The sequence below is a fragment of the Sorex fumeus genome, unplaced genomic scaffold (assembly GCF_029834395.1).
Source record: "Sorex fumeus unplaced genomic scaffold, SorFum_2.1 ptg000034l, whole genome shotgun sequence".
NCBI classification, from domain to species: Eukaryota; Metazoa; Chordata; class Mammalia; order Eulipotyphla; family Soricidae; genus Sorex; species Sorex fumeus.
This window is the reverse complement of record NW_026606091.1, coordinates 28,300,886-28,372,304: the sequence shown is the minus strand read 5'-3', so window position 1 is coordinate 28,372,304 and position 71,419 is coordinate 28,300,886. Positions and strand designations below refer to the sequence as shown.

Genomic DNA, 71,419 nt, shown 5'->3' with positions numbered 1-71,419 from the left:
GTCTGCGGCCTCCTGTTCCTCACAGACAGGAACAGGAGGGTCTCTCTGGGTTATTCACACAATCCATGATCCCGCTCCCCGGGTCTGGACCCCAGACCTTAGTCTCAGACCTTAGTCATCCAGATCCTTAGTCTTCTCACACGCCACCAGCCTGTCCTTCATGACCATCACCTCGAGTTCCATAGAGGTCATGGTCTCACAAACCTCCACTATGTTCACCTCCAACTCCATGTTCTTCGACAATGGATTGACTATGGGGCACTCCAGGGTCTCAGCCAAGCAAGGAAGGTGGAGGCATCTCAGGGGTCCCGCCTGGCTCCACCTCCCATATAGCCCCACCTCCAGATCCCCATCAGGAACTTCTCCCTCCTGGAGACCCACCACACCACTCACCCTCTTCAGGGTACCCTTGGAAATCCAGCAAGGCCTGGGGCTCAGTTGCTCCTGATTTCAGGACTGAGGACCCCTAAAGATGAAGGCACCAGGTGAGTAGGCAGGTCTAGAGCCGGATGCGCCTTCCTGTCCCTGAGCCCCTGGCCACCCCCTCACCTGGGTTTCCCTCAGCTCCCTGAAGGTGGCCTCCAGCAGGGCCTGCTGCCTTGTTAGCACCTGTTGCAGCTGGTCCATGAGCTCCTTGTGCCTCAGCACCTGCTCAACCTTGAAGCCCACATGCGGGGGTCATTCAGGTGTGGGGTTGCAGCTGTGTGCTGCTTTTGGTACCAGCAGAAGCATTCCAGGCTACAGACACTGCACCTTCTGGTCTTGCGTGCACATCTCTATCATGAGGCAGGGCCGAAGGCTGTCCAGATCCCACCACAACATTCAGGGCCCAGACATTCACACACAGGCCCAAGGAAAACAGCACATGGGGTAACCTGTCCCCTGCACATTCCTCAGGGGGTTTTTCTCCCAAGACCTAAAAGAGGGGGCCTCCCCATACCTCGACCCGGCAGCCTCCCCGGTACTAGGACCCTCTGTGTGCAGTGAGGGCCAGTCCGCACCCCCACAACCCCTCTAGCCTCTTCTAGATTTTGATACATTATAGTGGGTGGCGTCCTGGCCTGTCCTTCCTCCCACCACCGCAGGCGGGCTCCTACCCTCACAGTGGGTCTCCCCTGGCACCTTCTGTCAGGGTGGGCCTGACGGGCCTCCCCACCCCCACCCGGACCCTCGGGCCTGGCACCCACTAAGCATTGGGGGCAAGGTGGGGGCTCTTCCCGGTGGGCACACAGAGGGGGTGTAGACGCAACAGGCACCATGGGCATGGGCATGTCATGTCAGGTTCTGATCCATGGGGAGACCCCCACAGGACAGCTCATGCTTCATCAAGAAGCATGAGCCGTTCCCTGGCAGGACCCACACACCCAATGCCACACACCCACACAGGCTGGGATGCATCCATTTGTAGAAACAATCTTGGAAACAGCACAGTGGCTGTCAGGGAGACTGATTCAGCCCTCTCCCCTCTCTCTCCTCTGCCACCAATTCATGATCCCCGAAACTGTCCCAGGTAGTGCCTAGAACTCAGTTGCTGACTGTTCCAGCCTCCATCCTTTTCAGGACTTCCTTTCCCAGAATAGAAAATGTGCACTGGAGGAGGGGGAGCTCTCGGCTCAGACTTTTGCTTGGTCTGTAGCCCATGAACCGAAGGTTTGAGTGTTGCCTCGTTTTCCCTGGGCCAGGACGGGTAGATGGTTGTAGCCAAGTGCCGTTTTGAAAATCGGATGCTCTGAATCAGAGTTTCCTCTAAGCACTGAGATCCTTCCAAGTACTGCTTCATTGACCCTCATGGCCTGTGTACATACCTGAGAGGTTTGGGGCTTGTCGGGATCTCTATTTTCTCCAGCCTTTGTGATCAGGAGACCCTGTGGTGCCAGGGAATGTTCTTGACCTCATGCATCCCAAGCCTGTACTGAGTCTCCTGAGACTTCTTTCTGGCCTTCTGGACAGAATTTTAACTCAAAAAGTGGAAAATGCCCTGGACCGTGCAAGGACAGCCCACAAACCGGAAATATCTCAACATTTAGGTAGAAAAGCGGGGGTGAGCAGGCATTCTCCACTCCTCTCTCCTGGGGTATAGTCTAAGGCGGAGGGTGGGGAGGTGTTCATTTCTTATTGCTACTCTTTGGACTATTTCTACGGGGGTGAGTATTTCTGCTCCTGGGACTCCTTATTGTGTAGTGTTGGAGAACATATCTCCTATCTGAGCTCTGTTCTCTGTTGTGGGACATTTCTCCGCCCAGAGCTAGTGTGTCTAGTATTGGAAAACAATTTTCCCCAACATCCCTAGTGTTTTTTTCTGGAGGAAATTTCAGCTCTGCTCATCCCTGGTGCCGAGTAATTGTGAACATTTCTGTCCTCGGAACCCTGCTCTCTATAGTTAGGGGTAACCTCTGCACTGCATGTCACTGGTGCCTACTGCTTGGGGCCTGTTTTTGCCTCCCAGACCACTAGTGTCTATTATTGGGGGACATTTCTGCCCCCCACATCCCCGGTGCCCAGTGTTGGGGACATTTCTGCCTCCAGATGCACAGTCTTCCCCACACCGCCAGCTTGTCCTTCTTGACTGTTACCACCTCTAGTTCCTCTGGCTTTATGATCTCCACTGTGTTCGCCTCCACTTCAGTGCCCTTAGATTGACTGAAAATGGATAGACTGAGGATCAGCCCCAGGCTCTCAGCCAACCAAGGGAGGTGGAGGGCTCGGGGGCAGAGTCCGCCTGGTTCTGCCCCCCTGGGTATCCTGCCTCCTGACCCCCATTGGGGGCTTCTCCCTCTTAAGGACCCTGACACTCACATTTTCAGGACACCTTTGTTTCAAAGCAGCAGCCAAGTCCTGGCCTGAGTCAGGCCACTGTGGACTGTCCAAGTGGACTGTCACTGCTCAGGCAGAGTCACCAGTGGAGGGCCAGTACTGTCACCCCCTTCCCCTCCCTCACCCCTCCACCTAACAGGGAAATCCCTCTTATGTCCACTAAGAACTTGAGCAATCTGTCCTTAGGGAACTGGGAAAAGGCTGGCCCTGTCTGCTTGCAGTACTTTTCTTTGGGTGTTGGCATCACACCCAGACATGCTCAGACTTTATTCCTGACTTAGCTCAGGGACCATACCTAGTGGAACTAGAGGGGCCCATTGATCCAACGTCAGCAGTGTGCAAGAAGATCACTTTATCTGCTGGACTAATGCCTGCTCAAAGCAGTACTTTTCTTTCAGCTGCTTCCAAACCTAACTCTCCTTCCTGTAGAGTTGGGCTCCCTTAAAGATGCCTCACTCCCCCTTCTGTACGGCACAGTGCCCAGGGAGACAGCCCCGTGGAACCCGAGGCTTCCACTCCCGAGCACTTTCAGACTTTTCAAGAATGGGCTCCAGGGATATTGCTGGGGTTAAAGTGCTTGCCATGATGTGGCCCAACCCTGTTCAAGTCCTGTTACTAGGATCTCCTGAGCCCTGCTGAAGAGGAGAGGGGACCTCTGCCCACATTTCCCGCAAGCTAACTTCAGACAGACTACCCTGGAGAGCAGGAGCTGCCATGAGGCACAGGGTCTGGGAGAGATGAGACAGCACGGAAATCACCTGAGATGTCCCAGAGGTGGTCTGTAACACTGTTCAACTTAGAAAGCTTGGAAAATCCCCCAAATTTTCCTACGTTATTGATATGCTCCAGATCCTTCTTTGCACCCAGAAAGCTTGGTTATTTCTTGTTCCATACTTCCTGTCAGCTGCTTGCTAATACCCCGTCGCCCATCAGATCTGCTGTAAAACTGATCTCTTGCCTTGTGCGGTGTTCAGACTTTGGAGCTGTTCATAACATTAGCACTATTATCTCCTCATGTTCTCCCACATTCCAAAATGTGCCTTTTTTTCCTTTATGGGTCACACCCAGCGATGCACAGGGGTTACTCCTGGCTCATGCACTCAGGAATTACTCTTGGTGGTGCTTAGGGAACCATGTGGGATTCTGGGAATCAAATCCAGGTCAGCCGTGTGCAAGGCAAACACCCTACTCACTGTGCTATCACTCCCGTCCCTGCTGCTTGGTTTTTAGTTAGCTTTAGGCAGAAATTTTGGCAAAGTTCGTATGAGTTCATAGTCGTTGAAAACTCAAAGTTATATTAGTGCTGCAATTCTCATTTGTGAAACAACAAAACTCACTACCAAGCAGGGGAGAAAGCAGCAAGACAAGACCAAAAGTAAAAAGAGCGACACTCAAGCAGTGGCACCAGGGGTACAGGAGGAGTTGGCAGAGAGCATGGCAGCTGGGTGGCACTGCCACTCGTACAGTGGAGATAGCTCTACCCCAGTGGAGTGGTTAAGGCCAGACCCCAGTATCTCTAGTGTGCCCTTGGTCTAGAGGAGGCGAGAACAGGCAGGGAAGACAAGGGCCAGGGAGAAAGAAGGGAGCCAGAGCAGGAGCAGAGGTCAGGGTTGGAGGATGAGGAGGGGCAGAGGGCAGGCCCCAGATCATTGCCCCAGAGAGCCATGACATGCTGCAGGAGATAACAAAGTGCCAATATGACACCAGACCAGCTGTGACCCTCTGTGAATGGGAGTGGCAGACATTCAAAGTTGGGTAGCTTCCAGAAATGTCTACCGACACCAGGACCACTTGGACAGTCTGACAGAGTCACAGGGAGTCTCCAGGCAGGCAGGGAAGGCAGGGTATCTTTGTACCTACACTCCCAAGAAAAGCCTTGTGGAAACGGTCGCCCTATGACACCCAAGACAGGGCAACATAGGAAGCAGATCTCGATGAAGGTATCGGAGGTGCAGCCCTTCCCGGCTTTTGCTGGGCCCGAGAATCCATGGTCTCAGCAGATTCTGGGGGTTCCACATGGGAAACAAGGTTCTCCCTGTTCCCAACTTTAGTACCTTATTGGCGGTAGATCTCCTGACAGAGCTAGAAGCGCAAATAAATGTCCACCTTGACATGTGGATTCCCCCTTTGGAAAATACCCTCTCCAGGCGCCCTCTAATGGCAGTATCATGCCCCTCTCCTGGTAAACTCATGCTAGGAGTGAGCCTCCAAAGACAGCCGCAATATCTGGTAGCCCATGAGGTGTGGCTAGGGATAGGGAAAGATACTGCGCAGGTCTGGGAGGCAGGAATAGTGGTGAGATGCAGCTCAACTGGGAGCAACCCATTGGCCTCAGTTGAGAAGTCATGACCTGTGCCGGGTCAGTGTGGTCGCTCCTGCTGGTCACCTTGTGGTACCCAGCCCTTCCACTCTCTTGAGTCTGTTTTCCTCTAGTGCCCAATGATTGACCGGCCTGAACCTCAAAAGATGTGTTTCTCCCTTTGCAAATTGTTCCAGGAAGCACACCCCTGTTTGCCTTTGGGCCAAAGGATCCAGAGACAGGAGGAAACCTCAGTCACTGTGGACCCGTTGCCCAAGGATTCAAAAACTCGGCCACCTTCTTCAGGAAGACCCTGGCTCTGGACTTAAGAAAATCCTCGTTGGAGCCCTGGAATGGACCATCCTGCAGTCTGTAGATGATAAGGTCCTTGTGTCAGAAGCCTATGAGGACTGAAAGAGAGCCTCAGAGGCTCTGCTCCAGCTCTTGGTTGAGACTGGGCACCAGACCTCCTGGAAGAATGAGCATTTAGAAGTGAGAAAAAGAAAAACAAATAACCTAAAGAAATCAGCAGTAGGGCTCCAGAGGCTAAGAGGTTGATCCTCTTTGTGCATGTGAAAGGGCATCAGGTTCTAGGTGCCCTGACCCAGAGTAGGGCCATTGGCATAGTTCTGGGCATACCTATCTCTGAGACAGGGGGCTCAGATCTCTCGCTGTGCCACAGAGGTAAACAAACTATCTACCTCCAGGTCCCCATTCAGGGGTGGCACTGATGACTAACAAAGGGCCCCAGTGGCTACCAATTGCCCAGATGGCACAGTCCCTGGGATTATGATGTGATAACCCACATCTAACTTTTGCAACTCTAGATTTTGATGTGAAAACCCACTCTAACTTTCGCGACCCCAGCCTTTTTGCTAATCCGATGGGACCCCATCCTCTGACTTGCAAGAAGCAGTGGATGAAATCTCTTGCTCAGAACCACTGAACAGTTCAGGAGCAGTATCCAACTTGAGTGGCATCCAGGTAAAGACCATAAGAAAGAAGCCCTGAATCCCTCTGGAAAGGCTGGAGGGGGGTGCGCTCGCAGAGGGATACGGACAAGCGTGAAACATGGTTAGATCCCATGATCCCTTAATTTTCATATTGAAAATTGAAATTTATTTCTTTGGATATATTTTTTGATTGGGTTTTTATTTTATATTTTGAGTTTGTTCCTGCACATATGGATGTGTTGGAGGCTGTGTACCTTTTTTTTTTAATCCAAGAATTTTCTTTTTATTTTTTTATTAGTGAAACACCATGAGGTGCAATTGTAGACTTATAAATTTTTGTGCCATGGTTTCAGTCACACAATGATCAAGTACCCATTCCTCTACCAGCAGCCATCCTCGACCACCACGGGTCCCAGCATCCCTCCCACCCCCCAACCCTCTTCCCACCCTGCCTTTTTGGCAGTGCATTCCCCCATTTTCTCTCTCTCTCTCTCCATTTGGGTGCTGTGGTTTGCAAGAGAGGCACTGAGTAGTAGTCATGTTTGGTCTATAGTCTACTTTCAGCATGCATCTCCCACCCTGGGAGGATCCACCCAACACCCTTTATTTGTTGCCCTCTTCTCTAGCTGAGTTTCCTTGGAGACTGTGTAACTTCTTTACATGCAGAGTGAGTCTCAATGTTGTTCTGTTTGGGTCAACTCGCCACTCCTAGTACGCAGCATCCCTGCCATGGGGGCACGTCTGCAATTGCTTTGTGTAGCCCCATAGCGTCATAGCCCCATAGCCCATTCCTCAATGGGAAGGGGCAGAGGAGGGGAGAAGGGAGGGGGCAGGAAGGAGGAGGGGGAGAGGAGAAGGGCGGGAAGGAAGAGGGAAGAAAGACAAGGTTGGGGTAGATGAATATGATTTTGACAGGGTAGGTAAATGACAGAATTACAGGTGAGTAAAAACTCTGTTGAACCATTTCTGACTCCTGGGGGGAACACATCACTTTCAGGCAGGTCACTTTGTGCCCTGGGCTGGGTGTCTGCAGCCTCCTTACCTCACGGGCATCACAGTCTGTCTGATCTTCTGCCAACACAATTTGTCTTTGACGGGTTGTTGGCTCAGGTCTGTCTTGGATCTGGGTGTGATTTCCACCTCTAGGTGCAAGGGAGGATGGGGTGTGCATGGGGTGTCTTTAGGAAGGACACTCCCTTCTGGTTCTCACAGAACACTTGGGGTTCCAAGGCGGGTGTAGCCCGTAGGATGGCGGGGATCAAACCCAGATCAGCCACGTGCAAAGCAACAACCTACCACTGTAGTATCGCTCCAGCCCTTGAATTTCTTCTTGGAGGAAGTTTCTGTTCATTATTCCTCTCTGCATTTGTTTGATGGGGTTGGGAGATATTTTTTTTAAAGTTCTACCAATGTGCTATATAACTTGGATATTAACATTTTATCAGCTAGGTATTGGGTAAATAATTTTTCCCATTCTGTGGGTTATCTTTATAGCTTAGACGCCACTGCTTTTTTTTATTAAAAACAAGTATTAGATTGGTGTATCTTTGATTTTTCTGTTCTCTTTTCATGCTTTAAATTTTGCTGACATTTTTGCAAATTTTTATTTTGTTTTTATAAAGTTGTTTACAATAATTTATTACATTTAATATTCAAACACCAATTCCACCACCATCGTACCTTCCCACCACCATATTTTGAATGTTACCACTCCAAATCTTAGAGGTACTCTCCTGGGGTCATTAACATCGTACTCAGGGGCATGCAGATGACAGGCTCTAGACATGGTGAATCTCATGGCAAGGGCCACCCACAATCTAGAAGCAACTGCCAACTGCTGGCAGGACACACCTCGCCCAAGACACATACCCACATGGCCTGGGATGGATCCATTTATTGAAACAAGCTTGGAAATAGGACAGTGACTGTCAGAGAGTGACCCAGCATGCCTCCTTCCTCTCTCTTCTCCTCAATTCATTAGTGCCCAACCAGCCCCCAAAGAGTGTCTAGAACTGGTTGCTCTGATGTTTCCAGCCCCCATTAGCTTCAGGGCTGCCATATGGAGAAACGGGACTGTGTACTGGGGAGGGAGAGCACCCACCTCAAGCCCTTGTTTGGCTTTTGGAGCTATCATGACTGAGGTTGGAGTGTGGCCCAGTTTAAATTTCTGCTCCCAACATCCCTGGTGCCTAGAGGTAGGAGACATTTTTGTCCCACTGATCCCTGCGGTCTAGTGTTGGGGGACCTTTCTGTCCCCTTGATCCCTAGGGTCTAGTGCTGAGGGAAAGTGGAAGAGTGGGGAGGAGGGAGGAAGGAGGAGGGTGGGAAGAACTGTATCAGGGCTAGATTAGTTGGAATTGAAGAACACAGGGTACATCATCAGGGTAGAAAATGTGGATTAATGGTGAACAAGCTTGCCAGCTGAAATCGAGCGGAAGAGCTGGATTCTGGTTATTTGGGGACAGGTCATTACAGGATCCAGATCTGAGATCTGCGGCCTCCTGTTCCTCACAGACAGGAACAGGAGGGTCTCTCTGGGTTCTTCACACAATCCATCATCCCGCTCCCCAGGTCTGGACACCAGACCTTAGTCTCAAACCTTAGTCATCCAGATACTTAGACTTCTCCCATGCCACCAGCCTGTCCTTCGTGACCATCACCTCGAGTTCCATAGAGGTCATGGTCTCACAAACCTCCACTATGTTCACCTCCAACTCCGTGTTCTTCGACACTGGATTGACTATTGGGCACTCCAGGGTCTCAGCCAAGCAAGGAAAGTGGAGGCATCTCAGGGGTCCCGCATGGCTCCACCTCCCATATAGCCCCACCTCCAGATCCCCATCAGGAACTTCTCCCTCCTGGAGACCTACCCCACTACTCACCCTCTTCAGGGTACCCTTGGGATTCCAGTAAGGCCTGGGGCTCAGTTGCTCCTGATTTCAGGACTGAGGATCCCCTAAAGATGAAGGCACCAGGTGAGTAGGCAAGTCTAGGGCCTGATGTGCCTTCCTGTCCCTGAGCCCCTGGCCACCCCCTCACCTGGGTTTCCCTCAGCTCCCTGAAGGTGGCCTCCAGCAGGGCCTGCTGCCTTGTTAGCACCTGCTCCAGCGGTTCCATGAGCGAATTGTGCCTCAGCACCTGCTCGACCTTGGAGCCCATGTGAGTGGGGCATTCAGGTGTGGGGTTGCAGCTGTTTGCTACTTTTGGTACCAGCAGAAGCATTCTAGGTTGCAGGCACCCCTACCTCGACCCGGCAGCTTCCCCGCTACTAGGACCCTCTGTGTGTAGTGAGGGCCAGTCCACACACCCACAACCCCTCTAGCCTTTTCTAGATTTTGATATATTATAGTGGGTGGCGTCCTGGCCTGTCCTTCCTCCCACCACCGCAGGCGGGCTCCAACCCTCACAGTGGGTCTCCCCCGGCACCTTCTGTCATTTCTCCATATCCACCTTGTCCTGGTTCACTCCCCTTGCAGCTGATCCGGAGCTGACTCTGCAGTAGCACCTGCTCCTACTCCTGCTCATTCTGAGAGACCGACACTGGTCAGAGGCCACGTCTTACTGCGGGAAGCCGAGATCCCAGTCCTGTTGCTGCCGCAGACACTCACCTGTTTGTCCTGCAGTCCCACCTGTGGGCACAAGGCTGGGAGTGAGGACAGGCAGACAGGGCATCCTGCTCTGGGTCGAGGGATGTGGAGGTCAAGCACCGACTCCCAGGCCCAAGGCTGGCAGCGCCTGGGCAATCTGTCCCCTGCACAGGCCCCCATGGTCTTGCTCCAGCGGCCTAAGAGATGAGACCTCCCTTGACTGGGGACCCTGTCTCCTGTCCTGTGCTCAGGGATCACCCCTAATGGTGCTCAAGGATCCATAGTAGGTGCCAGGAATCAATCCAGGATAGAATTATGCAAAGCAGACACCTTACCACCTATTCTAGCTTTTGATATATTACATTTCCTTGTTTGTTTGCTTCTTTGGTTTTGGAACCACAGCAGGGATCAGTCCCAGCCATGCTCAAAGGACTCTATGGGATGCCACAGATTGAAGTCAGATAGCCCAAGTGCCCTTCCCGCTCTACTATCTCCCAACCTCTTTGATCTTTTTCAAAATACAAATTTTAACTTTCCATTGATTTTGCTATATTGCATCCCAAAAGGAATACCAGTTTACAATGGGGCGTGTGAAATTCCCAAATGCTCCAGTGAGTCCCACTGCAATCAGAACCGCCCGTCCCACTCTTCCCTCTCCTCTTTTTGCTGTACTTGGACATTTATGGAGGGACATACCCAGTGTTGCTCAGGCCTCACTCCTGGCTCTGTACTCAGGGACGACTCCTGGTGGGGCTTCGGGATCATACACGGTGCCCGGGGTCACATCTGAATTGGCTGTCCACAAGGCAAATGCCCTACCCTCTGGACTACCTTTCCAATCCTGCAAGATACTTTTCTTGAAAGAAACTCACACAGTAAGATGTGAAGGGAGGACGTGTTCAAAACAGAATGTGAGCTGAAAGAGCTGACCACTCCCCCTAACTTCTAATGGCCAGTAACTGCCTGTACCTTTCAATCACAAACTGCCACTAGGGAAGTTCCCTTGGACCTGTCCCCCACCCCCATCTCTGTACCCTGAGAGGCCTCTGCAGGTTCCCTGCAGCATTTTCCCACTTCCACATCTAATGCAAATGAAATTTGTTTGCCATTTATAAATGCCCATACAGAGTTTCCCCTTAAAGTCAATGAAATAATCATTTTTAAAAAAGAAATTAAGTAATGACATGTTGAGTGGTGCTCAAAGCAGGACACATTTGAACCACTGATCTACCTGTCATGGACTCTTTCCAAACTCAAGTCTAGCATCACATCTCCCCAATTCTATAACGATCCCTGCGCCTCAGCTGAGCTCTGGACTTTACCTCAGAAAATGTACTACACATCTAATTCTATAAATCCAAATATAAGCCATTCTCCTATTAAACTTTTTTTTCATTGAATGGATCTGAGATAGACCCTTACAAAGCTGTTCATGATTAGGCTTCAGTCATCATTGTTCACCCATCCCTCCACCAATGTACATTTCCCACCTCCAATGTTTCCAGTTTCCCTCCCAACACCCGCCCACCCACCTCTCCACCCAGGCCAGCCTTTTTTAAAAAATTTTTATTAGTGAAACACCATAAGGTACAGTTATAGACTTACAAATTTTTGTGTTTGGATTTCAGTTATACAATGATCGAGACCCATCCCTCCACTAGTGCCCATTCTCCACCACCACGGATCCCAGTATCCTTCCCACCAACCATTCCCCCCATCCCACTCTGGCTCTGTGGCAGGGCATTCCCTTTTGTTCTCTCTCTCCTTTTGGGTGCTGTGGTTTGCAAAAGAGGCATTGAGTGGCATTCATGTTTGGTCTATAGTCTACTTTCAGCATGCTTCTCCCATCTAGGCAGGACCCTCCCAACACCCTTTACTTGGTGCTCCCTTCCCTATCTGAGCTGCCTTTTCTTCCAGCATGTGTGGCTGACCTCCAAGCCATGGAGCAAACCTCCTGGTACTTATCTCGACTATTCTTGGGTGTTAGTCTCCTATTTTGTTACTTTATATTCTACAGATGAATGCAGTCTTTCTATGTCTGTCCCTCTCTTTCCGACTCATTTCACTTAGCATGGTACTTTCCATGTAGTACCACTTGTATGTAAATTTCATGAATTCATCCTTTCTAACAGCTGCTTAGTATTCCATTGTGTAGATATACCAAAGTTTCTTTAACTGTTGCCTACTGACCAAGTAAAAGAATGCTTGATTTTTCATTCCCCCTTTGTCCTGCTCAAAGCTGGGCAACTTCCCAGGTTTCTGGGCTTTCAGGGATTCCCCACAAAACCCCAAGCAAGGCTGCTATCAATGCGGACAGCCAGGCCATTTCAAAAAGGAATGTCCCAACAACCCCTTGAGGAAGAAGGGGGGATCACCCGGGCTATGTCCCAGATGCAAGAGAGGCAATCACTGGGCAGCCGAGTGTCGCTCCCGACCGAATAACTTAGGCAATCCACTGCCACAGGGAAACGGCGGGAGGGGCCTGCCTTGGGCCCTGCAAGCCTTCAGGCAGGAGGCCTATCAGACATCCGGTCAAAGTATCAGCCCACTCCAGATAGCTTCCCTCCCTCTGTCAGGGGCTCCTCAATTCCCAGCTCAGGTCTAGACCTTTATGCCTCTGTCCGGGCGGTACTAACACCATCTATGGGAATTGAAAGTTTGGAGACGGGGGTCTATGGCCCCCTACCACCCGGAACCACTGGCCTCATTCTAGGGTCAGAAAAGGCTCTCCTGCAAGGATTGCAGATATACCCAGGATCTATCACAGAGAGCTACATAGGACAAATTCATGTCTTGGCAGATTCCCCCCGTGGCATTGTGACGATAGAAAAGGGACAGCTGATTGCACGCCTGCTCCTCCTCCCGACGTGGCAAGACCCCACCTCGACGCTCTCGGTCCAGGGTCAGACAAACGAAGACTGCTCAGATAATCCAGCCCAAATATTTTGGATTGCCCATATGGCTTCCAGACCACGCTATGCGCTAAGAATCAACTCAAAGGAATTCTCTGGGCTATTAGATACTGGGGCGGATGTCTCAGTCATATCCAGTAAATATTGGCCTGCCAACTGGCCTGCCACAATGGCTACAGCCGTTTTGCAAGGACTTGGCCAAGTCCGACCCAGCCGTAGCGCCCAAGTATTGACCTGGGAGGACGCCGAGGGCCATAAGGGCCAGTTCCAGCCTTATATTGTCCCAGACCTCCCCACCAATCTTTGGGGACGAGATATACTCTCAGCTATGGGCACGGTTCTGGTTACATCACCCAGTCGCTCGCAGATATCGCCAGTCTCCTTTAAGACCATAGCCCATATCACTAGTGACTGCCCATCCTCCGGGCAGGAAAATCCCGTGACTTTAATGCCCATTGAGGAACTGGAAGAAACAAGCCCTTTTTAATCGGGGCCACTGTCGAGCGGCCTCCCACCCCATTTACCTGGAAATCAGATGATCCAGTCTGGGTGGAGCAGTGGCCCCTACCTAAAGAGAAATTACAGGCCGCACATGCCCTAGTGCCCGAGCAATTAGAAAAGGGGCACATTACCCCATCCACATCTCCCTGGAATACCCCAATCTTTGTTATAAGGAAAAGGACAGGTGGGTGGAGATTATTGCAAGATCTCAGAGCAGTCAATGCCACCATGCATCCAATGAGGGCCCTGCAGCCAGGGCTCCCCCATCCCTCCGCTATACCAAAGTCCTGGTAATTGTTAGTGATAGATCTTAAAGATTGTTTTTTCAATATTCCATTAGCTCCTAAAGATTGTCAAAGATTTGCCTTCTCTCTACCTTCCCCCAATTTTCAGGAGCCCTATCAGTGCTAGCAATGGGTAGTCCTTCCCCAGGGCATGACTAATAGTCCCACTATGTGTCAGATATATGTTTCAGCGGTTTTAGCGCCAGTCCGGGCTCGTTTCCCCAGTGCACTTTTGATTCATTATATGGCTGGCATCTTAGCCGCCTGCCCCACCAAAGACCTGTTACTTCAACTCTATGATCATGTCCGGGTCGCCCTGGAATCAGCAGGCCTTGTAATCTCCCCGGACAAGGTACAGCTCTCCCACCCATACAGATATTTAGGATACACCATTAACAAGGTGGGAATAGTGCCTCAAAAATATAGTTTGCCACCTCTCATTTAAAGACTCTACACCAGTGGCAACAGTTTTTGGGAGAACTCCAATGGCTCCGACCATCCTTCTCCCTGCCCACGGGAGAGCTCAAACCTCTTTTTGAACTATTGAAGGGGGATTCTGACCCCTCCTCACCTTGTCAATTGACCCCAGAGGCACAATTGCCTCTTAGAAAAGCAGAACATGCCTTAGAAGAAATGCAAATACACCATATTGATTACAATCTACCACTACAATTTATAGTGCTTGCTTCAGAGTTTGCCCCAACTGGAGTTTTCTGGCAGATTGGTCCATTATACTGGGTCCACCTCTCAGCTTCCCCCACCTGAACGGTGATTCCCTATCCCACCTTAGTTTCTCAATTACTCTGGAAGGCTAGAACCATAGGGTGTGCACTCTTTGCTAAGGATATGGACATATTGGTCGTTCCCTATTCCAAAGACATGATTAATAATCTGATGCAATATGATGATTCCTGGTGCCTTTTTGTCTGCTCCTTTAAAGGCCAAATTACACAGGCATATCCCAAACATAAACTCCTGCAAAGCTTCAGGATTTTCCCTATTATCTTCCCTCGAATCATAAAGACCACCCCCCTTCCGGGTGCACGGACCCTCTTTACTGATGGCTCTAAGAGCGGTCGAGCCTTAGTGGTTGATGGGCAGGATGTTCACGCCATACAGCTTGCTGAGACCTCGGCACAATTTGCAGAAGTATCTGCTGTATTATTGGCCTTGCAGACATTCCCTAATGAGCCCCTCAATATTTACACTGATGGTGTGTATGTTGTTAATATCTTCCCCCGATTAGAAACAGCACCCCACATAGGTGAGGGCTCGAAAATTTTATCTCAATTACAAACATTGCAACTGTTGATTTGGGCCAGAAAGGACCCCCTCTTTGTGGGTCATATTAGAGGACACTCTGGCCTCCCGGGACCCCTTGCAGAAGGCAATGAACGAGCAGATAAAGCTACCCGCTTAATAATGACATCCCTAGAATGTGATAAGGCCATGCAGCTACATAAAAAATTCCACCTTAATTCCCAGTCTCTTCGTTTTCATACGGGTTGTTCCAAAGCTGAGGCTCTCTCCATAAGCACTGTCTGTCCCGCTTGCGCTCCTTATATACATTCCCCATCCCTGGGAGTCAATCCTAGAGGACTGAGAGCAAATGATATTTGGCAAATGGATGTGACCCACACTAACTCATTGGGTAACCGGCATTATCTCCATGTCTCGATAGACACACACTCGGGCATGATTTTTGCCTCACTACATGCCGGGGAAAAAACGAAACATGTTATAGATCACCTTACTGCTGCTTTCTCATATATGGGAAATCCCAGGCAAATTAAAACTGACAATGGACTGGCCTATACAAGCCGCGCTTTTCATTCCTTTTGTGAAACCTGGGATATTACACATAGAACAGGCATTCCCTATAACCCCCAAGGACAGGCTATCATAGAGCGAGCGCACTGACATCTCAAAACTTACATTTCTAAAACAAAAGAGGGTGAGATCTACCAAGGCTGTCAAGGGCCACAAGCGCTCCTATCCGCAAACTTATTCATTTTAAATTTTTTGCTCCTCGATGATTCAGGCCGCAGTGCAGCCCAACGTCACTTTGCTACTCCGGCTCCCCTTAAAGCAATGGTGAAATGGAAGGATCTGTCCTCAGGAACCTGGCAACCAACGGCAGCAATCCTTGCCAGAGTCAGAGGCGCAGTCTGTGTATATCCAACTAATACAGAAAAACCCATTTGGGTGCCGGAATGCCTGGTCAGGCCAATACACGAGCCCCCCGATCATTTGTCCCCCACAGCTGGGAAAAATAATGAAACTCACCTCCAGGGTACTTAGCCCTGAGACGAATTTCCTTCTCTTTTTGCCACAGGAACAAAATGACCACAACGACGCTTGTGGCCTGGACCCTCGCTATATTATTAATGAAGGACCCTACCGAAACTCATGCCAATCGACACCAACCATTCAAGCAGACCTGGGTCATAAGGAGTGGAGAGGACTATGAGGTTTGGAGTACCACAAGTGCCCCTCTTTTCTGAGCCATGCTCCATTCTGGTCAAGCCACACTGGGTCCTGCCTGGTTTGGCAGCACCCCTTAATCAGTGCTTCCCTGACTTATATTTTTCCCTGGAAGACGCCTACCCCTTTCAGGATGGTTTTGAAAGGCCCCCGGCCAGAGCCTAAATGAGACGCAATGGCTTTTTCACCTGCCCCGGGTTCCGGACAGGCCAATGGAGGAGAACCTGCGGTGGCCCTGAATCTTACTATTGTGCCAGCTGGTCTTGCGTAGATTCTAATGATGGCTATTGGAAGTGGTCGGTTGACCACGACCTGGTTAATATTTCTTATGCTGTGCCACTGAGATATGGCTCATATTCTGTACAATACCACCCCCAAATGCTTCTGGTCAAAATCTCCTTCACTGATAAGGGAAGGTCGGAGACCCGATGGGTCAACCGCCTGAATTGGGGACTTATGTGGTATAGCAGGCCATGGCATGGGGTTATCCTGCAGATCCTCTTAAAAATCGAACCCGTGCAGCAGATTCCGCTAGGCCCTAACCAGGCACTTGAGGCTCCAAAACCCCCTCTTAAGCCCACCATTACTACCATGGCTGGCCCTAAGACGACACCACCTCCTGTTACAGCCGGCCTATCCAGCCCATAACCCAGTTTTGGCCCAATCATTAACCCCCTCAGGAGTCTTATCGAAGCCACATATCAGACTCTGAATGCTACTGCCCCAAACCTGACTGAAGCCCCACGCCACCGTTTTATGAGGCTATGGGTATTAACGCCTCATACAATGTTAATTACAGAGCCCCAGGAGAGTGGAAGGCCCACCCCCAGGGACTAACCATGACCCAAATTAGCGGTCAAGGGACATGTGTAGGTACAGTCCCTCAAAACAAGAAGGAGTTGTGTGCACAGAATGTGGAGTCCCCGGGATGGAGTAACTCTGCCTGGATCTCACCAAAAATGGGAGCTTGGTGGGCCTGTTCACGTTCAGGATTAACTCCCCACTTGGCAGGCTCAGTATTTATTGCCTCCCAAGAATTTTGTCTTATGGTTATAGTTGTCCCAAAAATTATATACCACCCTGCTGAGGTACTCCTTGACTATTGGTCCAATTACCCTGATGTCCTGCGTAGGAACCGCAGGGAACCCATACCCGCACTAACCATCTCCACTCTGGCATAGGCCTGGCAGGTGCCGGCACTGGCATTGCTGCTCTGGTAACCCAACATTCTGGTCTATCTTCTCTAAGAGCAGCTATTGATGAGGACCTGGACCGAATAGAAAAATCTATTAGCCATCTTGAAAAGTCCTTGACCTCCCTGTCAGAAGTAGTCTTGCAAAATAGGAGGGGGCTCGACTTGCTCTTCCTTAAAAATGGAGGGCTGTGTGCAGCGCTGGGAGAAGAGTGCTGCTTTTACGCTGACCACACGGGGGTAGTCGAGATTCCATGGCTAAGCTGAGAGAAGACCTGGAACGGCGTAAGAAGGAGAGAGAGGCTCAGGAAGGGTGGTTTGAGTCATGGTTTAATCAATCCCCCTGGTTCACCACCCTGATATCTACTATAGCAGGCCCTCTGATCATACTATTACTGATGCTTACATTCAGGCCCTGCATCCTGAGTCGACTTGTCTCATTTGTCAGAGACCAGATTGGCAGGGTTGATCGGCAAATCACTCAAATTCACTTTATGCAACTGAGAGAAACTAGCAAAGAGCAGCCCTATTCAGAAAGGTATTTCTAATGGGCCTGGGAAGCCTCTTCCTTTCTCTGTTGCAGTGACCTGATCCCGTGGCCGGTACCGGAAAACGCAGGAGGAGAAGGAGTGCGGACCGGACCTGTACAGAACCCCCCCGATCACTGATCGAAGAGATCCCCATCACCCCTCAAACCTACCCCTGCCCCTCTTTTCTGAGCCATGCTCCATTCTGGTCAAGCCACACTGGGTCCTGCCTGGTTTGGTAGAAATGTCATCAATCCTCCCCTGTGCCTCCTCGTGGTTAAGGAAGTATGCCCTTGCCCAGGATACCCAATGACGGGCAACTTCTGTCACCGCCGCGCACACCTAAGACAGGGGCTAAAGCATTCTCCCCAATGACGGGTACCACGGCGGGGCGACGGACGACCTAAGACAGGGGTCCTGGCGTGCCATAATTGGAAAAAGGGGTGAGATGTTGCCTACTGACCAAGTAAAAGAATGCTTGATTTTTCATTCCCCCTTTGTCCTGCTCAAAGCTGGGCAACTTCCCAGTATAGGAGGTTTCAGTTTGGGGGACAAAGCTGGGCAGCTTCCCAGTACATGACGTTTCAGTTTGGGGAAAATGCACCCTCGTAAATGATTTGTAAATGATGTACGAGGAACAGCAGTCTCTATGGATATGTCAAAACTGCAACAAAGCAGGCCGCTCCGACCGGTAGCGTTAGGTCGAAAGGGTCACCAGGTGGCTGACCAACGGTGCATGGCTCTGCCCACTGTGACTGACCAACGGTGCATGGCTCTATTCATCGTCCCATCCACTTTCCCACGTCCCATCCCCTTTCCTTTCTTTTGGGTGGGTTGTGGAAACATACTTAAGTCTGTGCCTGTGCTCTGAATAAACGCACGCATTCATGCCATCTCCTGAAAGACGGAACCCTGTGTGACTCGAGTGCTGATTTCACCCTGACGGCCCACCCTGGCTCGGCCCCGCAGTGCCGGACGTGACATTTAACCAGTCATCCGTTCTCAGGCACTTGGGTTTTTTCCAGATATTCAGGTCAGCCTTTTTGGAAGATGTTTTTATTATCTCTCTTTCTCTCTGTTTGTTTCTGTCTCTGTCTGTCCCTGTCTCTGCCTTTTCTCTCTCTCTCTTTTTCTCTGTCTCTGTCTCTCTCTCTTTGTCTCCCTTTTTGTGGTTTACAATATAGATACTGAAAGGGTATCAGGAATATCCCTTTACCTACTTTTAACACTCAAGGATTTCAAATTTGGACAAAAAATAGAATTGTTGTTTCAGGCACGTTGGCCAAAGGGAGAACTGGAAATGGTCTCTGCTATGGACAACCAGGGATCTGCAGATCTGCAATGACTGACCACAGCCTGGCCCCTGCTCTCAGGGTCCAGACAAATCCTGAAGACCAGGAGGTCTCCCAACCCCAGATAGGGATGGGATGGACAACTGCCTGCCAGGACACTCCTACAGAAGATGAAGGTCCGAGGCCACCTGGGAACACTAAGCTGGCCTGGTTTCTCATCTTCAGAATGGCCAGGCCTGGGTAACCGTGACATGACATGACAGGTAAAATACTCATAGTATTATATGTGTGTCTCCTGGGTGGCTCACCACAGTCTTGGAAGAACAGAGTGGGGGTCTGGTGTTCTTTGGGAGGTCAGGAACTGTGCTCAAGGGCCACTACATTTCTAAGCTGCCGGAGGTCAGAGCTGGCACATGTCCAGCACTCCCCTCATCCTGCCACCTTTATGCCCTAAGAGGAGCCTTCCACTTACCCCGTGACTTTCAGGAAGTGCAAGATGACATGTATTTCCTACCCCATGGGGAAGTACCTTGTGACCCTGTGGGCTCAGGCACCAAATTTCCAACTGTGGGCTAGTGTTGGGTGAGGACTGGAAGGAAGAAGCCCTCCAAGTGCCCCCTCCCCGCCACAGGAACGGACCCTTTTGCAAGGTCCCTGAACCCCACGGCTCTCACAGCGGCAGGTATCATGCCCTAGACTCACCACACTCAGGAAGACACAGGGGTCCCAGAGAGTGTTGGCAGAAGAGGGGACCTGCTTGGTATCCCACTGAGCAGTCAGCCTCGCCCTGGCCGTGTCCCAGGAGCTGCCTGTAAATGCAGTGCGGAGTGTGAGGATCCCATGCGGGCCTCATCGGGTCTCTGCTGTTTCCTAGCCTGTGACTATTTCTCTCTTGCATCTACAATGTGGGGTCCCCGCCAAAATGAGTCTAGAAATTTTATGTGGGGTTGAGGGCATTGATTGGTCTAGGATGTGGACTCCCAAGTTCCAGGTAAAGCCCATATGTTTCCTTTGGTATTTGGCATGTGGTTCAGTGAGGATGTTGGGAATTTTCTACTGTGAAACTATGTAGACAAAAGGGCATCATTTTCCAGACCAGACTACCAGTGAAATGTTAGTTTTTCTCTCCTTGATGGCCTTGGTATTCTCTTGGGCTCCTGGCAAAGAGACCCCCACACAGACACTGCTTGATGCTTGATGCAGTCACAGGTGGGTCTTGATCTCATCCTGGACATTCATCTTACTAAAGCTTCAGTTTCCCAGTGATTGTCCTTAATTCAAACATTCTCAAATGTGCATCACGTGGAGGGCCTTGGTTGGACCTCGGACAGGCGCCAGGTGACCCTGATTTGGACAAGGGAAGGCCTCAGGTCCCACATGTGATATGGTCCAGAGTACAGCATGGGACAGTCTCTGGCCAAAAGAATTGTCAAGGAACCCTTGAGTCTGGGATAGACAAAATAAAACTGGCCCCAGATTTGGAGTCTGGGGAGTAGGAGCAGATGACATGGGCCAGGAAAAGCCCATGATCTGACCTTTCATGCATGACTTTACATTGAACTAAATTTGAAGCAGCAGATTGAAGGAATCTGTAATTCTCTTACTGAGCTTATGCAAGATGACAGGCAACATTGATGAGAAGCAAATTTCACCATTGCTGTAAACGTTTAACTTAAAGAGGTGAGGAAACAGAAACATCTGCATCAGCAACTTGTTACCGTGTCCAAGTGTAGAACCGTGGGTCTTCTGGCAGGGAGAGCTGGAGGCATGCTGGGTGTGAGCAGGGCAAGAAACGCTCGGGCACTGAGGGTCTGCCCCAACGGCACTGCTGCCAGCACCTAGACTAGCCCTGGTCTCCTTGGTCACAAATACTAACAGTAATAGAAATGGGGAGTAGTGCTGAGCCCCCAGGGTCGACTCTCTGGTGCACTGAGCTAACACCATGGATTGCCTGAGGCTGCCAAAGCAGATGCAAACTCTGCAGGTACCTGTAGAGACCAGACAGGGGAAGGAGACAGAGTCTGGGTGGGGAGGCGGGGTGCGGGGCAGGAATCCTGACAAAGGTCACCAGCAAGTGCAGACCAGGGTGCTAGTTTCATCTTGATTGACAGTTGACCCTTGATGAGCATGGAGTCATTGAGAATATACCCTGGATGGTGGGATCCTGACGAGGGTGGGGGGGGGGCAGGGGGAATATACCTACTAACTGTGCTTTCCTCATTTACCTGAGCAGCCCAGAGGTGAAAACACATCACCCCACCCCCACGGCTGATTCTGGTCTCCTCACTACTCTGTGTGCCCCAGAGGCCAGATGGGGGCTGTGGTGACTGGGAACAGGCAGAGGGTCTCTAACTCAAGTAGCAACCCAGGTGGAAAAACTCCTTAAGGTCCAGAATGCCATGGGCAGTAAGGGTCCAGAACCAAACTGACTCCCTGGCTGCAGTTGTCTTTTCAATCAATGGGCCCTGGGCCTGCTCAGTTTCCAGTAGGGAGGAAAAGGTGTTTTCTTCAATGACTGAACACTGCTCTACTCAAACCAGTCAGGAGGGGGAGGGGGCTTTGAGCCAGTTGAAAGAATGAACTCGAGAAGGGCCAGTGAGCTGGAGGCTGGTCAGGCCCAGCCGTGGTCAGGTTTGGCCACTCCTGAGGGCCTCACTGTAGAATGGACATCTCTCAGAGTCAGGAGAGAAATGGGAAACAATCCCAGACAAACTCATCACTGAGCATCGCCAGAAGATTAACCTGCAGGTGATAGTTTGTCAGGATCAGCCGCAGCGGGGTGAGCTAAGGGGGGCTCGCAAATGATTCAGTCTGCCAAGCCTAAGGGGAGGGAACCAAGGAGGCAACAAGAGGCAGAAGCGAAAAACTAGGCAGGACCTCTGAGAGACCCGCTCTAGGAGGTGGACAAGATGGATGGGTCAGGAATCACCAAATTTGACAAGAATCCAATGTGAGGTTTGCTCTGACAAAATGGTGACCAGAACCAAATGGCAACCGGCTGAGTGGAGAGCAACATTCCTGGAGTCAGAGATCACCTTGTCCCAGGTGAGGAAGACAAGACTTAATGCCCATTTGGTGACAGGAAGCCACCAGGCTTCATTCCAGGTTCCTTACCATTGACCCACGAACAGATGACTAGGACCAGACCAAGACAACTTAAAAGCCCCCTGAGTCTAACCCAGGGCGCAGGTGTACCATTGCCTCACCTGAGGTTCGGAGAGTCCGCCCGGGAGACCCCAGTAAGCTACTCCTATTTCCTTAACTTTATTTATATGTCTCTGTCCCTCTGTCTGACCCAGATGGGGTTCCCAAATCTCTCACCGAGCAAGAGACTAAGGGAGAGCAGGTTACCCGAGTACGATGGAAGGGGCTCACGGGAACGCTCGAACATTGAGCGTAGAAACTGGAGTCACCACTGTGGGAGCACATGAGAGCACTAGGCACCACTGCATGTTAGATGAAATTTGTTACCACAGAATCAAGGTAGCCTGTAAACAACATACATAATCATGCTGTGGCCTGCTACTGCCCCTTTGGGGGATAGCTGGGTAGAGCCTGCACACATGGAATACACTAGGATGCTTCCAGCAAATTCTTGGGTGCCACCTGTCTTGGTGAGACTCTGTATGATCCTAAAAGGAAAAACTCCAAAGACAGTCGTTCAATGGGAGAACAGCTCTCACCACCGGCAAGGGGTGAGAGGGCTCAAGCCGCTGATTCCCACAGTCTCCCAGCTCCCCATACCTCAAGGCAAACCTGGACTTGGTGTTTCCAGAGCCCAGGGGCCCAGAGGCAGGACACAGAGAACTAAGCCCAGAGCCCCAGTAGAAGCTTCGAGAGGGTGTGCAGGATATGTGTGAGGTGTGAAGATCCATGAGAGTGAACGGGCAGCCCCAGGCCCATGGTGCAGTTAGAGGAGAAGGGCTATGAACTGGGCACCGAGGGGTAAACCGGGACCAGCCTGTGCCTGCCCTGAACAGCCCTACCAGGCTGATCCCTGGTGCCTCCCCGAACCCTGGTTCCAATCCAAGTAGGAATGTGACAGGCAGGAAGGGGCATGGCTGACCAAATTCCTGGAAATTACTGGAACAGGATGGCTCTGCCTTCTGAGGATTTACCATCTGGTCTGATACATGAATCTGGACACACTTCTTGTCACCAGTAGAGTGTCACTCAGCCAAGGCTGTCCCAACAGGTCCAGGTGTGCAGGAGCAAAGAGGAGTCGGGGCCTGGTTCTCTATTACATGGGGTCTGACCGTGCTCTGATGGTGGCAGTGGGACTTGTATTAGGGAATCTGATGGTTCACAAAGAAGTGGGGCGCTATTCTCAGGGATCAGCTCCGTACAGACTCGGGGACACTAGAAACATGTTCCATCCACGGCCCCATCCTGCTCCACTGAAAAACACTGTCTTCCTGCTAGGGTGGGTGCCATCCAGGGGGAGCCTGGCTGAGGGGACAGCACCTTGGACCCACCTGCTGCAGGAGCACTTTCAAGTGCTCATCCTGAGAAACCTGATGTGTCCACTAGGGGGCAAAGTGGGGTCTGTCCCTGGTGCACTGCAGAGGGGAATGGGGAAACAGGCACCAGGGGCAGGGGAGGCCATGGAGGTGCTGCAGTGGAAGGCAGGGCTCTGGGTGCTGCATCCTGCCCTCCCTCCTGGGGACGCATCCGTGATTGAGACCTTCAACCCTTAGGGTGGACTCTCCTGGGGTCATTGACAGGCTTCACACAGGGGCAGGCAGGTGACGCGTCTTGGCATGGTGACATGGCCGAGGCTTCCCACAATCTAGAAGCAATTGTCAACTACTGGCCAGACCTGCCCCGCCCAGTGACACACACACCCACACAGGCCTGGGATAGATCCATTTATTGCAACAATCGTGAAAATCAGACAGTGGCGGTCAGGGAGAAAGCCCGCCTTCCTCCTTCCCTCTTCTCAGCCAGCAATACAAAGTCCCCAAACAGCCCCAAAGAGTGTGTAGAATCCGGTCACTGGATGGTACCAGCGGCCAAGCTTCAGGGCTGTCATGCGCAGAAACAGGACCCCACAATGGGGAGGGTAGAGCTGAGTTGTAACTTCTGACCTCCAAATCATTGTTTGCTAGTGCTGGGGGGATATATCTGCCATCCTGATCCCTTGGACCTTGTGGAGGGGGACATTTCTTCCCTCTGATCCCTCGGACCTTGCGGAGGGGGACATCTCGGCACCCCGATCCCTGGCGTCTAGTGGTGGGGAGGGCATCTATGGCCTCCCCGATCAATCGCGTCAAGTGGTGGGGGGGCATTTCTGGCCCCCCCATCCCTGGCGTCTAGTAATTGGGGGGCATCTCTGGCCCCCCCAATCCATGGCTTCTATTGGTGGGGGGACATCTCTGGCCCCCCGATCCCTGGCGTCTCGTTGTGAGGGGGTATCTCTGGCCGCCCCAATAACTGGCGTCTAGAGGTTGGGGGGGCATCTCTGGCCCCCCCATCCCTGGCGTCTAGTGGGGGGGTCATATATGGCCCCCCCATCCTGGCGACTAGTGGTGGGGGGGCATCTCTGCCCCCCCGTTAATCCTTGCCATCTAGTGGGGGGGAATCTCTGCCCCCCCAATCCCTGGCGTCTAGTGGGGGGGGCATCTCTGGGCCCCCCTTGATCCATGCCCTCTAGTGGGGGGGAATCTCTGGCCCCCCCTGATCCCTGGCGTGTAGTGGGGGGGGGGGCATCTCTGCCCCCCTGTTAATCCTTGCCATCTAGTGGGGGGGAATCTCTGGCCCCCCCCAATCCCTGCCGTCTAGTGGTGGGGGGGCATCTCTGGCCCCCCCTTTATCCTTGCCCTCTAGTGGGGGGGAATCTCTGGCCCCCCCTTGATCCTTGCCCTCTAGTCGGGGGGAAATCCCTGGCCCCACCCGATCCCTGGCGTCTAGTGGTGGGGGGCCATCTCTGCCCCCCCGTTAATCCTTGCCATCTAGTGGGGGGGAAATCTCTGGCCCCCACTTTTTCCTTGCCCTCTAGTGGGGGGGGGAATCTCTGCCCCCCCCTTGATCCTTCCCATCTAGTTGGGGGGGAATCTCTGGCCCCCCCTTGATCCCTGGCATCTAGTGGGGGGGGGGAATCTCTGGCCCCCCCGATCCCTGGCATCTAGTGGTGGGGGGGCATCTCTCCCCCCCCTTAATCCTTGCCCTCTAGTGGGGGGGGAATCTCTGGCCCCCCCTTGATGCCTGGCGTCTAGTGGGGGGAGCATCTCTCCCCCCTTAATCCTTGCCATCTAGTGGGGGGGAATCTCTGGCCCCCCCTTGATCCTTGCCCTCTAGTGGGGGGGGAATTTCTGGCCCCCCCTTGATCCTTCCCATCTAGTGGGGGGGGAATTTCTGGCCCCCCCGATCCCTGGCATCTAGTGGTGGGGGGGCATCTCTCCCCCCCCTTAATCCTTGCCCTCTAGTGGGGGGGGAATCTCTGGCCCCCCCTTGATGCCTGGCGTCTAGTGGGGGGAGCATCTCTCCCCCCTTAATCCTTGCCATCTAGTGGGGGGGAATCTCTGGCCCCCCCTTGATCCTTGCCCTCTAGTGGGGGGGGAATTTCTGGCCCCCCCTTGATCCTTCCCATCTAGTGGGGGGGGAATTTCTGGCCCCCCCTTGATCCTTCCCATCTAGTGGGGGGAGCATCTCTGCCCCCCCTTAATCCTTGCCCTCTAGTGTGGGGGAATCTCTGGCCCCCCGATCCCTGGCGTCTAGTGGGGGGAGCATCTCTGCCCCCCCTTAATCCTTGCCATCTAGTGGGGGGGAATCTCTGCCCCCCCGATCCCTGGCTTCTAGTGGTGGGGAGGCATCTCTGCCCCCCCCGAATCCTGGCGTCTAGTGGGGGGGGGCATCTCTGGCACCCCCATTTCCTGGGGTCTAGTGGAGGGGGAAACTGTGCCCCCTGATCCCTGGGGTGCCATGGGATGGGGACATTTCTTGCCCCACATCTCGGGGTCTAGTGGATGGAGACTTTACTGTCCCCCTGATCTCCCGTTTCTTGAGATGGAGAATAGTTTTGCCTTTGCCCTGATCCCTGGTCTTGCAGTGAGGGATATCCCTGGTTCTAGTGGAGGAAGAAGAGCAAAGGGCAGAGGAAGAAGGCAGAACTCGGGTGGCGTGGGGAGGACGGGGCTGGGCTAGATCAATTGGGTGAGAGCGGCAGGGTGCGTCGGTGCAGTAAAATCGAGGTGTCAGCTGGGTGTCAGGCTGCCAGTGGAGCTCTTGCTGACCAGCTGCGTTTTCTGGATTTTCGGCGGGTCATTACAGGACCTGGGTCCGATGTGGGTGGACTCCTCTTCCTTAAGGACAGCAACAGGAGCGTCTCTGGATCTCACACAGGCCATGGTCCCTGCCCCCTGGGACTTGACTGACTCCTCCAGCTCCTGGACTCTGGCACTCCTCCTGCCTGGCCTCCTGTGCCTCCTCCTTGTCTGTGGCCTCCAGCTCCTCACGTTTTGTGTCCAGGAGCACCTGTGTGTTGTTTGTCTCCACGCCAATCCCTTTGGAGTGGATGGGATGTGGGGCAGCATAAGGGTCTCAACCAAGGAAGGGAGGTGGGGGGCTGGGGGTGGGGCCGCCTGGCTCCCCTCCCCAGTAGCCCCGCCCTCTGACCCACAGGGGCTTCTCCCTGTCACTCACCCTTTTCCGGGACTCCTTTTCACTTTACCAGGTTCTGCAGCTGCTGTTTCTGCTGCTGAGTCCCACAGAAGAGCACCTGGGGTGAAGGCACTAGCTGAGGAGGCAGGTCTAGGGCCTTCCTGCCCCAGAGCCCGTGGCCCCTCTCTCACCTGGTCTCCCTCAGCTCCCTGATGGCGGCCTCCAGCAGGGCCTGCTGCCTTGGTGGCACCTGCAGCAGCTGGTCTATGGGCTGCTTCTGCCGCAGCATCCGCTGGTTCAGCTGCTCCTCCTTGGAGCCCAGGTGACAGCGGGCATCCAGGTGCTCTTGTCGGCAGCTATGTGCATTTCCAGGTACCAGCAGAATCGGCCCCAGGGAGGCCACTGGCACTGCACCTTTTCGTCCTGCCCTGGCATCTGGGGGAGGTAGGACAGTGTCTGTGAGGACAGGCAGGAGGACCGACTACATCCCAGCCAGGAGATGCAGGGCTCAGACCCTCAGCCACAGGCCCCCATGGCGTCTTTGTCCCAGAGCCTAGGAGTTGGGTCTCCCTCTGCCTCGGACCCTGACTCCTACCTGTCAACTGCCAACTCCAGACCCCTCTGTGTAGTGTGGGCCAGTCAGTGCCACCACAGCCCTCAGGGCATTCTGACCTGTCCTTCCTGCCATCACCCAAGGCAGGCTCTTGGCCTCACAGGGGGTCTCACCAGCCCATTTCACAGACCAGGAAAGTAACAGCCCAGAAGACTGAATGGTTATGCCCCAAGAATACCCCAGGGTGGAGGGGAGCTGATGGCCAGCAAACCCCTGCCCCCTCTCTCAAAACTCTTCGAGTACGGCAACTTTTCGTGGGCTCGCAGTGAAGACATGTTGGAATGATAGGTGATAATTGGAGATGATAGGAGACTCGTTCAGCTCCAAGACTGGGGAATGTTACCCAGACCCCTTCCACTGTTACAGAGACACAACTCGAGCCTGGCCGGGCTCCCGGCCGGCCACCCCACAGCCCTCAGACTCCAGGCGGCGCTGCGCCCGCTTCTCTCACCCCAGCTCAGTCCTGTCGGCCCCCACTCGCATCCGCAGTTGTTCTCCGTGTTCACCCGATGTTCCTGGAACCTCCTGCCTCCACCTGTCCTTCGAAATGTTTTCAACGATGTGGCTGTTTCGGGGGCACCCAGAGGCCGGTAAACCTGAGAGGAAGCAGACAGTCAAGGACCCCAGACCTTCAACCCCACCCAAACTTCATGGTCCACAGCCCCGACTCTTGGTTCCTCCTGCTCATCTCGGGGGCTGCTCATTTCTCACCGCCATCTGCTGCTCCGGGCACCTTACTAAGTAGATCCTTTCCTGCTTTGGACCCACTGGAGCCCTCCTGGCAGTGCTGGCAGGGACACGAGGGACAACTAGAAACAAGCGTTGTATGTCCCGGCCCTAGAGCTCTCTGCATTATCAGGGTCGTAACATTCTGGGGAGTGGACAGCTGACCCCATTTCCTCTGGCTGCCCCCAGGGCAGGACACAGGTGTGGAGGGACAGGGAGACTCGCCCAGCTCCTGCTCCCAGCCTGTCTCCCCTGTCACAGTGACCCATTCACAGGGCCCCTCCCTCAACACTCGAAGTCACTCCTCCCCGCCTTGCCCTCCTCAGACATCACATGCTTCAAGCTCCTGGTGCTGTGCACCAGCCCATATCACTCTCTCCTAAAGGATGACGCTCTGCCAAGCAATCTCCCGACTTTATAAGATACACTTGATGTTTTAAAATTATGTTCTTTCAGCTCTTTCTGTCCCAAAAAAGAGGGGAGGGGTGTTTTCGCACAGTTAGACCCACTGCCAGGAGGGTCTGTGATGAGGGGTCTGGGAGTCAGGGACCCTGCTTTGACTCCCCAGCTCCTCAGTGCTGCCCTGAGCTCCCATCCACATTGTTTCCTGAGTTGGGTGGGCCAGTGTCCAGCCACCCAGTTCTTTGGTCAGCGGGAGCCCAGGAGATCCTATTCTGGTGGCAGGAGGAAACAGGGCCTGGAGAGAGTGTCTCTGGGGACTCCCATCCCAGAGTCCCGGGAGACCCTGGCGAGGACAGAAGTTGCTGGAGGACAAGACTGCCTGAAAACATGGCTGTCAATGGGCGGAGGCTTTATCCTGGGCCTCCTGGCCACACACTGACCAGTGCAGAACCAGCGCATGGCCCAGGGTTGGCGGGTTAGCACCGACCTAGCACTTTTTCTTCCCATCTTTTCATGCTCTGCCAATTTCCAATGATCCCCTAGGGAAAGGGTCAACATGCAGAAGGTGCATTGGGGCCACTTCTCCCTTAAGCCTCCTTGAGAGAGGGTGTCCCGAGGGGCAGGGTCACGAGCATTTCTATAGGCAGGGATGTGGCCGTGGCCTCAGGACACTCTGGGTGATTCCTCCCTGCCTTGCCCTCCTCAGACATCACAGGCTTCAAACTCCTGGTGCCAAGCACCAGCCCAAATCATTCACCCCTAACGGATGAGGCGCTGCCATGTGACTCTCCGCCTTTACAAGATATATCTGATGTTTTAAAATTCTGTTCTTCCATCTCTTTCTGTCTTAAATTAGACGGGAAGGGTGTGGTCGCACGGTAAGAGGTTTTTGGCAGGAGGGTCTGTGGTGAGGGGTCTGCGCACCCGGGGACCCTGCTTTGACTCCCCAGTGCCACTTGGGCAGCTCCTCAGCATTTCCCTGAGCTCCCACCCCCATTGTTTCCTGAGCTGGGTGGGCCAGTGTCCAGCCACCCAGGTCTTAGACAGCAGGAGCCCAGGAGGTCCTATTCTGGGGACAGGAACCGACAGGTCCTGGAGAGGGGCTCTCTGAGGACTCCCATCCCAGAGTCCCGGGAGACCCTGACGAGGACAGAGGCTGCTGGGGACAAAACTGCCGGAAGACTTGCTGGAAATGGGCCAGGGCTTGATCCTGTGGCCTCGGGGCCATACAGTGACCAGTGCAGGCCCAACGCAGGGCCTTTTCTTACCGTCTGTTGAGCTCTGCCGATTTCCAAAGATCCCCTAGAGATGACCCCTAGAGGTGACCCGTAGATGACCCGTAGAAGGGTCACCATCTGGAGGTGACCCCTACATGACCCCTCGAAGGATCAACAGGGGGAAGGTGTGTTGGGGACACTTCTCTCTGAAGCATCCTTGAGAGAGGGTGCCCCGAGGGGCGGGGTCACGAGCTTTTTTTATAGGCAGGGATGGGGGCGTGGCCTCGGGGCTGCAACCCCATTGGCCAGGGGGAAACCTAGAGCTCCCGGGGCAACCTCAGGATGAAGGCTGCACCAGCCTCTGCCCTGGTGGGCCTGACAGGCCTCCCCACCCCCACCCGGACCCTCGGGCACTGCCCCCTACCGACGATGGTGGCTTGGAACTCTGTGAGCCCCACGGTGGGCCAGGAGCACTGACCCTTTCGGTCTCCCGTAGCTAAGTCCACGACTTTCTCATTCCCAGAGATCACGTCCCCCCGTGCCCAGGCTGAGCTGCAGCTGCCAGGATTAGCCCCTGAGCACCCCTAGGTCTGGCCTGGCTGCTGCTGTGGGAGCCCAGCGAGCCTGGCAGAGGGGCTGTCCTGATCACTGTCCCCACCGCCCCTCCCTCCCTAGGCCCCTCTCATTTCTGTCCTTGGAGCCCCTGCCCTCCCTGCCCTTCCCCTCTACTCTCATCAGGCCCGCCGAGTTCTTCTTGCTCCCGCCTTATCCGGTGTGCACGTTCTCTCTGTCCTTCTGTCTCTGCTTCCTCCCAGACTGGCAGCAGCCAGTTTGTGGGGCCTTTGAGCCCCCAGACCCAGTCAGTCCCTGACCAGTTCCCCGTGTTGCACAGAGACTTCCTTTTCTGAGTCCTGGAGGGCTCTTAATGACCCCACAGCAACTCCCCACCCCAGCTCTGCCCCTTTCTCTGAGACTCAGTCCATCCTACTGGGAGCTGGACACCAGACTTGGCCTTGGGGAAGCTGGACACTTCTCTGGTGTTGCTCCGGGCCTGTTCTGGAAATCCCTCTCAATACATATACTCCCACCTAGGGCCGCTCAGCCTGGCCACGCTGCCTTCAGGTGTCCTGTGGCCTGAAAGGAACCCCAGCTCCCCCATATCGCCCGTGCCCTCTATGGCACCCCCAAGTGCCCCTGTCCTCCCTGCCCTGAGCACATTCAGGCCCCAGTGGTCTGCGGCTGTCTCCTGTAGCTCTGACATCTCCCCCTCTCACTTTTGCTGGGCGGAGAATCAAATCCATCTCTGATGGTGGGGCACAGGGTCACTGTGGGCTTGTGCTGTCTGGGGAGCTTGTGGGCAGTGAAGGGTTCCACACTGGGGTATGGCTCTGGGCAGGAAAAGTCCATCCAGTCCTTGAGAGGCTTAGAAAATACCTGGAGGTTTGTAGGTCCTTATCCTGAGACATGGCCTGGCCACTAGGGGTGGGAACCCACGTAGCATTGGGGCAAGGTGGGGGGGCTCTCCCTGGGGGGCACTGCAGAGGGGGTATAGACAGGATAGGCACCATAGGTGGGCAGTGACAGGCTGTGGACATGGTGAGACCCCACGGCACGGATTCCTCATCATCCAGAAGCAGGAGCCATTTCCTGGCAGGAACCGCCCCGCCCAATGCCACACACCCACACAACCTAGGATGGATCCACTTATTGAAATAGTCGTGGTAACAGGACGGTGGTTGTCAGGGAGAGTGGCCCAGTCCTCCTCCTCTCTCTCCTCTGCCACCAATTTATGATTTCCTAAACTGCCCCGAGACATGCCTACCACTCAGTTGCTCTGACTTCTACTGTCTGCTGCTACAGTAACTTATTAGTCCTTGTTTCTGGCAATATTTCAGGTTTTACTGTTATTATTCAATCTCTATTATGTATCATAAAGTTTCTCTTTCTCCTCCTTCTTCCTCTCCCTCTCTTTCTCTCTCTCTCTCTTTCTCTCTCTGAGCTTCTTAAAGTTTTCCATTAGCAACCCCTTTTTGTTAGGAAAATTTTTCAGTGGCCCCTAATTTTGAGGTATGTACTATAAGGATACAAATATTTATTTTATAAATCATAAATAAATTTATTTGATTTTTTCTTTCTTTTTGGGTCACATCCAGCGATGCACAGGGGTTACTCCTGGCTCTGCACTTAGGAATTACTCCTGGCAGTGCTTGGGGGACCATATGGGATGCTGGGAATTGAACCTGGGTTGGCCGCCTGCATGGCAAACACCCTACCTGCTGTGCTATCACTCCAGACCCCTACATCATAAATAAATTTAAAGTAAAACAAGTATCTTTTAAGTTATGCAAACCCCGTGTGTAGTCTTGATCTACAGTTTAAGAAGCCAGGCCTCGTGCACACACAAAGTGATACCCTTATTTCTACACATATGTGAACAAAAGTGTGCACACATACATGCATACACATAGTCCATCTTCACTTTTACATACAAGTGCACACACATAAACATGCACACTTATACACATGCACACACAGTACAATCCACACGTGTATACACATGCATACACACACCATGTACATACAGTGCCATCCTCACGTCTACACACGAACGTAAGAGTGAGACTTCGGGCAGGAAACGCAGGTCAGGGATCGGGCCGTTGCCTTCCAGGTGTGACACCCTAGATTCGATCCCCCGTACTGAAGGGAAAATTGCAAGTTTGATAGAATGCTGGTGGAATATAGCTCCAAATATTTTAGGCTTAACATTGGTTTGCCCTTTCCCCTTTGCCATGAGGAACTCCGGTTTATTACAGTGCTCGTAAGGCACTTCCATTCCACTGTTTTTATCTGTAAATTCTCCTTATGCTCTCCTCCCCAACCAGTTAATCAGCTTTTCCCCCCTAATCAGTATCTGTTCCTTTGTAAGTTCAGATCCTTCTAGACACTGAAATTGTATTGTAAGTTAATATTGCCTTTCTCCTCTCCTTATGCCTTATGAACAGTTTACTTTAAAGCAATGCCCTTTTTGTATAGATACAGGAAGACGGTTAACATTATGCTTTGTAATTTAGGATTTAATTGGCTTTGAATATTATTCACTGCCGGGCATCTGCTTTCTTGACTTACGCCTCAGTTGCCCTTAGTTCCTAACACCCCAAAAGCAGGGTCCCGATGAGGGACTGAATGGACTCAGGGTGAGCTACCCTGGCATCAAAATGGGCCAGGCCAAAGTGCCACGATTCTTAACTATAAGAGTTTGATCATAGACAAATGCTGTCATGATCCAAAAGTAACGACGAGACTAGGATCCTGGTAGAGGTGGGAAAGACTATCTGGGCTGAGCACTGTAGTCTGAGATCGAGATGGTCCTCGGAGGGCAATTCTATAAGTTTAAGGTATTTCTCACTGTATCCATACAAAATTATTTATATTATATATGCTAATATGCTTGTTGGACAAGGAGAGGAGAAACACACCCATGGGATTCCGCTCGAGGGTGGGTCGTCCTGCTGAGAGAGGATCTGTCCTAGGAGCGTCTTTCCCTGAGGGAAAGAATTCTACCCCTATTGATTGTGACCACACCTTTGTGTAATTGTTATCCCAATCCCTCATCCTGGGTGATATAATGAGACTGTAGAATGAGCAAGGGGAGGCAGAGGAGAGAGAGACCGGAGTGGATGGAGAGAGGACTGGAATAAACTATAACTAAGACCAACCAGACTGGCCCTCGTTTCCTTCCTTCGCCTGCCCATCGCCATCGACCTCCCCAGGGTGGGGGAAGCAGGGTGAGACTACCAAACGCGGGCAGCGGAAGAGACAGAGCCGCCACCGCAGCTGTGCCCTTTTTGAGTTTACACATCTGGCGTCCCTGGGTGGGCCCGAACCACCAACCTTTCGGTTAATAGCCGAAGCTGTGCCCTTTTTGAGTTTACACAGAATGCTGCATGAGAACTCACTCCTCAGCAGACTGGAGCAGGGCAGTGTCCAGCCCTGGGCCCAGTATACACTGTGACTCAGACACAACAAGGCAAGTGGCAAAGCCTTTAGAGGCTTTTTCTCAAGAGGGGTCATTTACTCTATTTGTTTCTCCTTTTGTTTCACCAGGGGGTGCTGAGGACTCACAGCTGACTCTGCACTCAAGCATTCTCTCCTGGAGGCTCCAGGGATCAAATGGGGTATGGAGATCAAACACTCATCAACCGCATGCAAGGCAAAAACCTTACCCACTGGACTGTCTCTCTGGGCCTGAGGTGAGTAGCTTGACTTTAAAGTCTAGTCCAGTGCCATAGAGGAAAGGGGGATTTCCCATGGAGACAGCTGACGGCACCCTTTAAGTAGAGCACATGCTGGTTATTTTAGAATCCAGGCCCCTAACCCATGTGGAGGATGCTAACTAGGAGGAAGCTATCTCAACTTTGCTCTGGTATTTCAGGCCAACTCCCTTCCCTCGCTGGCCTCCCGCTGATCACGCCAGCTACACCAGCACAGGTTTCTGGTGCCTTCCAGATCTGAATCCCTGGGCCTAGGATTCAGAGGAATTTTCTGCCAATAGGTTTGAGGGGCCAGAGCGATAGCAGAGCGGGTAGGGTGTTTGCCTTGCAAGTGTCCGACCCGGGTTCAATTCCTCTGTCCCTCTCGAGAGCCTAGCAAGCTACCGAGAGTATCCCTCCCGCACGGCAGAGCCTGGCAAGCTACCATGGCATATTCAATATGCCAAAAACAGTAACAGCAAGTCTCACAATGGAGACGTTACTGGTGCCCACTCCAGCAAATCAATGAACAATGGGAGGACAGTGCTACAGTGCTACAGATTTGATGGTGAAGGGGATTAGGTTTCCTAGGTGGACAGCACCGTCTCGTGGGCACGTCAGAGTAATACAGTAGGGACTGGTCAGACCCAGGGTTGATGCCTCTTCCTTAGTTCCACAGGAATATGCTGTTCCTCAAACACCATCCCTGGTCCATGAGATTGGCACCACCTGGAGCTCGTGAGGTGGCAGCACCTCCCCTCCTGGGCCGGATCCTGCCTCTTCACAAGGTACAGGTAAGTCTGTGCACATCGTAATAAGCCTGAAAATAACTGCTTTGCCGACAGAGAAAAAGGACGCCAATGAATTGGGAATGTAATGTTTCATCCATATTCGATCATCAAGAAACATGTAAGTAAAGGTAAAAGGCCCTCCCGTTGATCGTCGATTTGCTCGAGCGGGGCCCAGTAACGTCTCCATTAGAGACTTTGTTGTTACTGTGTCTGGCATATCGAATACTCTCGGTAGCTTGCGGGGCTCTCCGAGAGGGGCGGAGGAATCGAACTCGGGTCGGCCATGTTGGCTGCTTGCAAAGCAGATGCCCTACCGCTGTGCTATCGCTCCAGTCCAAGAAACATGTAAGTAGCCCATTTAAATAAAATGAATCCTGCCCAGCTGACACAAAGGGGCTTGTCCAGCAACAAAGGTTCAGTTTCCTGGGAGACTGAGCACCTGCTTTGCATGAAGGTTGGTCCCAATATCCCTGGGAGCAACGCCTCAATAAAGAGATGGTAGCAACCCCCAAGCACTACCGGGAATGGTTCCATACCCTCAGTCTCCGAAAATGTTCTTGGGAATTGATAGTTTTTTTTTCTTTTTGGGTCACACTCAGGAATGCTCAGGAGTTACTCCTGGCTTTGCACTCAGAAATTATTCCTGGCGGTGCTTAGGGGACCATATGGGATGCTGGGGATCGAACCCGGGTCGGCCACGTGCAAGGCAAACATCCTACCCACTGTGCTATCACTCTGGCCCCGAGAATTGTTACAGGTTTTTAATAGGGAATCTTTTCACCTGGTAAGCAGGCATCTTCCAGAGAGAGGGGCACCTCTGAAACCAGTTCCAAACGCACCTGCATCATTTACAATATTAGTCAAATAACCCACTGGACCAGGGAAAGTAAAATTCCAGGCCAATCTGCAGAATTCTTGTGTCCTGGCCCCCATAGTCCCCTCCCCTTGAGAGTGAGCAGAACCTGGAAGATAGTGGGATAACATTTTAAAAAAACAAATTTTGTAGGATGGCATTAAGGCCGCTAATCAGTTAACTTTTAAGTTTTTTTAATGTCAAATGAAGTTGACTTTTTAACCTCATCAGCTGACTCTGAACTTAAGTCTCAGTTTAACTTTTAACTTAAAACTTAAATCTTTTTCAACAAAGGAAATTATACTGGGTAGACCTCATTTAATTCAGTGAACCCTAAAAAAGAAATAATATCATTTAGCAACAGACCCTCTCCTACTGGCTGAATCAGCAGCAAACTCATGCTAATGGAGAGGGGTGAAAAACAACCAATGGCCTTTTAGAGTTGTTTTAAGTTGCTGAATCATAAAATCTTTCAAAGCTGTTATTAATATATTCTGAGAACTAAGGAAATCTGTTCAAAGGATTAATGGAACATGTGTTAACATTAAATCAATATATTGGGGATCTCAGCAGAGAAACAGACATCATCAAATGTTTGAAGAACCAGAGAGATATTTGGAGTTGAAAGTACTGTAACTGAAATTTATGACCAAAAAAACTCACAAAGCTTCATGATGTCAACAGGTTTGAGATGGCTGAAGATGTGAAATGAAAAGATTACTCATTAGACATTATCTAACTTAAAGAACAGAGAAAGGAGCAGCAAAAGTTAAGATGAAGACCATCCCATATTGACTTTTTAAAGCTCTTTATCTCAAAATCTCAGTGAATCCCAAGGATGATAAACAAAAATCCACTACACCTAGACATCTATTCTTTTCTGTTTTGTTGTTTTGGGGCCACATCAAGAGATGCCCAGGGGTTATTTCTGGTTCTGCACTTAGGAATCCATCACTCTCGGTGGGGCTTGGGGGACCATCTAGGATGTCAGGAGATGAACCCAGGTCGCCTGTGTGCAAGGCAGTGCCCTTCCCGCTGTGCTATCACTCTATGTTTACACCAAGAGACATCCTAAACTGTTAAAACACACACACACACACACACACACACACACACACACAGAGAAAAATCTCAAAGCAGCAAGAGAAAAATGACTCGCTACATATAGGCAAATGGCACATATATGGGTAATATAAGAGAATGTGGGGCTGGAGTGATAGCATGGTAGGTAGAGCATTTGCCTTGCATGTAGCCAACCTGGGTTCAATCCCTGGCACCCCATATGGTCGCCTGGGCACTGCCAGGAGCGATTCCTGAGTACAGAGCCAGGACTGAGTCCTAAGAACTGCGGGAAGTGGCCCCAAAACAACAACAAAAAAAGTAAGCAAAATAAAAAAGATATTCCATGATATCACAGTGGGGGCGGTAGGGTTACAATTCTACTGATGCAAATGTGCTGTCTTTTACTGGAAATAACAGGAAGAAGTTGAAAAGAGTGTGGTAAGTTCAGAAAGCATATTATGGGAACCTCTGAAAAACATGGCAATGAAATCTACAGAAAACATTCTCTTCTCCAGGAGACTGACAAAGAAGTGGGTGTGGCCTCCACCAAAATAAATAACTAAATAGCCTTTTTTTTTTTCTTTTCGGGTCACACCTGGCACAGGGGTTACTACTGGCTCTGCACTCAGAAATTACCCCTGGCGGTGCTCAGGAGACCATATAGGATGCTGGGAATCGAACCCGGATCGGCCGCGTGCAAGGCAAACGCCCTACCCTCTGTGCTATCGCTTCAGCCCCACTAAATAGTCTTTTTATTAAATACGTAAATACGTGAGTAATCTCTCAATGCCCAGAAGGAACTAATGCCAGATTCCTAGATTTTACCTATCTACAGGGAGGAAACACCCAACCCAGCGTGTGAGGTAGTACCAAGGGATGCAAAGTACAAGCCGTGAGTCTGATTTCCTGGGAACTCATGCAGACATGCCCTGGGAACTACTGCAAATACCAACTTGAATTATATACCTCTTTTCTAGAGGAAATAAAACACACTATAAGAAAAAATAATAGAAAAATATTTGAAAATTTTAATTCCCTGAAAACCACGAGTGAACATTTGATGGTTACTGAAAACGGGGGTATTTGGGAACCGTGGCAAGTGTTTCCAAACCAGTACCAAGTGCATTCACGTTATGCACCGAATCCCACCCCACCTTAACCTACGGCATCGGAGGAAGGCAGGTGAGTGGGTGCTCTGTCGGGGAGCCCGGCCCCTCTCTGCTGGGCACAGGGGCTAGGGCCCTCACTTCCAGTGTGCTCCCGCCTGTCATAGCATCTGTTCCTGGAAGAACCACTGCTGACGGCTTGAGAGGCTGCAGTCCCGTAAGAGTGGGACAAACTTGTCGTTGGATTCCTTCTCGGCCTGAACACATTTCTTCGACTGTTCGTGAAACAAAGAACCATCCTAGGAAAGATCACAGGCAATCTCAGAGAATGACAAGTGATTGCTCACAGGATTTTTCCTGAAAATGTGTTCTTGCAGGGCTGGATCAATAGTACAGCAGGTAGAGCATTTGCCTTGCACACGGCTGAACCGGGTTCGATCTCTGGCATCCCATATGGTCCCCCAAGCACTGCCAGGAGTCGTTCCTGATTGCAGAGCCAGGAGTAACCCCTGAGCATCGCCAGGTGTGGCCCCCAAACAAAAAAAATAAAATTTGAAAATAATTTTTTTAAAAATGTGTTCTTAAGCCTGTAGATCTTTTTTTTTGTCCTTTCAGAAATATATATATTTAGAAATGTCTGCACTGGGTGAAGGAACCCAGAAGGTCTGGGGCACGGAGGTACAGCCTGTCATACAGCCTCCCTCTCACCCAAGAATCATCACCCTTCCAGACTCCACTTCTCATTCCTAACTGTAACATTTTTCTACCAGAAAATGTCCTCTACTTTCTTCTCATACATAGAATGAACCCTTTGTAAGTATGACAGAAGAATCTTCCCATCCCTGGGGCCAGGCTGAGAACGAATCCAAGGAAAGAGGACAGGTTTTTTGTTTTTTTTTGTTTTTTTTTTCCTTTTTCATTCTTATTATTTGTCTCCTCTTCAGTGCTTAAACCGTGCTTGAATGAGCCAAAGGTACAGCCGAATTACAAATCTCCTCAAGAGTCCATAGCAGAGGGGGTCACAGCCTGAGGGACCTAGTGCCTCTTGGGCCTGCATCCACTGCCCGCTCCAAATCTACGGTGATGGAGAACAGACCCCAGCGGGGGTAGTGTACACTGCAAGGAAAATTTCTGTGGGGGGTGGGATGCTCGGGTCCTCAGGGGTCACTTCTAGAGGGGCCTGGGTACCAGAGGTGGTGCCAGGGATTGAACCAGGGATGGCTGCCCACAGGACAAGCACCTTAGTAAATCCCTGCCTGGCCCTGTGCTACAAGTGACCACTCAGCGCCCCTGCCTGGGCTTGACAGCTTCCAAGCAAGCTGCCGGCTATCCACCGAGTCCTTCCTAGAGTTGGCCAAAGCTATGGGTACTGCCCTTGTTTTATTTGGTTCACCTCTTAAGTTATTTATTTACTGGAGGGTGTCCTCTAGACCACTCTTGGGATAGAAAACCGTGGAGATTTGGGCCAAGCAGGCCATCTTCTTGAATGCTAAGACCTGAGGAGGTGATGCTTAGGTCCTACAGTGCTGGGGCCACCAGGGCCATCCCAGTGATGCTCAGGACCTCCAGGGCTGCAAATGGTGAAGCTCAGGAGGGGCCACGTGGGATAAATCCAGGGCTGGGTGTGTGCTTTGGTGACCCCTGTAACCATCTCCCTGCCGCTCCCCCTGATTCCAGAGCTGGGGAAAATGGGGGTGAGGTTTACAGAAGTAGAACAGTTTCCCCACCACCCCAACCCTCCCCCTGCAGGATCTGCCCTCACATCTGCTTTAAGGAGACCCCATTCCCGCAGCAGCAGCAGCAGCCCCAGGCTGGTCTCAAGCCCCGCCCAGCCCCCAGCAACTTCAAGTGAACAAGAGAAGACAGGCAAAGCATTAGGGATCCTGCAAGTCAAAGGCCCCAACAGTTCCCCATCCCACCCCACCCCCATTCCCAGCGTGTCCCTTATCACAGCATGCCTGGGGCCTGCTCCTCCCTGAGACTCCCGGGGTCTACTACAGCCCCAAGATTGACAGCACAGATGACACTGCCCACTCACCACTCACAGAGCGCAGGAGGAAGTAGTGGTTCTCGGGGACCAGGTCCTGGCAGAGCTCCATGTCCAGGCTCTCCCCGCCCGCCTCCACCGCCACGCACCCCTCGGTCTGGTGGGTGTTGTAGCAGATCTCCTTCTGGGATGTATACTCGAAGAACTTCAAAGGAGCCGTTCGTGGGCAACGGTTACTGTCGGCCATGGAGAAATGGACGGACACCAGGCTGGATCAGAGCGCAGGGGCCAGGCAGAGAGCCTGAGTGTCCAGTCTTGAGGGTCTGTGAGTGCCTGGCCAGAGTTCCCCAAGGCCCCCTTCTCATGCTCTGCTTCTTCCCTGGGTGTTTGAGACCCCACACAGTCCCTACCCTTGAGCTGGCCAGAAAATGGACGGTCTCAGTAGCCGAGTGGGCAACTCTGAGGCCTGAGACGCCCTTTCTCTTCTCTGGGCTTTTCTGCCTCTTCCCGGCAAACTTGAGGGAGTTTGATTCAAGGCAATGGTACCGTGGAATCACTAAAATGTCCTGTGCAGGCAGGAACTGCACTGCCACGGAGAGGGCAGGCCTGGGTCACACAGGGAGACAGGGTGCTGGAATCCAGCCTCTCCGGCCAAGTAGGTGCCCTCCTGAGCCGACCCAGATCTGCAGGGTTTTCCTTTTTCTTCCTCCAACTGTAGGTATTGGTGCACGGTTAGTCATAACTGCACAAACGGGTTTCTCTGGGTCCTATCAGGCACTGCTTGATCCGTTTTCTATTTCCCAGATGTTCTACAATGAGTCTGTATTACCTTTGCAGGCAGAGAATCAGTTCATCTCACCCCTCCAGAATTACATGGTGCAGGGCCAGAGGGATAATACAGTGGAGAGGGTGTTAGCCTTGCTGACCTGAGTTCAATCCCTGGCATCCCATATGGTCCCCTGAGCACTGCCAGGAGTGATTCCTGAGTGCAGAGCCAGGAGGAACCCCTGAGTAACCCCAGGTGTGACTCAAAAACGAAAATAAAAACAAACAAAGAACTACATGATGTGACCCACCAAGAGGCCAAAAGGCACAATATTCCCAAAAAAGACATCTGAGCATGCATGGATCATGCAAGAGGAAATCATCAAATATAAACCATAAACATTCAATGATGACAATTAGTTAAAACACAGAAGCCAGAGTCTGTGCATAGGAGAAAGAGGGACAAGAAACTCATCTTCATCCGAAGGCGGATTCTCCAGATCTTCTCAGGCACATTTGCTTCACTTTCTATTTCTCAAATATTTTACAGTGAGTCTCTATTACCTTTATAAATTGAAGAGGTCAAATATTCACTTTTTTAAAAACACACATAGAGGTGCTGAAAGTAGATAAAGGACCAAACATAATGGACTCTGAGTATCTGTATTGCAAACCATAATGCCCAAAAGCAGAGAGAGAGTAAGAAAGAAATTGTCTGCCATAGAGGCAGGGGATAGGGGTGGCAGGAGGGACACTGGGAACATTGGTGGTGGAAAATGAGCACTGGCGGAGGGATGGGTGTTTGATCATTGTATGACTGAAACTCAATCATGAAAGCCCTGTAACTGAATACCACAGTGATTCAATAAAAAAAAATAAAAATTATAAAACAACAACACACATAGATTTTCCCCAATTTCCCTCTTTAAGAGGCTCCCAAGACCTTGAACCCAGGGGCCCTTGCTGCCTTTTTCCAGAGAGAAGCGTCACCTACCTGGTTCTGGCCCAGGCCGTGACAGGTGTACAGAATGACCTGGTGCCCCACGATCTGGTTTTCATCAGGAGGATTATAGTCAAAGCAGAGTCCTTGCAATCCTTTATTGTGGAGCTACCAAGAAACATAAGGGGAGTTTCCAGTTCAGGTTTACACACAACTGAGTCAACCCAGGATGCTGCGGGAGGAGAAACAGCGAGTGAGGAGGGCCCGGCACAAGAGCCAGGCCCAAAAGTAAGAGCTTCTGGGACCTGAGCGATAGTACAGAAGGTCAGATGGCTGGCCTTGCACATGGACAAACCCCAGCAACCCACAGGACCTCCTAAGCACCGCCAACAGTGATCCCTGAGCACAGAGCCAGGAGTAAATCCCTGAGCACCGCAAGGCATGGACCCCACACCAAAAATAAACAAATAAATAAATAAGAGCTTCCTTAATTTATTCATTTTGGATTTTTTGGGGGGGATTGAAGGAGGGGAGTATCACATCTAGCAATGCTCAGGGCTTACTTCTGGCTCTGTGCTCAGAGATCACACCTGGTGGTGCTTGGTGGGGAATCCTATGGGGTGCTGGGGATAGTGCCCAGTTTGGTCACGTGCAAAGGCCTGAAGAGCATCATGTCCCATGATCCCCTCCAGGGCTGCGCTTGGACAAAAGAGAAATGCAGTGGGACGGGGTGGGGTGGGGATGCAGGAGACAGAGGCAGGGCGAGCAAGAGTGACACACTCCCTGGGGCAGGCAGCCCACGACGGCCTCCTGATCCTCTCGGCACCTCGGGAGACCTGGACACTTCACAGTGGCCAAGGATTTGAACGTGTTCAGAGCCGGCTGGGTGCTGACCAAAGGGCTTCCAGATTGGGGGAAGCAGCTTCGCCCAGCCGTGCAGCCCAGGAGAGGGGAGTCTCTACCTTGGCGTGATTTCTCTCCAGAGTGAATGGCGCACTGGGGCCAGAGAGACAGTCTGGGGGGGGGGGGGGGGGGTTGGGCGGTGAGAGCACTTGCCAGGCAGGCAACCAAGCCCCAGTCTGACGCCAACACCATCATGAGTGACCCCTGAGCACCACCGGGTGAAGCCCAATCCCAACCCCCACAGCCCAAATACTTCCCATTTGTGTGCAGGGGTTTGGAGGGGGTGCGGAACGGGTTTTTAGGCCATACTTCGAGGTACTCAAGGGCCACTCCTGACGGTGTTCAGGGGACCACGTCTGGCACCGGGGATCAAACTAGGGTTGGCCACACAGAGGGCAAAGATTAACATTAACCCCGGGACTATCTCTCTGCCCCCCACCCCAAAGATTTCTTTTCTCTTTCTTTTGGTGAACAACAGAAGTGACTCTCCTTTTCCTGCCCCATCCTCCTCTACCCCCCCCTCCGGTCCCCAGGACCCCTGAGGTGGGAATGACTGACTGGCCCAGACACTGAGACTCGGGTGTGAAGTGATGTGATGGGTAGAGGTGGTGTGGAGAGTCCAGGCAAGCCTCAGTCTCCTCATGCACAAAATATCAGGAAGAACCTGAGTCACGTTCACAAGTTCCCACGTGAGCGAGCTGAGAGCCAAACCCAGCCGGGGGAGGGGAAGAGCCAGGGGATACAACAGGGGAGGGCCGGGGCTGGGGAGCCCAAGGGACCGCATCGAGGACCTGCCCCATGCAGGGCGTGGGGACCCTGCCGGCAGCCCCCCTGGGCGCAGCCCTCTCACCATCCCGAAGCAGCCGGGCCGGTCCTCAGGCACGTGCAGCTCAGGATACACGTTCTCCAGGAACCACCTGAAGTCCTTACACTTGAGCTTCTCACGGAGCTGCTGCCTCTCGGTCACGTCGCCAAAGGACTCCTAAGGGGGGTCCATGCGGTCAGCCTGAAGGTCCTCCAGAGCCCCCCCAACTCCACCCCACCCCAGTCCTGGGGCGTGATGATGCCCCCAAGCCTCAGCTATGCGGGTGTGGGTGGGTGCCCAGGGAGAGAGCTGTGGCAGCCGGGGTACCACCCCCCCCCACACACTCACACATGCGCGCGCACACACACACAGGGTTCCCCGTTGCCCAGCTCCAGCCTGGGGAGACCCAGTGCACCTCGATGGTCATGAAGCGCCTAGGACATGATGGGAGCCCCAAACCCCAGCCCTGTGGGCATCCCTGGACACACAGCACTTCTTCAATGGGACAGATTGAGGAAGGGTGGCTGAGGTAGACACGCATGCAAAGTCAAGAGATGGGGCTGGGATGAGATGAGATAGCGCACATATGCATGACCCATCCCCGGCACCACACACACACACACACACACACACACACACACACACACACACACATACTCTGTGATGAAGAGATAGCTCAATGGTCAAGAGCATATACAGGAGGCCCAGGTCCGAGTCCCGGCACGGCAGGGAACCCCCAGCACTGAGTCAAGGGTAGACGCCAAGCACCTCCAGGTGGGGGTCAAAAGTAAACAGGAACCAGAGAGCTCGTGCAAAGGGCAGGGCGCTTGCCTGCCAGGTGGCCACCCTGCCCTGGTCCCTGCCACCTTATTTGGTTCCCAGAAAAAAAAATCACCAGGCATGATCCCTGAGTGCAGAGCCAGGAAGAGGCCCTGGCGAACATGGCATGGGGCCTGACCTCCCCTCCACGACAGAAATACCCACGATCTGAAGAAAATGCAGTGGCTGGAGGTAGCTGAAACCCAGCCCTGATTTTCCTAGAAGCAACAAGCTCAGGGTCCCCCAACCTGGGGTGGGCAGCATGAGCTGCTGGGTGTGATTCTCAAAGCCGGGTGGGCATCAAGAGACATCAGCAAAGGGTCATCACAACCATGGAGGAATCAAGTAATCCCCCACTGGCCTCACCAAGGCCCACCGCAGCTTCTCCCTCCGGAAGTGGATGTGCGGGCATGGAGGGTGGAGGGAGGAGGGGGGAGGAAGGGGGGGTTGGTTCTGAGGAGGCCTGCAGGGGTGAAGGCAGACGGGGCGGGCAGGAGGAGCTCACCAGGCGTGCGTGGGGGTTGCGGTGGTAGAAGAGCTCCTTGAACTCATCCAGCCACACTTCGGCAGCGCGGACACTGTTGGCCAGAGTCTTTTTGCGTGAGTAGGGAGCTTGCTTGGGGAAGACGTGGCCGACGTGTGAGCAGGGGTGCGTCTCCAGGGTCCCGCCGCACTGGCAGATCTGCAGGGCAGGGGAGTGGCTGGGTGAGGGGAACGGGTCCATCAGCACGGCTGTCCCTTGAGTACAGAGGCCGGGCACCAAGCATCACCCAAAGAGACACTGCCGAGACCGTACCCTCCAGGGCATGAAACAGGCGACCCCCCCCACCCCACTCCTCACCCCACCGCCCATCCCCACCTCACCCACCCCCATGCACATGCGGGCTCCAGAGCGCAGCCAAAGAACAAGGGAGCGGCCCCAAGGTCTAGAAACCAGAACCAAGACCACAAGCCCATGCACTGCTTGCTCATGCGCGGGGCTCACAGGGCCCAGAGTGGGCCCGGCCAGGAGCCCGTGGGTGGGTGACAGTCCACACGGGCGGATTACCTGATCTCCTAGCCAGAGAAGAGAGGAAAGCAGCTAGGAAGGAGAGAATTGGGAAGGGAGAAAGAGGAACTGCCAGACACAGGAAGAGTAGCCTGGCACCTGGAGGAGAGGCAGAAAGACCATTAAAAGCACACCTCAAAACCCAACGAGGTAGACTCGTGCAAGGGCAAGAGAGGTGTGAACCATCACACACCACCACTGGCCCCCAAGATGAACCATCCAGAAAAGCAGCTGAAGCGCTGGAGACACAGTACAATGGGGTTGGGCACCTGCCTTGCATGTACCTGACCCAGGTTCAGTTTCTGACAGCTCCCACGGTCCCCTGAGCACCGCCAGGAGTGAGCCCTGAGTTTGGGTTTCAACCAAATTCAAAGAGAAAATTTTTTTTGAAAAAAAAGACCCAAAAGGACAGTACCTTACGATGGGAGAAGGAAAGCCCTGCGTGGAAGATAAAATTTCTATTTGGTTCACTCTTTATGCAAAGCTGGGATGTTCTATTACTTAAAAAAAAAAAATTCCAGGGGCCAGAACACTAGTACCGCGAGTAGAGCATACTGCCTGGCATGGGGCCAACCCAGGTTCAATCCCCGGCATCTCATATGGTCCCCCGAGCACAGGAGTCACCTCTGAGGGTAGAGCGCGGCATAACCTCTGAGCCCCACTGTGTGTGGCCCCAAAATAAAACAAGCAATCAGAAAAGATGAAAAAATTTCTCACAAAAATTAAACAGAGGGGCTGGAGCGATAGCAGAGTGGGTAGGGCATTTGCCTTACACTCGGCTGACCCAAGTTTGATTCCCAGCATCCCATATGGTCCCCCAAGCACCGCCAGGAGTAATTTCTGAGCACAGAGCCAGGAGGAACTCCTGAGCATCGCAGGGTGTGACCCAAATAGCCCCCCCCCAAAAAAATTAAACAGTAATTTTTAACATCATCAAAAAGCACGACCAATGGCATATGGTCTTGAAATGTAATATGCCAGACACAAGTTCATTGGGAATCCCACGGAAATGGCGGGGGTTCTCACAGAACTGTCCCTCGGGGATTCTGAGGGCAGAGGGCGGCCTCAGGGGGTGACTCTTGCTCCTGCCTGCACGTCAAGCCACTGAACCTGACCCCTTTAACAAGCTCTCCCGAGAATCCTTCTCGGTGTCAGACTCTGAAAGTCACCCTGCTACATACATACAGAGGCGACTTCCTAAAGAGCTCAGCAAGCCTGGCGACCAAAGGTGGACCTGGAGGCAGGATGCTGTGTCTGGGGCCAACCTCAGCCCAGGGCAGCAGAGGGAAAGAAAAGAATCAGGGGACCTAGGAGGTTCCTTCCCTGCCTCCTGCTTTTCTAGTTAAAAGCACGTTCTGTGAGAAGGTCAGATGAGAGAAGCACATATATAGGCTGTCCACGTGTCCACTCTCAGGACACTGGACAAAAGGCCAAGGCGGGGGAAAGTCTAACAGGTTTTCATGAAATCCAGAGAGACAGAGGCATGGAGAGAGAGAGAGAGAGTGAGAGAGAGAGAGAGAGAGACAGACAGACAGACAGACAGACAAGCACGGCTACAGAAAGACAGAGACAGACCCGAAAGGAGAATTCGAGGTTTTCTCCGCCCCAAACTTCCATTCCTGTATCATAAGACCCCAGATACTGAAAATAGTTCTTACTCACAGCAAACAGCCCACCAGCCATTGTCGGGGACCTGGAAGAGTTGCAACACCTGCGTCTCAGTGCCAGCCACAGGAACCCTTACCCAGGCCTGATCTGCCTTCACCAGTCTGGGAGCACTGGTGGTGGGGGGGCTCTGCTGGGAGTCCTAGCTGGGGAAGCTCCCAGACCCCTCCAGATAATCAGAGAACTGCATGTGATGCATGTGCTCACGAGGGGTCAAGGGCAGGGACAGCTGTTTCCAGGGCGGAGAGGGTACAGGACCGGGGCGTGTCCAGTACAGAGGAATGAACGGTGCTGGGAAGGCCTCAGCATGGGCAAAGTCTAAGCATGAGAGGACCCCGGCAGCTGCAGATGGACCCGGAGAGAGGGCGGAGAGAGCACATGGCTGGGAGGGTGGTGGGGTGGGCGGTGGTGGTGGTCTCACAGCAGAGCCCAGGCACTCACAGATGCAGCGGGGGCTGCTGGAGGCCATGAAAGATGATTCTAGCACATTTCCCTGAAGCCCTCGATTCTGGCGTCTTCCCCGGCCCCCAGAGGTGGCTCAGGTCGAAAGCTGGAAGGGAAGCACCCCAGAGTGCAGATGTGGGTGTGGGAAACTGGTGGCAGCCGGGTCCCTCTGGTGGCACGGGGGGGTCCTCCCAGCACTGCTGGCTCAGAGTACACGGGAAAAGGCCAGTGGGACTCCTTGGTGGGGGATGGAAGAACAGGAGGGAGGGAAGACCAAGGAAGGGAGAGAAGAGAGAGAAAAGGGAGGGAGAGAAGGAAGGAGGGAGAGAAAGAGGGAGGGAGAGAGAGACGAAGGAAGGAAGGAAGGAAGGAAGGAAGGAAGGAAGGAAGGAAGGAAGGACAGAAGGAGGGAGGGAAAGAAGGAGGGAGGGAAAGAAGGAAGGAAGGAAGGAAGGAAGGAAGGAAGGAAGGACAGAAGGAGGGAGGGAAAGAAGGAGGGAGGGAAAGAAGGAAGGAAGGAAGGAAGGAAGGAAGGAAGGAAGGAAGGAAGGAGTGGGGGAGGGAAGGAGGGAAAAGGGAGGGAGGGAGGGAGGGAGGGGTGCCAGCATGAGAGCATTTTCACAAGGCTTTAGGGTATAAGTCTAGGGAACAGGGTGACTGAAACACGCAAGAAAGCTGAGATGATGTGTGGAGTTCATGCACAATTCAATCAGCTAATCAGTGGCTGAATAAATAGCAGTACTCCTACATTTAAAAAAAACTGAGATGAGACTGTGGGAGGGGCAGGCAACTGACCATGAAGCTGCTGCATTTGTCCATGTGTGTGGGTGTGTGCACATGTCTTCATATGTGTGCACTGGGGGAGGGGGTTGGGGGGGAGGGAGTATGTCTCCACATCACAGGCTGCATCTGTGACCTGACACATGATCCCTCCTCCTCTGCCTCAGTCTCTAAATCTGCTGTGTGAGGGGCAATGCCAGCGGCCCCCCAGTGGCCACTCCAGCAATCCGGGTGTCACCCTCAATCCGTCCTTTTCCCCAGATGTCAATCAGCTTCTCCAAATCCCCCCACCGCCCCTGAGGTCCCCCAAACCCCCAGTCTCAGCCTCCATCTTCTCCTGCGCCCGCATTTCTGATGGGGAAGTCTGCAGAGCCTCCTAACACATGCCTGGTCCCTGCACCCCATCCTGTGCCCACCAGCTCCCTCACCACGAGGCACCAGGAGTAATTCCTGAGTGCAGAGCCAGGAGTAACCCCGAGCCTCAGCAAGTGTGGCCCGAAAACTAAGCCAAACAAATGAAACAGAACGCGAGCAGCCGGGCTCAGACCCAGGCTCACCCACTGACCAACGCTGGCTCTCGGCCGCCCTCACCCTGCGCCCTCACCCATCCCCTAACTGGCTTCAGTCCCACAGAGGCCTGCCACTAAGTGCTCAGAGTCGTCACCATGGAGTCGCCACCTGACCCAGAACCCCACGCCCACTTGGACAGCCGGAAGTGGCAGCCAGCCACCTCGGGCCCTGGAGACTGGCACCAGTCCAGGGGGCAGGGCACCTGTGATATCAGTCCTCCCCGGGGCATGGCACACAACTCCTGGACGGCGGACACACCCACCGGAGGTGAAGGGGCCAACAAAACCGGCCACGTTGACACAAGGCAGAATTATGGGTTCCCAAGGCAAACATCTCGGGACCGGCAAGAAGGCAAACGCGAAGGGACAAAGCGTGGTGGCCTCATTCGCGTGAGGCGTCTGGAAGGGGGAAAGTTTTTGTGGGGGTGTGTTAGAGGCCATGGAGCCGTTAGGGGCTGGGGTTGACACACACCGCCTGACGGTTGGAGAGATTCTGCGAGGTCGAGGGAAAAGCGCGCTTCAGTCTCCCAAGTTATATATTTAAGAACGGTCAGAGCAGTACATTTTAGGATACATACTTCACCCTATTTTTATTTATCTTGTTTTGACTTTGGCTTTGGCTTTGGGACCACACCCGGCAATGCTCGGGAGCAACTTCTGGCTCTGCACTCAGGAATCACTCCTGGCGGTGCTCGGGAAACCATAACAGGGTGCCTGGGGGATCGAACCCAGGGCAAACTCCTGCAAGGCAAGCGCCCTACCCACTGAACTATCTCTCCAGCCCCCTCACCTTTGTTTTTAAATAAACAAAATAGGCCAATGAATATGAACCCCACACATAGAGCGGGGTGGGTGTAGAGTAAAAAAATAATCAGCAGATGCTTTAGAACAAAACCAGGTGGGGCCCCAGCGAAGCATCCCTGCCCTCCCCCCGGGCGTCTGCTACAGTTGGGGGGGGGGTGTTATGCTCCCAGCCAGTCCTGACCTGATGACATCGATGGGGGACCGCATCCACTTCCGCTCCCGCTCAGGGACCACGTGCCACGTGAACACCAGCCGCCAGTCAAAGCCACCGATCTGAGGCTCTCCGGAGTTACCCAGGTACTCAAAAGTGTTCCAGTCAATCATGTCGATCACGGGGCACACCACCGCCGTCTCCTCCTCCCCGATCCTGCAGTGACCACACACACACACACACACACACACACACAAACACACACACACACACACACACACACACACCACCCAGATATGGCCAGGACCGGAGTGACCGGGAACGCCCGCGCCCCTTCCAAGCCGTGCTTGCTCCCACTGAGGCCCAGTGTGTGCCCTCAGGTCCCCTGCTTCTGGACCGTGCATGGCATCGGTCCTCAATGCCACCCTCCAGCCTGGGATTCAGAGGGAGAGCAAGACACGATGATGACTCTGCTCTCAGCCCCTGGCACTGGCTTCGGCCCCTGGGAGTCCAGCTGCTGGGACCCTCTTTGAAGTTGGGGAAGAGAAAGAAGCCATGAAGGAAGCCAGAGTGGGTGAGGACAGGGATGGGGAGGGCAGAGAGCAGCAGGGTGAGGCTGGGGGCCGGATGATGGACACCCACACCTGGGAGAGGAGACAGTGGGTGCGTGTGCTTCCAGAGGCCAGCTACGCAGACCCTGAACCCCCCCCGCATCCTTGTCCACGCCACATGGGGGCACAGCCCACCTGGAGAAGTCTGGGGGTGGCCGACAACAGTGATGCAGCATCAGGAGGGAGGAAGTAGAGGGAGTAAGTTGGGTCTGGGGGAAGGGCAGCCTGGAGTGGTTCCCCTCCCCCCTGCATTTAAAACCCTTTCAAAGAATGATACTTAAAAGCATAGTTTAAGACTACAGGGGTAAGAAAATAAAAATAACCCAGGCGAGGGCCATCTGCTTCCTGTCCATGATTCTGGTCATGGTTTCCTAGTGACGCTAAGGAAGGTGGACGCCAGAGACACAGGACCCCAGGGAAGGTGCCTGCCCGACAGTTGGCTGCCCTGGTTCAATCCCCGGCACCCCATGTGGTCCCCTGAACACCACCAGAGTGATCCCTGAGCAGAGGCAAGAGTAAGCCCTGAGCACTCACGGGTAAGCCCCTTCACACACACAACTCCCCCCCAAAAAATTCAGGGGCTGGAGCCATAACACAGTGGGTAGGGCTTTTGCCTTCCACGCGGCTGACCCGGGTTTGATTCCCAGCATCCCATAGAATCCCCTGAGCACCACCAGGAGTAATTCCTGAGTGCATGAGCCAGGAGTGACCCCCTGTGCATTGCCGGGTGCGACCCATAAAAGCAAAAAATAAATAATAAATAAATACATAAGAGAAATTACTGTGAATCACCATTTCTGTGGGTCCCTTCAGACTTGACGAGCCCCAGGCAACACAGGTACTGGCTGACCTGGGAAAGTCAGCCCAGCATGAAGGAAAGACGACCAAAATGTGCTGCCTAGGGCTGTGATTTGATAAGATCCACACCATCCTGTTCTTGGCCTCTCTGCCCACGGCAGCACTTTTCGATTCAGGCACCTGACCAGCGGCAGTGAAAGCAACTCCCCTATACCAGCAAGCCGTGGGTACAGCAGCGCCTGATGCCCTCGAAGGCTCCCAGACCAGGGTCCCTGATCATGTGACCAGGGATGGAGCCGTGGCCTGAGACTGGGGGACGGGGCACCCAGGCCGAGCCCGAGGCCCACGGAGCTGGGTCTCCCATGTTCCCACTGGGCACCGCCCACGCACCTCTGCAGCAGCGGCTCCGCCAGCCCTCGTGGCACTCGCAGTGGCAGTCCAGGAAGGTGAGGACGTCGCCCTTGGCCCCTGAAGCCCCGAGCAACCGGGCGCGCACCAGGCCCTCCCTCTTGGTGGCGCGGATGAGGCGCACCTTGGGCAGGTGGGCCAGCTTGGCTTCCAGGCGCTCCTTCAGGTGCTCTGGGGAGGAGAATGGGGCAGCCGGCTCACTCCCGCCCTGCCCGGGCAAGGGAAGGCTGGGATGGAGAACTCTAGAACCACCAGCAACGTTCCCACGTGCCCCCCTTGGACCCAGACGCCCAGGTCTCAGGACTGTCAGGACTTGGTGCCCAGCTGGCTCTATCGGCATCGCCTCATGCTCACCTGCCCTGCACTCTGTCATGGGCAACGCTGTCATGGGCAACGCTAAATGACCCTGAATACTCTTCCCACGATTTCCAGCCGAGCACATGGCCACCACCCCAAAGACATCAGTCCCCCAGGTTAAGATGTGTGATCCCCAACGCCCCACCTGGTCCTCTGAGCACACCAGGAGTGAGCCCTGAGCACAGGGCCAGGAGCAAGCCCGGAGAACCGCCCAGCGGGCCCCAGAACAAACAAGCGAGACTACAGTCCTGAGCATCCCCTGCAGCCAGGTGTGGCCAGGTGACTGTTCTTCTGCAGGGTGGGAGGTGAGACCCCTACTAGGTGCTGCCCGAGTCCCCTGGACACCCTTCAGGACAGGTGGGAGTGAGAGAGAGAGGGGAGGGGCCAGGCTGGGGCAGTTCAGGGAGGACAGCACCCCAAAGAAGGCGAGTGTTCACCCCTGCCCCCACCCCTGGCCCCCACACCTGCCTCCACACCTGCCCTCACACCCTCCCTCACAGTTGGCCCCCAACACCTCTCCCCCACCTCTGTCTCCAAGACCTCTCTCTCACACCCACCCCCCAACACCTGCCCTCTACACCTGTGCCCCCATGCCTAGAGCCCATACCTATCCCCCACACCTGTCCCCCACACGTGCTCCCACACCTGCCCTCTACAGCCATACCCCAACTGCGAGGAGACGTTCCCTGTTGTCTCCTGTAAATCACTGTTATCTAGAGCCTCCCAGAGAACAGTCCAGCACAGCCTTCAATCAGAACCCGTCCACAGCGAGAACCAGACAGAGCTCAGAGGCAAGAGCAGGGGAGGGGAGGATGGGGGTCAAGGGAGGGCGGGGTGGGGAAAGGGGAGGTCAGGGGAGGGTAGAGGGGAGGCCGGGTACCTCTATCGCTGTAATCATCCACCAGGATGACCTCCTCCGGCAGGATGTCTGGGGACATCTCGAGGACACTGTAAACGGTGCGAAGGAGGGTTGACCAAGCTTCGTTATAAAACGCGATGATCACGGACGTCGTTGGCAGACTTTCATAATTGTACTTCTGCTCTCTGCACCTGCAGAAGCAACACAGCCTCAGGGACGGGGAACACCCTGCACCGGGGCATCCCAGGCCTGGCACGGTGCTTCGAAGGACCTCTGAAGGGAACGTCAATCATGGTTGAGACCTGCCATAGAATTTGGCCGCATCTTCTAGAAATGCTTTGCCCTGGAGCCTCCTGGAAGCCTCAGTAGCTCCCAAGAAAGGTTGTACAACGACACCCAAAAAGCCTGAAGTCACTCTGGTAAGGGCAGGCTGGGTCACCCACGAAGTCGTACTGTTGACATGGCCTCCAGGGACAGATGGCCCAATGATGAACCTGGCTCAGACCCAATGCGACAGGGCCATCCCTGGGATGGGATGGGATCCTCCAGAGCTAAACTTGATGGTGCCCAGGGGGCAGGCAGTGTCCAGGGAGGCACCTGTGTCTTTGCACACGGTCCCCTGACCCTGAGCTCTCTCCCTGGTCTGAGGTTGTGTATTTAAGCTGGGCAGCAACGTTCACAGTTTTGCCACCCAAAACCTAGGCAGGCTCCAAAGACAGGAAGACGGTTCCATCCTCAGGCTGAGCAGGTTTTACCTCTGTCCACTTCCACTTCAACCGCACGGCCCAGCTTCTACTCAGCTCTCTCCCCCTCTGCCTGGCACCCTCCCTACCCTCCTTCCAGAACCACCTGGAAAAAGCCCTGTGTGGAGAACACCTGTCTGGGGTGGCCGCTCCCTCCGACCGTCTCCCGTTCCTGCATACCACAAACTCATGTCCCCTCCACTCATCCCCTCCTCCCACGCCCCAAGTCTCCTCACAGACACGTTTGACTCATGCAAGGCTTGGGGCTGGGGCACAGGAATGCTAGGGACACTGGTGGACACCACAGGGCAGCCTTGTGGGGAGAGGAGGTTCGGGAACACGTATGTCTGGCTGAGAATCAAATCCATCTCTGATGGTGGGGCACAGGGTCACTGTGGGCTTGTGCTGTCTGGGGAGCCTGTGGGCAGTGAAGGGTTCCACACTGGGGTGAGGCTCTGGGCAGAGAAATTCCATCCAGTCCTTGAGAGGTTTGGGAAATACAGGAGGTTTGCAGGTCCTTTACCTGAGACATGATCTGGCCACTAGGGGGCCTGGCACCCAGGAAGCATTGGGGGCAAGGTGGGGGCTCTTCCCGGTGGGCACTACAGAGGGGGTGTAGACGGAACAGGCACCATGGACATGGGCATGTCATGTCAGGTTCTGATCCATGGGGAGACCCCCACAGGACAGCTCATGCTTCATCAAGAAGCATGAGCCGTTCCCTGGCAGGACCCACCCACCCAATGCCACACACCCACACAGGCTGGGATGCATCCATTTGTAGAAACAATCTTGGAAACAGGACAGTGGCTGTCAGGGAGACTGATTCAGCCCTCTCCCCTCTCTCTCCTCTGCCACCAATTCATGATCCCCTAAACTGTCCCAGGTAGTGCCTAGAACTCAGTTGCTGACTGTTCAGCCTCCATCCTTTTCAGGACTTCCTTTGCCAGAATAGAAAAAGTGCACTGGAGGAGGGGGAGCTCTCGGCTCAGACTTTTGCTTGGTCTGTAGCCCATGATTCTGTCTGCCAAGCCTAAGGGGAGGGAACCAAGCAGGCAACAAGAGGCAGAAGTGAAAAACTAGGCAGGACCTCTGAGAGACCCACTCTAGGAGGTGGACAAGATGGATGGGTCAGGAATCACCAAATTTGACAAGAATCAAATGTGAGATTTGCTCTGACAAAATGGTGACCAAAACCAAATGGCAACCGGCTGAGTGGACAGCAACATTCCTGGAGTCAGAGATCACCTTGTTCCAGGTGAGGAAGACAAGACTTATCGCCCACCTGGTGACAGGAAGCCACCAGGCTTCATTCGAGGTTCCTTACCATTGACCCACGAACAGATGAGTAGGAACAGACCAAGACAACTTAAAAGCCCCCTTAGTCTAACCCAGGGCGCGGGTGTACCATTGCCTCACCTGAGGTTTGGAAAGTCCGCCCTAGAGCACCCCCAGTAAGCTACTCCTATTTCTTTAACTTTATTTATATGTCTCTGTCCTTCTGTCTGACCCGGATAGGGTTCCCAAATCTCTCACCGAGGAAGAGAGTGAGAGCAGTTTGCCCGAGCAGTCAGGGAGAAAGCCCGCCTTCCTCCTTCCTCTCTTCTCAGCCAGGAATACAAAGTCCCCAAACAGCCCCAAAGAGTGTGTAGAATCCGGTCACTGTATGGTACCAGCGGCCAAGCTTCAGGGCTGTCATGCGCAGAAACAGGACCCCACAATGGGGAGGGGAGAGCTGAGTTGTAACTTCTGACCTCCAAATCATTGTTTGCTAGTGCTGGCGCGATATATCTGCCATCCTGATCCCTTGGACCTTGTGGAGGGGGACATTTCTTCCCCAATGTTTCCTTGGACCTAGTGGGGGGGCACATCTCGGCCCCCCCGATCCCTGGCATCCAGTGGTAGGAGGGACCTCTCTGGCCCCCCCGATCCCTGGCGTCCTCTTTTGGGGGGTCATCTCTGTCCCCCATCCCTGGAGTCTAGTTGGGGGGCATCTCTGGCCCCCCTGATCCCTGGCGTCTAGTGGCGGTGGACATCTCTGGCACCCCGATCCTTCGGGTCTAGGGGGGGAGACATTTCTGCAGTTTGCCTGAGCAGGGATGGAAGAGGCTCACGGGAACGCTCAAACAATGGAGCTTAGAAACTGGAGTCACCACTGTGGGAGCACCTGAGAGCAGTAGGCACCACTGTATCTTAGATGAAAGTTATTACCGCAGAATCGAGGTAGCCTGAAAACAACCTACATAATTAGGCTGTCACCTGCTAATGCCCATTTGGGGGTAGCTGGATAGAGCCTGCACACATGGAATACACTGGGATGCTTCCGGCAAACTCTTGGGTGCCACCTGTGTCTTGGTGAGTCTCTGTAAGATTGATTCTAAGAGGAAAAACTCCCAAGAGAGTTGTTCAATGGGAGAACAACTCTCCCCACCGGCAAGAGGGTGAGAGGGGTCAAGCTGCTGATCCCCACAGTCTCCCAGCTCCCCAAACCTCAAGGCAAATCTGGACTTGGTGTTTCCAGAGTCCAGGGACCCAGAGGCAGGACACGGGGAGCTAAGCCCAGAGTCCCAGTAGAGGCTGCGAGAGGGTGTGAAGGACATGTGTGAGGTGTGCAGAACCGTGAGAGTGAATGGGCGACCCCAGGCCCATGGTGCACGTAGAGGGGCAGGGCTATGAACTGGGCACCAAGGGGTAAACCAGGAGCTGCCTGTGCCTGCCCTGGGCTGCCTTACCAGGAGTGTGACTCCCAGAAGAAATGTGACTGGCAGGAAGGGGCGTGGCTGACCAAATTCCTGGAAATGACTGGAACAGGATGGCTCTTCCTTCTGAGGCTTTGCCATCTGGTCTGACACATGGATCTGGACACACTTCTTGTCAGCAGTAGAGTGTCACTCAGCCAAGGCTGTCCCACCAGGTCCAGGCGTGCAGGAACAAAGAGGAGTCAGAGCCTGGTTCTCTACTTCATGGGGTCTGACCGTGCTGTGATGGTGGCAATGGGACTTGTATTAGGTAACCTGATGGTCCACACAGAAGAGGGGCGCTATTATCAGGGATCAGCTCTGTACAGCTCGGGGACACTAGAAACATGTTTCATCCACAGCCCGATCCTGCTCCACTGATAACACACTGTCTTCCTGCCAGGGCAGGTGCCATGGAGAGGGACCCTGAGTGAGGGGTCAGCACCTTGGACCCACCTGCTGCAGGAGCACTTTCAAGTCCTCATCCTGAGAAACCTGATGTGGCCACTAGGGGGCAAAGTGGGGTCTGTCCCTGGTGCCACTGCAGAGGGGAATGGGGAAACAGGCACCAGGGGCAGGGGAGGCCATGGAGGTGCTGCAGTGGAAGGCAGGGCTCTGGGTGCTGCATCCTGCCCTCCCTCCTGGGGACGCATCCGTGATTGAGACCTTCAACCCTTGGGGTGGACTCTCCTGGGGTCATTGACAGGCTTCACACAGGGGCAGGCAGGTGACGCGTCTTGGCATGGTGACATGGCCGAGGCTTCCCACAATCTAGAAGCAATTGTCAACTACTGGCCAGACCTGCCCCGCCCAGTGACGCACACACCCACACAGGCCTGGGATAGATCCATTTATTGCAACAATCGTGAAAATCAGACAGTGGCAGTCAGGGAGAAAGCCCGCCTTCCTCCTTTCCCCCTTCTCAGCCAGCAATACAAAGTCCCCAAACAGCCCCAAAGAGTGTGTAGAATCCGGTTACTGTATGGTACCAGCGGCCAAGCTTCAGGGCTGTCATTTGCAGAAACAGGACCCCACAATGGGGAGGGGAGAGCTGAGTTGTGACTTCTGACCTCCAAATCATTGTTTGCTAGTGCTGGGGGGATATATCTGCCATCCTTATACCTTGGATCTTGTGGAGGGGGACATTACTTCCCCACTGTTTCCTGGGGCCTAGTGGGGGGGGGGAATATCTCGGCCCTTCTGATCCCTGGGGCCTAGTGCGGGGGACATCTCGGCCCCCCCGATCCCTGGCGTCCAGTGGTGGGGGGCCTCTATCTGGCCCCCCCGATCCCTGGCGTCCAGTGGTGAGGGGGCCTCTCTCTCTGGCCCCCCCGATCCCTGGCGTCCAGTGGTGGGGGGGCCTCTCTCTCTGCCCCCCCCGATCCCTGGTGTCCTGTGGTGGGGGTGCCTCTCTCTCTGGCCCCCCCCGATCCCTGGCGTCCTGTGGTGGGGGAGGCCTCTCTTTCTGGCCCCCCCGTTCCCTGGCGTCCAGTGGTAGGGGGGCCTCTCTCTGCCCCCCCGATCCCTGGCGTCCACTGGTGGGGGGGCCTCCCTCTCTGGTCCCCCCGATCCCTGGCGTCCAGTGGTGGGGGGCCTCTCTCTCTGGCCCCTCCCGATCCCTGGCGTCCAGTGGTGGGGGGGCCTCTCTCTCTTGCCCCCTGATCCCTGGCGTCCAGTGGGGGGGGCCTCTCTCTCTGGCCCCCCTGATCCCTGGCGTCCCGTGGTTTGGGGGTCTCTCTGGCTCCCCCCGATCCCTGGCCTCTAGTGTTGGGGGGAAGGCATCTCTGCCCACCCTGATCCCTGGCGTCTAGTGGTTGGGGGAGGCATCTCTGCCCCCCCCCGATCCCTGGCACTAGTGGTGGGGGGAGGCATCTCTGCCCCCCCCAATCTCTGGCATCTAGTGGGGGGGCTTCTCTGGCCGCCCTCGATCCCTGGCCTCTAGTGGTGGGGGCAGGCATCTCTGGCCCCCCCTATACCTGGGTTCTAGTGGGGGGGCATCTCTGGCGCCCCCGACCCCTGGGGTCCAGTGGTGGGGGGGCCTCTCTCTGGCCCCACCCGATATCTGGCATCCAGTGGGGAGGCTGGGGGGATATATCTGCCATCCTGATCCCTCGGATCTTGTGGAGGGGGACATTTCTTCCCCACTGTTTCCTGGGGCCTAGTGGGGGGGTGGACATCTCCGCCCTTGTGATCCCTGGGGTCTAGTGGGGGGGACATCTCGGCCCCCCCGATCCCTGGGGTCCAGTGGTGGGGGGGCCTCTCTCTGGCCCCACCCAATACCTGTCATCCAGTGGGGGGGGCCTCTATCTGGCTCCCCCCAATCCCTGGCGTCCAGTGGGGGGGGGCTCTCTCTCTCTCTGGCCCCACCGATACCTGGCGTCCAGTGTTGGGGGAGCCTCTCTCTCTGGCCCCCCCGATCCCTGGCGTCCAGTGGTGGGGGGCCTCTCTCTCTGGCCCCCCCGATCCCTGGTGTCCAGCGGTGGGGGGGCCTGTCTCTATGGCCCTCCCTGATCCCTGGCGTCCAGTGGTGGAGGGGCCTCTCTCTCTGGGCCCCCCGATCCCTGGCGTCCAGTGGTGGGGGGGCCTCTCTCTCTGGTCCCCCCGATCCCTGGCGTCCAGTGGTGGGGGGGCCTCTCTCTGGCCCCCCCGATCCCTGGAGTACAGTGGTGGGGGGGCCTCTCTCTGGCCCCCCCGATCCCTGGAGTACAGAGGTGGGGGGGCCTCTCTCTGGCCCCACCCGATACCTGGCATCCAGTGGGGGGGGCCTCTATCTGCCCCCCCTAATCCCTGGCGTCCAGTGGTGGGGGCCTCTCTCTCTCTCTGGCCCCCCCGATCCCTGGCGTCCTGTGGTGGGGGGGCCTCTGTCTCTGGCCCCCCCGATCCCTGGCGTCCAGCGGTGTGGGGGGCCTGTCTCGATGGCCCTCCCCGATCCCTGGCGTCCACTGGTGGGGGGGCCTCTCTCTCTGGCCCCCCCGATCCCTGGCGTCCAGTGGTGGGGGACCTCTCTCTCTGGCCCCCCCCGATCCCTGGCGTCCAGTGGTGGGGGGGCCTCTCTCTCTTGCCCCCTGATCCCTGGCGTCCAGTGGTGTGGGGGCCTCTCTTTCTGGCCCCCCCGATCCCTGGCGTCCCGCGTTGGGGGGGCCTCTCTGCTGCCCCCGATCCCTGGCATCTAGTGGTAAGGGGATGCATCTCTGTCCCCCCCATCCCTGGCGTCTAGTGGGGGGGGACATCTCTGCCCCCTGATCCCGTGGTCTAGTAGAGGGGGAAACTGTGCCCCCTGATCCCTGGGGGGCCCAGGGGTGGGGACATTTCTTCCCGCACATCTCTGGGTCTAGTGGAAGGAGATTTTACTGTCCCCCTGATATCCTGTGTATTGAGATGGAGATTAGTTGTGGCTTTGCCCTGATTCCTGGTCTTGCAGTGAGGGATATCCCTGGTTCTAGTGGAGGGAGAAGAGCAAAGGGCAGAGGAAGAAGGCAGAACTCGGGTGGCGTGGGGAGGACGGGGATGGGCGAGATCAATTGGGTGAGAGAGGCAGGGTGCTTAGGTGCAGTAAAATCGAGGTGTCAGCTGGGTGTCAGGCTGCTAGTGGAGCTCTTGCTGACCAGCTGCATTTTCTGGATTTTCGGCGGGTCATTACAGGACCTGGGTCCGATGTCGGTGGACTCCTCTTCCTTAAGGACAGCAACAGGAGCGTCTCCGGATCTCACACAGGTCATGGTCCCTGCCCCCTGGGACTTGACTGTCTCCTCCAGCTCCTGGACTCTGGCACTCCTCCTGCCTGGCCCCCTGCGCCTCCTCCTTCTCTGTGGCCTCCAGCTCCTCACGTTTTGTGTCCAGGAGCACCTGTGTGTTGTTCGTCTCCACGCCAATCCCTTTGGAGTGGATGGGATGTGGGGCAGCATTAGGGTCTCAACCAAGCAAGGGAGGTGGGGGGCTGGGGGTGGGGCCGCCTGGCTCCCCTCCCCAGTAACCCCGCCCTCTGACCCACAGGGGCTTCTCCCGGCCCCAGAGCTCCTGGCCCCTCTCTCACCTGGTCTCCCTCAGCTCCCTGATGGCGGCCTCCAGCAGGGCCTGCTGCCTTGGTGGCACCTGCAGCAGCTAGTCTATGGGCTGCTTCTGCCGCAGCATCTGCTGGTACAGCTGCTCCTCCTTGGAGCCCAGGTGACTGCGGGCATCCAAGTGCTCTTGTCGGCAGCTATGTGCATTTCCAGGTACCAGCAGATCGGCCCAAGGGAAGCCACTGGCACTGCACCTTTTCGTCCTGCCCTGGCAACTGTGGGAGGTAGGACAGTGTCTGTGAGGACAGGCAGGAGGGCCGACTAGATCCCAGCCAGGAGATGCAGGGCTGACACACTCACCCACAGGCCCCCATGGGGTCTTTGTCCCAGAGCCTAGGTGTTGGATCTCCCTCTGCCTCGGACCCTGACTCCTACCTGGCAACTGCCAACTCCAGACCCCTCTGTGTAGTGTGGGCCAGTCAGTGCCACCACAGCCCTCATTTAGGGCATTCTGACCTGTCCTTCCTCCCATCACCCAAGGCAGGCTCTTGGCCTCACAGGGGGTCTCACCAACCCATTTCACAGACTAGGAAATTCACAGCCCAGAAGTCTGAAGTGTTATGCCCCCAAAATACCCCAGGGTGGAGGGGAGCTGATGGCCGGCAAACCCTGCACCCTCTCACAAAACTCTTGGTGTACAGCAACTTTTCGTGGGCTCGCGGTGAAGACATGTTGGAAAGATAGGTGATAATTGGAGATGATAGGAGACTCGCCCAGCTCCAAGACTGGGGAATGTTACCCAGACCCCTTCCACTGTTGCTGAGACACAACTCAATCCTGGCTGGGCTCCCGGCTGGCCACCCCTCAGCCCTCAGACTCCAGGCGGCGCTGCGCCCGCTTCTCTCACCCCAGCTCAGTCCCCTTGGCCCCCACTCGCATCCGCAGTTGTGCTCTGGGTTCACCCGTTGTTCCTGGAATCTCCTGCCTCCACCTGTCCTTGCAAATGTTGTCAACGATGTGGCTGTTTCGGGCGCACCCAGAGGCCGGTAAACCTGAGAGGAAGCAGACAGTCAAGGACCCCAGACCTTCAACCGCACCCAAACTTCATGGTCCACAGCCCCGACTCTTGGTTCCTCCTGCTCATCTCGGGGGCTGCTCATTTCTCACCGCCATCTGCTGCTCCGGGCCCCTTACAAAGTGGATTCTTTCCTGGTTTGGACCCACTGGAGCCCTCCTGGCAGTGCTGGCAAGGACACGAGGGACAACTAGAAACAAGCGTTCTATGTCCCGGCCCTAGAGCTCTCTGCATTTTCATGGTCGTAACATTCTGGGGACTGGACAGCTGACCCCATTTCCTCTGGCTGCCCGCAGAGCAGGACACAGGTGCGGAGGGACGTGGAGACTCGCCCAGCTCCTGCTCCCAGCCTGTCTCCCCTGTCACAGTGCCCCATTCACAGGGCCCCTCCCTGAACACTCGAAGTCACTCCTCCCCGCCTTGCCCTCCTCAGACATCACAGGCTTCAAGATCCTGGTGCTGTGCACCAGCCCAAATCACTCTCCCCTAAAAAATGACGCTCTGCCAAGCAATCTTGCGCCTTTATAAGATACACTTGATGTTTTAAAATTCTGTTCTTTCAGGAGGGGCTCTCTGGGGACTCCCATCCCAGAGTCCTGGAGACCCTGAGGAGGACAGAGGCTGCTGGGGACAAAACGGCCGGAAGACTTGCTGGAAATGGGCCCGGGCTTGATCCTGTGGCCTCGGGGCCATACACTGACCAGTGCAGGGCCAACGCAGGGCCTTTTCTTACAGTCCATTGCGCTCGGCCAATTTCCAAAGATCCCCTAGAGATGACACCTAGAGGTGACCCGTAGATGTCCCGTAGAAGGGTCACCATCTGGAGGTGACCCCTAGATGAACCCTCGAAGGGTCAACAGGGGGAAGGTGTGATGGGGCCACTTCTCCCTCAAGCATCCTTGAGAGAGGGTGCCCCGAGGGGCGGGGCCACGAGCTTTTTTTATAGGTAGGGAAGGGGGCGTGGCCTCGGGGCTGCAACCCCATTGGCCAGGGAGAAATCTAGAGCTCCCAGGGGTAACCTCACTATGAAGGCTGCACCAGCCTCTGCCCTGGTGGGCCTGACGGTCCTCCCCAACCCCACCCGGACCCTTGGGCACTGCCCCCTACCGACAATGGTGGCTTGGAACTCTGTGGGCCCCACGGTGAGCCAGGAGCACTGACCCATTCAGTCTCCCATAGCTCAGTCCACGACTTTCTCTTTCCCAGAGATCACGCCCAGGCTGGGGTGCAGCTGCCAGGATTAGCCCCTGAGCAACCCTAGGTCTGGCCTGGCTGCTGCTGTGGGAGCCCAGTTAGCCTGGCAGAGGGGCTGTCCTGGTCGCTGTCCCCACCACCCCTCACTGCCCAGGCCTCTCTCTCTCCTTTCTGTCCTTGGAGCCCCTACCCTCCCTGCCCTTCCCCTCTCCTCTCCTCAGACCCGCAGAGTTCTTGCTCCCGCCTTATCCGGTGTCCACGTACTCTCTGTCCTTCTGTCTCTGCTTCCTGCCAGACTGGCAGCAGCCAGTTTGTGAGGCCTTTGAGCCCCCAGACCCAGTCAGTCCTGACCAGTTCCCCCTGTTGCACAGAGACTTCCCTTTCTGAGTCCTGGAGAGCTCTTAATGACCCCATAGAACCTCCCCACCCCAGCTCTGCCCCTTTCTCTGAGGCTCAGTCCATCCTACTGGGAGCTGGACACCAGACTTGGCCTTGGGGAAGCTGGACACTTCTCTGGTGTTGCTCCCGGCCTGTTCTGGAAATCCCTCTCAATACACACACTCCCAACTAGGGCCACTCAGCCTGGCCACGCTGCCCTCACGAGTCCTGCAGCCTGAAAGGAATCCCAACTCCCCCATATCGCCTGTGCCCACTATGGCACCCCAGAGTGCCCCTGTCCTCCCTGCCCTGAGCACATTCAGCCCCAGTGGTCTGTGGCTGTCTCCTGTAGCTCTGACATCTCCCTCTCTCACTTTCGCTGGGCTGAGATTCAAATCCATCTCTGATGGTGGGGCATAGGGTCACTGTGGGCTTGTGCTGTCTGGGGAGCCTGTGGGCAGTGAAGGGTTCCACACTGGGGTGAGGCTCTGGGCAGAGAAAGTCCATCCAGTCCTTGAGAGGTTTGGGAAATACCTGGAAGTTTGCAGGTCCTTTACCTGAGGCATGATCTTGCCACTAGGGGGCCTGGCACCCAGGAAGCATTGGGGGCAAGGTGGGGGCTCTTCCCGGTGGGCACTGCAGAGGGGGTGTAGACGCAACAGGTACCATGGGCATGGGCATGTCATGTCAGGTTCTGATCCATGGGGAGACCCCCACAGGACAGCTCATGCTTCATCAAGAAGCATGAGCCGTTCCCTGGCAGGACCCGCCCCATCCGATGCCACACACCCACACAGGCTGGGATGCATCCATTTGTAGAAACAATCTTGGAAACAGGACAGTGTCTGTCAGGGAGATTGATTCAGCCCTCTCCCCTCTCTCTCCTCTGCCACCAATTCATGATCCCCTAAACTGTCCCAGGTAGTGCCTAGAACTCAGTTGCTGACTATTCAGCCTCCATCCTTTTCAGGACTTCCTTTCCCAGAATAGAAACAGTGCACTGGAGGAGGGGGAGCTCTCGGCTCAGACTTTTGCTTGGTCTGTAGCCCAAGAACCGAAGGTTTGAGTGTTGCCTCGTTTTCTCTGGGCCAAAGAGGAGTAGATGGTTGTACCCAAGTGCGGTTTTGAAAATCAGATGATCTGAATGAGTGTTTGCTCTAAGCACTGAGATACTTCCAAGTACTGCTTGATTGACCCTCATGGCCTGTGTACATACCTGAGAGGTTTGGGGTTTGTTGGGATCTCTATTTGCTCCAGCCTTTGTGATCAGGAGACCCTGTGGTGCCAGGGGACGTTCTTGACCTCATGCATCCCAAGCCTGTACTGAGTCTCCTGAGCCTTCTCTCTGGCCTTCTGGACAGAATTTTAACTCAAAAAGTGGAAAATGCCCTGGACCATGCAAGGACAACCCACAAACCGGAAATATCTCAACATTTAGGTGGGAAAGCAGGGGTGAGAGGCATTCTCCACTCCTCTCTCCTGGGATATAGTCTAAGGTGGGGGTGGGGAGGTGGTCATTTATTATTGCTACTCTTTGAACTATTTCTATGGGGGTGAGTATTTCTGCTCCTGGGACTCCTTATTGTGTAGTGCTGGAGGACATGTCTCCTATCTGAGCTCTGTTCTCTGTTGTGGGTTATTTCTCCCCCCAGAGCTCTTGTGTTTAGTATTGGAAAACAATTTTCCCCAACATCCCTAGTGTTATTTTCTGGAGGAAATTTCAGCTCTGCTCATCCCTGGTGCCAAGTAATTGTGAACATTTCTGTCCCCGGAACCCTGCTGTCTATTGTTAGGGGAAACCTCTGCACACCATGTCACTGGTGCCTACTGCTTGGGGCCTGTTTTTGCCTCCCAGACCACTAGTGTCTATTATTGGGGGACATTTCTGCCCTCCACATCCCCGGTGCCCAGTGTTGGGGGACATTTCTGCCTCCAGATGCACAGTCTTGCCCACACTACCAGCTTGTCCTTCTTGACTGTTACCACCTCCAGCTCCTCGGGCTTTATGATCTCCACTGTGTTCGCCTCCACTTCAGTGCCCTTAGATTGACTGAAACTGGATAGACTGCGGGGCAGCCCCAGGCTCTCAGCCAACCAAGGGAGGTGGAGGGCTCGGGGGCAGAGTCAGCCTGGTTCCGACCCCCAGGGTGTCCTGCCTCCTGACCCCCATTGGGGGCTTCTCCCTCCTGAGGACCCTGACACACATTTTCAGGACACTTTTGTGTCAAAGCAGCAGCCAAGTCCTGGCCTGAATCAGGCCACTGTGGAATGTCCAAGTGGACTGTCAATGCAAGGCAGAGTCACAAGTGGAGGGCCAGTGCTGTCACCCCCTTTCCCTCCCTCACCCCTTCCCACTAGCAGGGAAATCCCTCTTATGGCCTCTAAGAACTTGAGCAATCCTTCCTTAGGGCACTGCGAAAAGGCCGGCCCTGTCTGCTTGCAGCACTTTTCTTTGGGTGCTGGCACCACACCCAGACATTCTCAGGCTTTACTCCTGACTTAGCTCAGGGACCATACCTAGTGGAACTAGGGGGGCCCATTGATCCAACGTCAGCAGTGTGCAAGACGATCACTTTATCTGCTGGACTAATGCCCTGCTCCAAGCAGTACTTTTCTTTCAGCTGCTTCCCACCTAAATCTCCTTCCTGTAGAGTTGGGCACCCTTAAAGATGCCTCACTCCCCCTTCTGTACGGCACAGTGCCCAGGGAGACAGCCCCGTGGAACCCGAGGCTTCCACTCCTGAGCACTTTCAGACTTTTCAAGAATGGGCCCCAGGGATATTGCAGGGGTTAAGGTGCTTGCCATGATACGGCCCAGCACTGTTCAAGTCCTGATACTAGGATCTCCTGAGCCCTGCTGAAGAGGAGAGGGGACCTCTGCCCACATTTCCCGCAGGCTAACGTCAGACAGAGCAGGAGCTGCCATGAGGCACAGGGTCTGGGAGAGACAAAGACAGGCACGGAAATCACTCGGGATGGCCCAGAGGTGGTCTGTCACTCTGTTCAACTTAGAAACCAGGGAAAATCTCCCAAATTTTCCTACGTTATTGATATGCTCCAGATCTTCTCTGCACCAAGAAAGCTTGGTCATTTCTTGTTCCATAATCTCCTGTCAGCTGCTTACTAATACCCCGACGCCCATCAGATCTGCTGTAAAACGGATCTCTCGCCTTGTGCGGTGTTCAGACTTTGGAACTATTCATTCCATTAGCACTATTATCTCATCATGTTCTCCCACTTGCCAAAATGTGCCTTTTTTTCCTTTATGGGTCACACCCAGAGATGCACAGGAGTTACTCATGGCTCATGCACTCAGAATTACTCCTGGTGGTACTCAGGAAACCATATGGGATTCTGGGAATCAAATCCAGGTGAGCCGTGTGCAAGGCAAACACCCTACTCACTGTGCTATCACTCCAGTCCCAGCTTCTTGATTTTTAGTTAGCTTTAGGCAGAAATTTTGGCAAAGTACGTATGTGTTCATAGTCGTTAAAAACTCAAAGTTATATTAGTGCTGCAATTCTCATTTGTGAAACAACAAAACTCACTACCAAGCAGGGGAGAAAGCAAGACAAGACCAAAAGGAAAAAGAGCAACACCCAAGCAGTGGCACCTGGTGCACAGGAGGAGTTGGCAGAGAGCATGGCAGCTGGGTGGCACTGCCACTCATCCAGTGGAGACAGCACTAACACAGTGGAGTGGTTAAGGCCAGGCCCCAGCACCTCCTGTGGAGACAGCACTACCCCAGTGGAGTGGTTAAGGCCAGGCCCCAGCACCTCCAGTGGAGACAGCACTACCCCGGTGGAGTGGTTAAGGCCAGACCCCAGCACCTCCAGTATGCCCTTGGTCTAGAGGAGGCGCGAACTGGCAGGGCAGACAAGGGGCGAGGAGTAAGAGGGGAGCCGGAGCAGGAGCAGGGGTCAGGGGTGGAGGATGCGGAAGGGCAGAAGGCAGGCCCCAGATCATTGCCCCAGAGGGCCATGACATGCTGCAGGAGAGAACAAAGTGCCAATATGACACCAGGCAAGTTGTGACCCTCTATGAATGGGAGTGGCAGACATTCAAAGTTGGGTAGCTTCCAGAAATGTCTACTGACATCAGGACCACTTGGACAGTCTGACAGAGTCACAGGGAGTCCCCAGGAAGGCAGGGTAACTTTGTACCTACACTCCCAAGAAAAGCCTCGTGGAAACCGTCGCCCCATGACCCCCAAGACAGGGCAACATAGGAAGCAGAGCTCATTGAAGGTATCGGAGGTGCAGCGCTTCCCTGCTTTTACTGGACACGAGAATCCATGGTCTCAGCAGATGCTGGGGGTTCCATATGGAAAACAAGGTTCTCTCTGTTCCTCATTTTAGTATCTTATTGGCAGTAGATCTCCAGACAGAGCTAGAAGCGCAAATAAATGTCCACTTTGACACTGTGTATTCCCACTTTGGATAATACCCTCTCCAGGCGCTCTCTAATGGCAGTATCATGCCCCTCTGCTGGTAAACTCATGCTAGGAGTGAGCCTCCAGAGACAGCGACAATGTCAGGTAGACCGTGAGGTGTGGCTAGGGATAGGGAAAGATACTGCACAGGTCTGGGAGGCAGGAATAGTGGTGGGATGCAGCTCAACTGGGAGCAACCCATTGGCCTCAGTTGAGAAGTCATGAGCTGCGCCGAGTAAGTGTGGTCGGTCCTGCTGGTCACATTGTGGTACCCAGCCCTTCCACTCTCTTGAGTCTGTTTTCCTCTAGTGCCCAATGATTGACTGGCCTGAACCTCAAAAGATATGCTTCCCCCTTTGTAAATTGTTCCAGGAAGCAGACCCCTGTTTGCCTTTGGGCCAAAGGATCCAGAGACAGGAGGAAACCTCCGTCACTGTGGACCCGTTGCCCAAGGATTCAAAAACTCAGCCACCTTCTTCAGGAAGACCCTGGCTCTGGACTTAAGAAAATCCTCGTTGGAGCCCTGGAATGGACCATCCTGCAATCTGTAGATGATAAGGTCCTAGTGTCAGAAGCCTAAGAGGACTGAAAGAGAGTCTCAGAGGCTCTGTTGCAGCTCTTGGTTGAGGCTGAGCACCAGACCTCCTGGAAGAATGAGCATTTAGAAGTGAAAAAAAGAAAAACAAATAACCCAAAAAATCCCTTTCAAATCAGCAGTAGGGCTCTAGAGGCATAGAGGTTGATCCTCTTAGTGCCTGAGAAAGGGCACCAGGCTCTAGGTGCCCTGACCCAGGGTAGGGCCATTGGCAGAGGTCTGGGCATACCTGTCTCTGAGGCAGGGGGCTCTGATCTCTCGCTGTGCCACAGAGGTAAACAAACTATCTACCTCCAGGTCCCCATTCAGGGGTGACAGTGACGACTAACAAAGGGCCCCAGTGGCTACCAATTGCCCAGATGGCACAGTCCCTGGGATTATGATGTGAAAACCCACATCTAACTTTTGCGACTCTAGATTTTGATGTGAAAACCCACTCTAACTTTCGCGACCCCAGCCTTTCTGCTTATTGGATGGGACCCCATCCTCTGACTTGCAAGAAGCAGTGGACTAAATCTCTTGCTCAGAACCACTGTACAGTTCAGGAGCAGTTTCCAACATGAGTGGCATCCGGATAAAGACCATAAGAATGAAGCCCTGAATCCCTCTGGAAAGACTTGGGGGGGGGGGCGCTCGGGGAGGGATAGGGACAAGCACGAAACATGGTGAGACCCCACGATCTCTTAATTTTCATATTAAAAGGTAAAGGTAAAAGGTAAAGGCACTCCCGTTGATCGTCGATTTGCTCAAGCGGGCCCAGTATCGTCTCCATTGGAGACTTTGTTGTTACTGTGTCTGGCATATCGAATACTCTCGGAAGCTTGCCGGGCTCTCCGAGAGGGGCGGAGGAATCGAACTCGGGTCGACCATGTTGACCGCTTGTAAGGCGACCGCCCTACCACTGTGCTATCGCTCTAGCCCCCGGAGCTTCTTGGCCTTTTGGCTAAGATCAAGTGTAGTATCTGTTCATATTAAAAATTGAAATTTATTTCTTTGGATTTATTTTTTGATTGGGTTATTATTTTATGTTTTGAGTTTGTTCCTGCACATATGGATGTGTTGGAGGCTGTGTACCTTTTTTTTTAATGCAAGAATTTTCTTTTTATTATTTTTTTATCGATTGTAGCCTGCCCACAGGGCAGAGTCTGGCAAACTCCCGTGGTGTACCAAATATGCCAACTACCAGTAACAATGATGGGTCTCATTCTCCTAAGTAGCCTTGAATATAATCTCAGGGCTAGGATGAAAGAGACGTTACTGAGACCTGCTCGAGTCAATCGACAAATAACAGGATGGCCCTCCCGTTGATCGTCGATTTGCTCGAGCGGGCCCAGTAACGTCTCCATTGGAGACTTTGTTGTTACTGTGTCTGGCATATCGCTGGAGCGATAGCACAGCGGGTAGGGCGTTTGCCTTGCAATAACAGGATGATGAAATGAAAAATGAAAAATTTTTTTATTAGTGAAACACCATGAGGTACGATTGTAGACTTATAAATTTTTGTGCTTGGGTTTCAGTCACACAATGATCAAGTACCCATTCCTCTACCAGCACCCATCCTCCACCACCACGGGTCCCAGCATCCCTCCCACTCCCCAACCCCCTTCCCACCCTGCCTCTTTGGCAGTGCATTCCCCCTTGTTCTCTCTCTCTCCAATTGGGTGCTGTGGTTTGCAATAGAGGCACTGAGTGGTAGTCATGTTTGGTCTATAGTCTACTTTCAGCATGCATCTCCAACCCTGGGAGGATCCTCCCAACACCCTTTATTTGGCGCTCTCTGCTCTATCTGAGCCTCCTTGGAGGCTGTGTAACTTCTTTACATGCAGAGTACGAGTCTCAATGTTGTTCTGTTTGGGTCATCTCGCCACTCCTAGTACGCAGCATCCCTGCCATGGGGGCACGTCTGCAATTGCTTTGTGTAGCCCCATAGCCTCATAGCCCCATAGCCCATTCCTCAATGGGAAGGGGCAGAGGAGGGGAGAAGGGAGGGGGCAGGAAGGAGGAGGGGGAGAGGAGAAGGGCGGGAAGGAAGAGGGAAGAAAGACAAGGTTGGGGTAGATGAATATGATTTTGACAGGGTAGGTAAAAGACGGAATTACAGGTGAGTAAGAATTCTGTTGAACCATTTCTGACTCCTGGGGGGAACACATCACTTTCAGGCAGGTCACTTCGTGCCCTGGGCTGGGTGTCTGCAGCCTCCTTACCTCACGGGCATCACAGTCTGTCTGAACTTCTGTCAACACAATTTGTCTTTGACGGGTTGTTGGCTCAGGTCTGTCTTGGATCTGGGTGTGATTTCCACCTCTAGGTGAGAGGGAGCATGGGGTGTGCATGGGGTGTCTTTAGGAAGGACACTGCCTTCTGGTTCTCACAGAACACTTGGGGTTCCAAGGCGGGTGTAGCCCGTAGGATGGCGGGGATCAAACCCAGATCAGCCACGTGCAAAGCAACAACCTACCACTGTACTATCGCTCCAGCCCTTGAATTTCTTCTTCAAGGAAGTTTCTGTTCAGTATTCCTCTCTGCATTTGTTTGATGGGGTTGGGAGATATTTTTTTGGTAAAGTTCTACCAATGTGCTATATAACTTGGATATTAGCCTTTCATCAGCTAGGTATTGGGTAAATAATTTTTCCCAATCTGTGGGCTAACATAGTAGCTTAGACGCCATTGCGTTTTTTTTTTTTTAGAAAAAGCATTAGATTGGTGTATCTTTGATTTTTCTGTTCTCTTTTCAAGCTTTATATTTTGCTGACATTTTTGCAAATTTTTATTTTGTTTTTATAAAGTTGTTTACAATAATTCATTACATTTATTATTCAAACACCAATTCCACCACCATCGTACCTTCCCACCACAGTATTTTGAATGTTACCACTCCAAATCTTAGAGGTACTCTCCTGGGGTCATTGACATTGTACTCAGGGGCATGCAGATGACAGGCTCTAGACATGGTGAATCTCATGGCAAGGGCCACCCACAATCTAGAAGCAACTGCCAACTGCTGGCAGGACACACCTCGCCCAAGACACATACCCACATGGGCTGGGATGGATCCATTTATTGAAACAAGCTTGGAAATAGGACAGTGACTGTCAGAGAGTGACCCAGCATGCCTCCTTCCTCTCTCTTCTCCTCAATTCATTAGTGCCAAACCAGCCCCCAAAGAGTGTCTAGAACTGGTTGCTCTGATGTTTCCAGCCCCCATTAGCTTCAGGGCTGCCATATGGAGAAACGGGACTGTGTACTGGGGAGGGAGAGCTCCCACCTCAAGCCCTTGTTTGGCTTTTGGAGCTATCATGACTGAGGTTGGAGTGTGGCCCAGTTTAAATTTCTGCTCCCAACATCCCTGGGGCCTAGAGGTAGGAGACATTTTTGTCCCACTGATCCCTGCGGTCAAGTGTTGGGGGACCTTTCTGCCCCCTTGATCCCTAGGGTCTAGTGCTGAGGGAAAGTGGAAGAGTGGGGAGGAGGGAGGAAGGAGGAGGTTGGGAAGAACTGGATCAGGGCTAGATTAGTTGGAATTGAAGAACACAGGGTACATAATCAGGGTAGAAAAAGTGGATTAATGGTGAACAAGCTTGCCAGCTGAACTCAAGCGGACGAGCTGGATTCTGGTTATTTGGGGGCAGGTCATTACAGGATCCGGATCTGAGGTCTGCGGCCTCCTGTTCCTCACAGACAGGAACAGGAGGATCCCTCTGGTTTCTTCACAGAATCCATCATCCCGCTCCCCAGGTCTGGACACCAGACCTTAGTCTCAGACCTTAGTCATCGAGATCCTTAGGCTTCTCACACGCCACCAGCCTGTCCTTCATGACCATCACCTCGAGTTCCATAGAGGTCATGGTCTCACAAACCTCCACTATGTTCACCTCCAACTCTGTGTTCTTCGACACTGGATTGACTATGGGGCACTCCAGGGTCTCAGCCAAGCAAGGAAGGTGGAGGCATCTCAGGGTTCCCGCCTGGCTCCACCTCCCATAGAGCCCCACCTCCAGATCCCCATCAGGAACTTCTCCCTCCTGGAGACCCACCACACCACTCACCCTCTCCAGGGTACCCTTGGAATTCCAGCAAGGCCTGG

The 71,419-nt window shown here is 53.8% G+C and overlaps 2 pseudogenes; one reads left to right on the top strand and one right to left on the bottom strand.

Moving 5' to 3' along the window:
- Nucleotides 1–37,625: 37,625 nt before the first annotated feature.
- Nucleotides 37,626–60,033, bottom strand: LOC130026609 (polypeptide N-acetylgalactosaminyltransferase 12-like; annotated as a pseudogene).
- Nucleotides 60,034–68,256: 8,223 nt separating this feature from the next.
- Nucleotides 68,257–68,337, top strand: LOC130026658 (uncharacterized; annotated as a pseudogene).
- Nucleotides 68,338–71,419: the final 3,082 nt, after the last annotated feature.